This window comes from Dromaius novaehollandiae, chromosome 2, assembly GCF_036370855.1.
Source record: "Dromaius novaehollandiae isolate bDroNov1 chromosome 2, bDroNov1.hap1, whole genome shotgun sequence".
Lineage (NCBI taxonomy): Eukaryota > Metazoa > Chordata > Aves > Casuariiformes > Dromaiidae > Dromaius > Dromaius novaehollandiae.
The window spans coordinates 14,127,531-14,199,619 of NC_088099.1; the positions used below are offsets into that span (position 1 = coordinate 14,127,531).

The following is a 72,089-nucleotide window of genomic DNA, read 5'->3' on the forward strand; positions in this document are numbered from 1 at the left end:
TCACAAGCAAACCTTGTGAAAGGTAGCCTACACCCGCTTTCCGACAAGCATTAAAAATAACCATTCAAAAAGGTGCATTTTAGTCACATACCTGTCACAGTGACTACATTTAAAAGGCTTGGCACCAGTGTGCTTTCTGAAGTGTCTGGTTAATTCATCACTTCTTGCGAAACGCCACTCACACCCTTCCCACGAACATCTGTAAGGCTTTTCCCCTACAAAGAAAGCAGATTATAGGTTAGTCATGACTTCTTTCAAGTAAAGATAGGAGCTATCCCTTTCACTCCTATGCAGACCTCCTCCACCCCGCAAAGAGAGCCAGTTCTAGTTTACATATCTAATGTTTCAAAACACATAGGGAAAGAAGGCTGGAAAATTCATCCACCGGATTCCTACTTAACTATTTTGCTGCAACAGCACATCATATAATCCCATTCTTCTTAAAAAAGCTATTACGCAGGCTCACAGGAAACAAAGAAATCCATTCTTCCACCATTCCTGTTCATCCCTAATGGGTCCTTTACTCCTGAACAGGTATCATTCGCCCCATAAAGGTGATTAAAGACAGCAGAGCTAGGTTTCAAAATGCAATTAGGCTGCTGGATTGCATCAAAGCCCTCTGTCACTCAGCTCATCTGCGTAACGTGCAGCCTTCTTTCTGCTGAGCCACATATTCTTGGAAAAAGCCTGCACACCACTTTGAACACTGCTATTTCAGCATTCAAGAAATACCACTTCCATTCACAGGAACGTTCTCAGGCACAGAGCACTGGGGGCAACAGTTCTGCAATACTTCTGAGGCTGGCAGCTATTTATGTCTGCTCAGACACCAAGATTTCAGTGGAAGTTGTTCTTTCCTCTTGAAATAATCTCGTTTTACCCGACTTCCACATGACAATGGGAACATCAGACTTCCCATAAAAATGCTGAGCTCATGAGTCAAAATATGATCTTTGAATTCCCTCTTTCTACACTTGGGGAGAAAAAAAACAAATGCAAAGGTCCTTGGATTGGCACACCAAGAATGACAATCTAATTCCTCATGTTAAGCTATGCCTATTGAGCCAGTGAGTTCCTCTACATATCTAACTGCAGTCACAGAGAGATGTAGATGTAGAATACTAATGCTCACAAAAGCAAATCAGCCAGCTACTTCAACCATAAAATATTTATAGAAGCCCTTAAGTGTCTACCTTCCTCGCTTTCTATCCCAATAACATACAGGATTGTTATTTTATATCTAGACTCCATAACAATAAAACCCTGTTGCTCAGTATTTTAGGAAGAAATTTAGTAGTAAATAGTACATTTTCAGGTCCAATTAGGCTGATTAGTTACAAGGACTAGAACACACTGTGGCTTTCCAAGATTTTTGCTGATATTATAGCCCATAAAACTGTTCACTGGCTTACAACTACAGCTACACTTAATACAGCCAGGGCCTTGGGATGTTTGGCTTAACAGACCTGACACAATGAACTATGAAGACACGTTCTTATGCTATTTAACTGTCTGCCTAGTTTTTTGATATAAAGTTCCTTTTTTTGTAAGAAAGTCTCAGTTTGGTTTTACTTTTGAAATAAACGTCAACAGAGGTCTAGCGTCTATTTTGGCTAGCAAATTTTCCTGGAGACTATATACTGCTGCAGCTTCCCCACTGCAATCTGTTTAAATGAGCGGTTCTTACTTGCTGTGACAGAGGACTCATCTACAGCCAACTGTCTTGGCTTCAGCGGGCTTACGAAGAGAATGAGGAAGTGATGTCGTCCACGCTGGTAAGTCTATAGTACTCTTACATCATCTCTCCAAACCTGGGCTCCCACCCAGTGATTGTGTAATGCAGTGACAACACTACCGTCAGGGGTATTCCCTAAGTACTTGCCAACTCTTAATAAGCAGATGGTTACTAACCTGTATGAGTGCGCTGATGTGCTTTCAGATGTGAACTTTTGGTGTAAACTTTCCTGCAACCGTTAAAATGACACCTGTGAACGCGCCTTCTGCCATCTGGTGAGGTGTCACCATTGACGGGGGTACCTTTTTCTGCAGTCTTTCCAGCGGTACCAGTACGTATTTTCCCCGGTGAATGCAACTCACCCGGCGTACAATTCCATAGCTGAGAAGAAGGTTCCTTGCTCAGCTCAGGAGACGAAGGGGGAGTAGAAGTGACAGACGAACTCAAGTTTCCTGAACTGGCTAAAACATCGCTGATAGGGTCAGAGGTAAACTTCGTAGTAGGCGACAGTTCCTCAGAGCTGTCCGAAGATTCGCTGCTCACATCAGAATTCAAACTGTTGGTCTCTAAGTTCTGACTAGGAGGATTGTCCTCTTTTGGGACACATGTGTTCTTCAGTTCAGATTCCTCCTTTTTCTCACGCGCCAGAATAATTTTGGTCCAGAGATCCTCTTGGCTATCGAATTTGATTTCAGATGCGGATACATAGCATGGTTCACTTTGAAGATACCGCTCCAGCTCTAAGCATGTCTAGGTAAAAGAGAAGGAAGAAAAAAGAAAGGAAGTTACAGGCTTGCTTAAAAATAACACCAACTGTATTTTACACTTCAAAAAGCATGCAGGAATGTAGTATGTTCGATTCGAGGCTTCCATGCTCAAAATAAATTAAAGACTCCTCCAGTCGTAACTAGGTGAGTGCTGCGATGAAAAGAAATCAGTTTTCGAGACCTGGGCAGGAGTTCAAACATACAGCTGAAGGTGCAAGTCAGCTTTGGTTTTCCAAATAGCGTCCTAATGAGTCAGTCAAATTACAACCGTTGTCATCATAAAATCTGTATTTTTAGCAGGCTCATGTAGAAAAGCACCATAAAGAACCACAACAAATAATTATGCTTTGGTCTGCCTCCTCCTCTCAGTCAAGTTGTTTTCTCTCCCTGCCTCACACAAACACAAGGCTGAAAGGACCCAACTGAACACAATGTGCTCTGACCCACAGTTAAAACCCGAACGCTGTGTCAGGAAACAAAGGCACATTTGAGCAGGGCTGCAGAGTCGATGGTCTGGTCCACGTTCAGGGGACATCAATGGAGCAGCAGATAACCACCCATTTCCTGCGCACGAGAAGGCACCACATGCGACTTTCAAAGATCGCCACTTCCACGCGTACCGACACGCACACCACGCAACTGCAACTGCTCCCGTGCGTGTTTGGAGCAACACGGGGCACTTCAGCCCGGGAGAGAGGGCAGGAAAAAGTTCCAGAATAGGAATATCCTATTCGATAGGATGTAAAACGGGAAATTACTCTGAGGTCCTGCTGGGAGTCCCACAATGAACAAGAACTTTATCTACTGGCCAAGAGTGCAACTGTATGAGTCATCTCTCTGTTTCTTTCACGCAATGCCAAAGGAGACTTCCTTTTAAAATCCTGACCATCTGCCAAGAAAGTACTCTGTTCAAATATACATGCAACAGTACATGGACAACTTCCCCCCTGCCCCGTGCTGCCTCCTGCCCCATGAAATGAAACAAAACAAAAAACAAATCCACCTTAAATGGCCGGAGCTGCGGTTTTCAAATTCGGTACATATTCTTTCTAGTCATTTTCAGAGGAATACAGAAAAGGGGTAAGAACTGTTATGGCAACAAGACGATGTTTTGGGATTATTCTTTCCACTATAGGAAACAATCCGTACGGGAACGTTACACAGAAGATGGACACACCAAGTTTCCATACCAAACTCTACTTATTTTAGCCCGATCATCTCTTCCAATCCCGGTAGCAAAACCTGATCCCAAATGCCACGCATTCCCCTCAGAGCCCCTTCCCATCTGTCAGGGGGGAGCACCGCCGCAGGATCAGCACCCCTTCTCCCCCGGCACCGCGCAGCTAAACTGGGTCACATGTTCTGACCAGGCTGGGAGCCTGGGCAAGAATGAACGCAAAAGGAAAAAAAAATACAATAACAAGGAAAAGAAGGAACCCACCACCACACACGCTCAGTATTTCTGTATTTCCCTATAATTAGGTAACTGGTTCACATTAAAGAAAGGTTTTGATGGAGATGACACAATAGTGTATTGATTTCGCAAGAAAACAGGAAAAAAGCATTTATTAAGATCTTGTTAAACTTTAATATTACCGGCTAATTTAAATTCCTCATTAGATAGATTAGTAATGGGGACCAGAATGAAGCTCTCTGCAAGTTTAAATGCCTCTGAAGGCTACTGGGAAACAGGTCTGGCCCTTTGCCAAAAACCCAAATGCCTGAAGGAAACTACTTAGCTCAATTTCAATCACGTACTGTGGAGCTGCTTCTTTGAAAGGGGAAGGGGGGAGGGAAAGGGGGGGGAAAAAAAAAGACATTGCACACAATTAGCAGGCATGCGAAGGCTGTAACACTTTGCGTTTCAACCTTCTCGAAAGGCTGCTCGTCCTTCCCAAAAGCAGGTACTGGAGGTGGGAAGTCTGCCCAAGAGCCAGCGGCCCCAGAGCACAGGCAGCGCAACCGTGCCAGCAGCGATCTCCTCTCCAGCAGTCCAATTGCTTGGACCGGTAATAAAAATAATAACGATAATTTTAAAAAAAGCCAAGAAAATATGTCCATGGAAGGGCAGCAGCCCCCGCTCTTCCTCCTCGCAGACCCAGGCGATCAGCACGGCGATCGCTGTCATATGACTGACAACTCGCGGACGGTGCGAGCCCCGCGCCGGACAGCGACCGCGCAGCTCCGCGCCGGCCCCGCGCTGCGGCCGCGGCGACCGGCCCCGCGCTTTGGGTTTTACTATTATTTTTATTTTTCCCATCATCGCCAAGGGACAAAAAAAAATGCAATGCTGGGGGGGGGGGGGGACCAGCCCTTGGCAGGCGCGGGGGACCGCGGTGCCCAGAGCCAGCTGCGGAGTCGGGACCTGGCACCGGCGCAAAAGTTTCGCGGAGCGCAGCGCGGGCGCGCAGCCGCGCGGGGCCGAGCCGGGCTGCTGCGCGCCTGACAGCCGCTCCCGGGCGGGCGCACGCAGCGCGGAGAAGCGAAGATGCGCAGATAATTTAAATCCCCCTCGGAGCTCTTTCCAAAAAAAAAAAAAAAAAAAAAAGAAAAAAAAATCTATTTAAAAGCAAGACACCTGCTTCAAAACATTTCTAAACGATTGTGCTAAATGCTCCCCAAATTCGCTGCTGACACTTGTTTTTTTTTTTCTTTTTTGCTTGGTTGTTTTTTTTTTCTAAATCCGCTCATAGGGCTTAAAACCGACAACAACAACAACAACATCGACATCCTCGTTTACCTGTTGCCAATACTCCTCCAGGGACGGCAAGGCTGAGAAGTAACCCGTGTCGTGCACAATCTGGAGTTCCTGGAAGATGCTGCACATTGGGAGAACATCCATGTCTCAAGTTGCAACAACAAAGTCAGTGCTGGTTACAAAAATACAGATGCCTCCTTTATGTGCAGGGGTGAGGGGTGTGTGCGGGGGGGATGTCAAACCTCTTGTCTCAGTTTCCAAGCCCCCCCCTTTTCGCCAGAGAAGAAGAAGAAAAAAAAATGTATATAGAGATATATATTAATTCCTTTAGGAGCTTAAGGAGGAAAAAAGACCCGAAGTTTCATGCAAAGTTTAATTGCACAGCAATGTAGGACGTCTCCAAAGGCTGCCGCTGCGGCTCTCCCCTCCCGCGGCTGGCGGAGGACACTTGCGCAGGAGCGTACACAATATTTGCAAACACGGCGCTGACTGCAAATGTAACCCCCTGCAAAACTTCCCTATTCAAAGCTCTGCCCGGCCGCACCGCCGCCCCCGCCCCCCGCGCCCTCCCCCCGCCCCGCGTGATCCCATTACGCCGCCGGGCGGCGCGGCCCAATCTCCGCCGCACGCTCCTTACCCCGCGTGCCAATGATGTCAGAGCCGCCCAATCGCCGGGCCGCAGGCATCGCGGCTCCTCCTGGCGTGACCGAGTCTTTCCGTAACGGCTCCCGCCATTGGCCCGATTCGAAATTCGCCCCGCGCTGATTGGCGAGCTCCGCGGCAGGCTATTTTTAGCAGGGTATATAAAGCGGGGAGCTGCTGCTTTTTCGGGAGGGGAGGTGTGTGTTCGGCGAGCTCGCGCGAGCGGCGTGGGGGAGGGGCGGCGCGGCGCGGAGCGGAGCGGAGCGGAGCGGAGGGCGCTGCGGTGCTGCCGGCGGGCGCTGAGGGCGCTGCGGAGCCGCTGGGGCGAGGGGGAGGCAGTGGCAGTGGCAGTGTCCGGCCGCAGGAGCCTTCCCGCGGCGCCCGGCGCCCCTCGGCGCGCTGCCGGCCGCCGGGCCGGGCACCGGGCCGCGGGCGGTTGGCGCGGCGACCGGGCTCCCGGTGGCCCCCCGGCGGCGCCGGGCTCTGCCCGTGGCCCCAGCAGCCCCGCAAGGCTCAGGAGGCAAAAGCCGAGCGCCGAGTGTGCAGCCTGCTCCTGAGCTGCCGGGTCTCGTGGGTCAGGCTTTCCCTGTCAGCAGGAAGCCTGGAAATTTTTTTTCCCCTCCCCTTTCTTTTCTGCAAGCGAAAGTTAATATCTGTGTGTCACTTGGCCTGGGGGCAGCTACCAGGGCTGGCGAGCTCCTGGCCTATGCCGACGGGCAGTGCTCCTCCAGAAGTTCAGTCTCTGTGCGCACTCCTATCAAACCACTGGTATCTGTGTGCTGGTGTCAGAGCACTGGTGTTTTTGAGACTAGCTCTTACTCTAGTCAGAGTTACAGATGTCTTAATGTAACTTTAAAAATTGTGGTTATCAGCCTTCCAAAGGAGTGTCCAGCACAGGGAGCAAGTGCATATGATGCCTTTCTGTTATTAAAGGACTTATAATTTTCCACCAATGTTTTTATCTGTTCTGTATCTGTTGTTGGTTACCTACAGACAGTAACTAAAGTATGAAGTGTTTGTTTCTTCTGCTTTTTGTCTTCTGTGAACTGGTGATCGCTGACAGAGAAAATGTCGCCAGTCGGCGACAGTAATATGGTGGTTCCATAAACAAACAACTGGTGCTGCTGGAATCAGCTGCTTGGGTTTTTGTGTGCGTATGAAGAAAAAGCTTAAGGTCAATTAAAGCATTATTATATGCTTAGAAAAATAAGCCAATACAAAAGACTGAAAATATCTAAACTGGGAGAACTAAGCTTACTTGGCCAAGCACATGAATATACATCCAAAATTGCTTTGTGGACGATGGTCTAGATAGTTTTGTGTCTACCTGTGGTCAAAACTACACTCCAAAGAAAGTGTGGAGAGAAAAATAAAACCCCCTTGATTTAAAGGGGTGAATTACACACCTAACTGGAATCTACTTTTAGTTCTGTGGAGTTGAGTATTTTGTGGCCTGAAATGTGATGTGGGCTCCAGTCAAATATAATGTGGTAACATAATGGGAAATTTTTACTATTTGTGTATCAGACCCACTCCCTCTTTGGATATGATTTTAGTTTCAAACAGAGTGACAGTGAATGCCGCCGTCCACTCTCTGCTCTTTCTATTCCCCCCCCCCCCTCAGTTTGCCCCTTTTTAGCTGTGTTCCAGATTGCAGAGGTCTGGGCACCTCACAGGCTGGGAGAGATTTACTGTGCCTGTGTGGAGTTGGAAGCATCCAGGATCTTATTTTATTACAGTTATTTTCAGGTAGGCAGTATCTCCAAATGAAGGACAACTAGGATTAGTGACTGTAAATTGATGGAGATGCAATTAAAAAAAAAAAAAAAACCTCCTATAATGAAGTACGTTTTTAGCTGGCAAGTAAAGTTCTCATGCACTTCTGCCAGTCTGTGATTGGTTGAGCAGTGTTAAGGTTAATTGCCATAAGGAAAAATAAAGCAAGTCAAAGAAAACCATGGCACAGATGTGGCTATGCTGCAGTAAAAAATATTTAAGTTATATCTTTATTAAATGGTTGCTTTGTTGGGCCATTATAAATGGTTATTTAAACCAAAATTGATATACTTGTCACTGAATGTTTTAGTTTGAGGTTAACTGTATTAAGAGATTTTAATCTTAAATAATAAAAGGTGTCATAAAACTAAGGGCAATCCCAGATAACAAAGAATGAGTAAGACTGTGTAGAGGGAAGTAAACAGACAGTGTTTTTACCCAGGGTATTTTTAATCAGGAATTAAAAGGAAATGGTGTGTCAATAAAATACTGTGGTCTTGGAGACTGTTCCATGAGAAGAAGGTTCTTGCACTCATGGTAGCCAGGTTGAATGAACGGATGGAGGGTGAGTTGAAGGGAATGTGTTGTACTGTGTGAAAGATAATAAACATAAGGACAAATTTTAATAGTCCCCCAAATGAAAGAACAAACTAATGGAGATATTTGAAGATATAATTTGGTCCTAATGACTTTCTTCAAGCTATACATAGTAATAAAGTCTCAAATATCTGTTTTATACCACTGGCATTTTTTGAATCTTGAGCCAGGATGGAATTTACCTTGAAAACCTTAATGAAAACACGTTGCAGCTAAAAAAAACAAACAAAAAAATAAACCAAAATCAGTCAGTCCCTTGAGGCTGCATCACTGCATTTAGATGTGCCAACCTAGGACAGAGCCAACCTGATTTAGAGCAGAGGGCTGTTCAGTGATGGTAGTGGTGAAGGATGCTGAAGCATGTGTACTAAGTGGTCAGGACCAGGGAAGGAATATACCTCTTCAGTTCATTGAGTAAATTCTTGTGACTACCTTACAGCTAATTTAGTATGTCTGTCCCTGATTATGCAGAGGTAGTCACTGATGTCCTGTAAATGACTGGAGTGTTTTTACCTCAGTATAGGCTCGGTCTGTTGTAAAAGTAGCAACAATTTGTACAAATCATATAAGATCACTTCAAAATGTCAGCGTTTTGCTAGCAGAGTTGCACAAGAGCTTTGAAGTAGAACTGTCCACAAGTAAAGTTAGGATAATCAGTCAATTTACCCCTTCAAGGCCGTTAATTTACAAATATGTGCGGGGGGGGGGGGAGGGGGGGTGAAGCCTGTGTGCTTTAATTTTTTTTGATTCATTAATTTTAATAAGGTTCTGCCTGAAAAGCTATATTGCTACATTAAATGCCCCACCACTTTTCTGTAGTAACTGCTTTGTCAGGGATGGTGGAACATTCCTGGAAAATCTTCTAGCCTGCTTAGCAGGCGACAGACCATGTTTTTCCAGGTGGGCTGTGCTCTGTGTGAGGCAGGGGGAGCACCTGTTCTGTTCTTAGAATATTCATACATTTTCAGAGGACATACTAGCTGGCTTTGTGCTGTATTCAGTGCTGAGGGTAGGAAAAGGAGAGATCCTTTTGAAAATACTTCATGTACAAACAGATACAGGGAAGTTAGATGAAAGGGGAAAGAATCAATAGCTTGTGGTTTGATTAGGATAAATGGACTTTATTTGGGGGGAAAAAAAGAGAGAGTCAAGTGCATGAATGCATTATTGGTTAGCAAAGAAACTTCTTGAAACGATCTGCTTCTGAGGTGGTAAGTTGCTAAATCGAAAACTAGTATGCAATGTGATTCTACCACAGATAAAGTAAATGCTATCTGAGGATATATAAATAGAAGCGTTATGAGTAGGCAAGCAAGTGGGGTGATTCCTGATCTGTCACTCTGGCAGAAGCAGAATTACAGAATTACATTTCAGATCATAAGCTGGCCTAAGACAGAGAGAAAGCTGAGATCATTAAAAAGAAATAGTGACAAACATACATTAAGAAGGAGTTTTGGTAGATGTAACCTGAATTTGTGCAGCATATTAGAAAAAAAAGCTAGGAGAGGTGATGTGTTGTGCTACAAATACTGGTAAAGAATTAACCAGAATGGAGGGACAAAATTGTTGTCATTAGCTAATGTGAACAAAACATGAAGTAATGACCTACAACTGAGTCAAGAGCTTTTCTTATTTTTCCCTCCTACTCTGCAGACCAAACCTGGAGCTATGTATTTCCACAATTTACCTGTAGTGCTGCCCACAAGCTTTCAAGCTCATGTTTTTCATGGAGTTCATACTTTCAAGCTCATTCACTTTGCTACTCTTACATATGCATAAACAGTCACTGAGAAGGCAACACTCTGGGAACTAGTCTGAGATCCTTATCAGCACCCAGAAACAGTATTAGACCAAAAGATTAACAATCCTTTTTCAGGTAGACATACCATACAATGTTCTCCTTAAGTCTGCATACCTCCGCCTGGAAGACAGTTACATTTTTGCCTCCGTAACTGACGCTGGAAAGGTGTTTCTGTTTCTCAGTGCAGTAATTGCTAGTGATGGTCTCCTAATTCCAGGCCTATCTACAACCAGTGTATTATACCTGTTTCCTCATGTGCCAATGTTGTTCTTCTGCTTTAAATAGTTCCTTTTCCTCCCTGGTGCTTAGCTGCTTGACATATTTATGAACAAAATTATATTCATTCTCAGCTTTTTATTGGGTGACTGCTTTAGTAAAGAATTAGACCCTATTTCCACAACAGCCTCAGCAGAACAGTCCGTTTAGTAGTACACGAGTATTATTGATAATTATAAGTCCTATTTAAATACCACTTATTTTGTGGTTTCTAATGCAGCAAATAGCACTTGTGGGTTTTTAAAGTATTTAAAAGCAGTGTTCTAGTCCTGTGCATTATAAATAAAAATTACAGTTCAAAAAGTTAACAGTTTTCATTTTTTGTGGTATCTGAACCTTAGGATGACTACTTCTCTAGTCTTCCATAAAATCTTCTATGGCTTAGAAGACCTGAATTTCTGTTCTTAGAAAAAATGATGTGAATGAGGTAGCCTTCCAAATCTTTTTTTTTTCCCCTCTAAGTTTGAGTAAAAAAGAAAAAGAAAAGCAGACTTTGTTTGCAAATTGTCTTTAGGAAAGACTTGGGTTGCAGGATAAGCATCCTCATAAGTAAACGAGCAACTGGGGCTTGTCTGATGCCAAGTTACTGATTGCTTTCAGGAAGTTAGTGACTGCTTTCCCAGGTGGAGGAGCAGCAGTTGCTGTGATTAATGGTGAAAAAAACAGTCTGAACTAGGGAAAAAATGGTGTCGCTGGGCATTTTACCATTTTTGCATGACCATTTCTTCCTTTTTGCCATTGCTAATAAGAGACCATTATTTAACAATGCATTAAGCTGGGAAATGCAGTTCAGACAAATTTTGGAAGTTGCAAGAAAAGGAACCTGATATGTAACAATCATTTTGTGAAATGGAGTAAGCAACTGGAGGGCTAATGACAGCTAGAAATACATGGACTGTCTCACTAGTTGCTTGTGTCTGTCCAAGTAAGGCTTAGCAAAAGCATGAAGGGTTAGATTATAACTGTGAACTTCATGGAAGAATGCCAAGAAGTGTTTGTAAGCAGTGATGCCAGTTAGACATAGGAGTTGCTTGCTTGGAGTGGTCGTGAAACTGCCTTTTCTAGGAAGTAATCGAGGCAGGACTAGATAAGGAATTCTGTGGAAACCTCAGCTGAGAATGGCAGACCTTTGCTTGGAATGAACTACATGGCCCAGGATACCTTTTCCGACTCAAACATCTCAGCTCTGACTTTATGCTATGTGTATCATGTGGGTTGTAAGGTAAAGGGTTTCTCCCTTGTGTCACAGGACTCCTTTCCGTAGTGCATGGGAAAAACAAAATACCTAACCTGCTGCTGCGACAATAGTGAGCTTTCCTACTAACAAGGCACGAGCAGATCCTTTTCACCCTTTTAACTTGACTTGTTCCTTTGGTTGCATGATACAAGAAAGCAGTCTGTTTCTCTCATTATGAAGAGTGAGAGTCAGTACTGGTTTTTCTTTTGTTTTTCCTCCATTAGCATAAGCTGCAAAATTAGATTCAAAATCTAATATACATGCATATTTCAGAGTAAAATGAGAAGTGGTCTTTCAGCAACTTACCCTTCTTTGGGACACAAGGAAATAAACATAGTCATTAAAGAGTCAGCACCATTACCACACAGTGAACCTTTACTTGCTGTTCCCACCTATTGTTATTTGAAATACCCCATTTCCTGTTATGAGTAACTGTTGCCAATGGGTAGGATTCAGATCTCATTCACATTGGTGCAATTCTAGTAACTTTGGAAGATCAGTAGGGAAAAGGAAATGAAAAGCAAGTGACTTTGATGAAGTAATCCTGAGTTTACACTGAAGTACTCTGGGTTTAATCCCAGTCAGTGTCAGAAGTTAGCCCACTGCATAGGAAATCTGCAAAATTATTTGCTGTTTAAGCCCCAAGAGAGACCCCGTCAATATACTCAGATTATTATTATTACTGGTATCATGCAGCAGGATGATAGCAATAATAAGGATAAGAATACTTTATAAGTATCTGAGATGAATGGGTATACATACATATATGTACACACATAATAACTAGTTATTAGTTATTATCCTAATGGAAGCACCTTGGCTCCTCTACTCACTGTAAGAAATTGTAAGAAATAAATAAATGAAGGTAAAAGGGTATTTTTTCCTGAGAGTTTATATTCAAGTTTAGTGAGAAAGAGAAAAAAAAAATCAGCTGTTGTTCAAAGTGCAGGAGAAAGGAATTATTATCCCTACGTAATGAGGAAACAGAAACACAGGTAACTGGAGGATCAGACCCACGAAAGTGCCCCTCAACTCTGTTAGTCATCTTTCTCTACAGGGAAATTTATTGGAAATGTAAATGCCTATATGACATTGTGAATCTTTGCCTGTTATTATCTCTGGGTCTCAGTTTCCTAATATGCAAAGAGGATACTACTTCCTTTCTTCAGTCTATGCCAAATGTAATCCTTGGCCCAAAATCACAAAGAGAGATTATGGCAGAGCCAAGATCTTCTGAGTCCTAATCCAGGCCTGTTATCGTAAACTCATCTTTCATTTGGTTTTGAATAACAACCAAAGTGTTAACCCTATTCCTATACATTTACAGACTGATGGAGGTCTCATCTCTGATGGTCATTTTCATTTCCTGCTGGCAATTTCACAAGCCTTTTAAAGCTTCTTTTCCTCTGTAGTTTTTTTTTTTTTTTTAAAAAGAGGAAAGATGACTTTCTTCAAGATTTCTCCAGGAAAGCTTTGCCCATCATCTTGGGAGGTGAATGCTGTGTGATTTTTACCTGGTGCTGGAAGCATCTGTTAGCATTTTATCGTTGCATGGTGTTTTTTTCTGTCTTCCTTGCCTGTCATTTATATCTACTCCCTTCTCCCTCAAAAATATTTAGATTGTTAGAAGATTTCCTAGTTTTTTTTTTTTTTTTTTGACAAATGAAAAATGGTTTGCTTTAAATGAGCACTTTTTGACTGTAAATACTCTAGGCAAGTTGCTATTTTCAAGGGAAAAACAATTAAGTTAATATTCATACACTAAAGCAAAATTCCTTCTTTCTAGATCTCTCACAGTCTCTTGCCGTTTATGAGATTATGGGTAATGCACGTGAGGATTTTTTTTTTTTAATCTCATTTGGCATTAGTTTAGAAAACATGGATTTCAGAGGCATGATAGAAATCAATAATTAGGTTCTCTGAAGCATAAAGACTTTGCCTTATTTCTTTAACTTGAGGGGGCTTTAACCACATCCCTCTTTTTTAGTATTGTCTGATTTAATATGAAATCACACTTTTGTTTTAAGAAATGCTGATGGCTCTTTGGGGGAAAAAATTGTATTTGGAGGTAATTGTGCCTCTGTGTTGTAAATCTAATTTTAATAGAAGTATATAGTGCTTTCTCACTCTTTTAGATGTAATTTTTAATAACGTTTTTGGTATAGCAGAGTATTTAAGAGTAATTATCTGATTTTTGGTGTCTTGTTCACCTGAAACCTGATCTATCAAAATGAGTGTGGAAATAGTTTGATCGAAAACATTATACACATGAAAAGAATTAGCCACCCCTCCATCATGTATGAGTGGCTCTGGTGGAGCTAAACGTTTATACAGCGATGACCCAAACTAGACCGTAGTCAAGTTAATTGAAATTTGATGCTTACAGAAGCAGTCATGCTAGGAGAAAGAGTTTTCTGCTTATATTGTGATAACACCTGAAGGCCACAGCAATGCTGAGTCCCATTGAGCTACATGTGGCAGGAACACATAATAAATGACAGACTTCATCCCCAAAAACTTAGTTAAATGTGACTTTAGCTATGGCTAATTGGTCTCTGTACAGAGTGTATTTCTGCTGCTGATCATTTCAAGATCCAATGTATTAATGATGACTGCGCATTTCTCATTTCCATCAATAGCTGATGGCAGGGCTGTGTTTAGGGAGGAACATGCCAGTTTCCCAGGATCAGGAGGGGTCCCAGCCCTGTTATGGGCAGTGGGAAGGGAAAGGAGTGGGAAGGTGCTGCTGCCGAGGGGTCTCATGAGCCTAGTGCTGCCTCTGGCTGAAAGTCATGGATGGTTTATGTGACTGGCTTTGAATACTGAGTTTGTGACGAGAACATCTAGTCCCATTAAACTGACCTAGAGACCCCATGGTACTAGCCAAGCTGTACAGATACATCCAAATGGACGACCTCTTGCCTGACAAGCTGGTATTTGAAAGAGACAAGATGGACAAAAGCATGGTGAAAGGAAGTGTTGGAATTGGTGTTCCCAGTTTATAGACTAGAGGATCTGAAACAGTGGAAGTCTGTCTACACAAGGAGATTGAAGTGAGAGTCTTCAGTGGAAACGTTTCCTGCTAACTGACATGCAGTGTCTGTGTCCAGTTGAACAGATGGCTTTTGGTTTGCTGTGACTCATTATTGCTACATGGGGGCAACATCCTCTGAAATATGAGCTTTGGGGGTTTCTATCCTTTGCTCCTTTGTACTGTTGCTGGGCCCAAAGGATTGCGGAATTGCTCTCTAGTTTTTGGCTGATGTTCATAGTATTACTTTTTAGCAACGTAGGCAGCAACCTTTGAAAAGACTATGTTTCTTTTATGGAGATTGTCTCACAGGGGAGAAAAAGTCATAGAAGGAAAAAGCTGGTCAGAGCGTCATGGAAAGCAATGTGGGAAAGTGGAGGATGCAAATAGTGGGTTGAGTAAGGTGACTTCTTGTTCAAAGGAGAGTAGAAGCTTCTTACCTGAGTGTTTAAAGACACCAGCACACAATGGTGCTTGTGTACAAATAGTTAAAATACCATCAATTCCCTGTCTCCACGAACTATAACTCAGAATATGTGGTGTTTCTGTACATTTATAAAGTATCAGACAGTGTTACAGGGGCTGCTTCACAAAGTAAAATGATGCTAAATTTGAAAATTCCAAAAATGCAAATAAATAAATAAATAAATAAATAATAAAATAAACTGTCCTAAAGATTTTTGAGCAATAGAACTACTGATTGCTCAAGTAAAATTCCATTTAATCCAGTAGCTTTCAATCTTCCCAAATCCTCATGGGATGAAAAGATCAGCCTTGTGGCACGCTCAGAAGGTTAATGAATGTGGACTCTGGAGACAGTTCCAGAGTGAAAGACTTCTTATAGAAAATGTGTTAGGGAAAGTGTTTTAAAAAGAGGGCACTAGTTTAAGCACTTCTGTGAGTTACAACTTTTCTACACAGTGAAGAAACATGCTCTTTTAATTAGTCACTGGCTGCAGCATTGAAATATAATAGTATGAATATCAGCCAGAAGTAAATAGCTTCTGCAAACACTGACTTCAGGTATAACAAGCTTGCTCATGAAATCCTGCTTATCAGGCAGCTGCATTCAGCAATAACTCTTGTATCTGAATAATCCTTGGGGTAGCTCCAAATAGGGGGCACAGCACCATCACAGTAGCCTAATCTGCACTTTGCCAAAGGCCAGGATACACGTAGCAAAGCCACAGTTGTTATTTAACCCGCAAAGTGTATCCCAGGGTCTAAATAGGGCCCTGAAACACGAACTCCCAGCTCAAAGCATCACCCAAAACAGAGTCCTTTCCAGTCCATGTGGTTACTTCCTGCACCTTTTCAGCACTGTTTAAATTTTTTTTCAGGCTTGAGACACATCCATATGTCCTTTATCCATGCTTAAGTCTTGAAATGAAATGTGGAGCATTAATTTTCATACCAGTGGGCTCAAATATGACAGCCCTGAATGAATACACAATATGTGTAATTCTTTTATCCACCATAATCTCAGCGGATGTCCTCTTATTTCAGTACAATTGCAACAACAGGGACCACTTAAGTAAAATCTCTAGAGCAAAAATCACTTAATGAAATGACCTTTCTTGTGAAATTTCAATATAATTGCAGCATTTAGTATTTATTTAATTATTTTTAAAATGCCCTTTTTTACTAGCCACTCAAAAAGTTCTGTGCCTAACCGCTTTTTTACACTCAGACACCTCTAAAAAAATCAGCAATATTTGCTTTTTCCTTTGCAACCTATATCTTGGAGGCATGTGAACAGGTGAAGATCTGAGTTCCACCAGAAAATATAGACTGTCGCTGCTTATGAGCAATTGAGAAAAAGCTAAAGTTACAATCTTTAAGTTCCCCTCAAGGACTCAAAAACTGTAAGAGAATAAAACAAAGCCCAAACACAAGAACAGTAGCAATGCGATATAAAAAAATACTGACTTTTGGAACAATATCATGAATTTTAAGAAGTCTGACAAATAGCATGTAGGATTTATTCTATTTAAAAGTGCTGGCTGGTGTTGTTATATTACAGATGTCATCAATCATCATGCTAAATATTTCACTGCATTCCTTCTGAGATCACTGGGAATCTTTTCAGATTTTAATGGGATCTCAATCAGATTAAAAATACAGAGTTATGATCCTTCTCCTGGCTCCCATACAGACTCCTCTGGTGTCTAATTTAGATTTCATTAGGCTAACATGATATCGTTAATTAGACATTTCACTGATAAGAGAATAGATTTTCTCTTATCAAGAGAAAATCAATAGAGTTTCTCAAGGGAACTCTGACAGATCTAATTTACCTGGACTTCATGAAAATATTGGAAGTGATATTACACAAGGAATTATTAATATTTTCATTCCTGACCTTGGCACAAAAAGTAGGAATGGAGTAGTGAAATATACTGATGACACAAAGCTGGAAGACATTGTCAATATGGAGATGGATAGTACTCTAATACCACAGAAGAAGAAATGGCCTTGAGGGCTGGGGTAATACCAATGGAAAGAAAAAACTGTGTGAAATTCAGGGTCGTGTACTTATGTACCAAACCCAAGATTTTATTTGGCACCACAGGAGGTCATCTGTTAGAGTTGACAGAAGAACAAATAGGCCATTTAGTCATTGATTGTGAAATCGTCTGATCATGAGATCACCTGGTTCACTGGAGGAATTTCAGCTGTAGGATGGTAAATGAAATCATGGGATGTTGTAGGAATTTCCAGAGATAAATGCTGGGATGCAAAGTCCAATGTAAGCTCTTGTCTGGAATATCATATCTCACTGGGGTCTTCCATGTTTAAGAAATATGCTGCATGTGAACAATTGCAGAGAAGGGGGACATGTGGCCTAGAGAACCTTCGTTGCAAGAGGCAGAAAGTAAAAAAAAAATGCTTATTTAGTCAAGACAGCTGAGGAGGTATATGTTTGTTTTCTGAATCAAGGGAATAAACACGAGGGAGGTATTTAACAAGATGCAATACATGCTAAGGAAGAGTTCTATAGAAAGTGGTTATGGAAAGGTTGAGGCTCAAGACCAGGATGTTTTTGGTTTAGACTGGGAACAAAGATGTGCAATAAGTCTTTCAGTAGTAATAGTGGACCAGAAATACTATTAATTAACATAAGAACATAAGAAGGCCCTACTGGGTCAGGCCTATGGTCTATCAGGCTCAGTATTCTGTCTTCAACACCAGTAATATTTATCTAGAAATGCAGGAAATTCAACTTCAGAATTTGTGGTAATGAAGGACTTCATTTGCATTCTCCCCTTAAAACAACAAAAGCAAAAAGTCGATGTCGCTAGATCTTAGGGAGAACATGTGAGCCTGGCCACTTTCTGCATTCAGTTCCCCTCGTATTCACTTAGTATTCAGAATTGTTGTACTAGTGATAGACATTACATCTGTGCTTTAAAAAAATCTTTTTATAGACCTATTGCCTATGAATCTGTGTGACTCTTTTTTATTTATTTCTTTAGTGTTGTTTTACTAATAGTTGTCTGTTGTCTGTGACAGTAGGGGTTTAGGCTCTACGTTTGTGTAGGTCCCTCCCAGTCATCTCCTGTGTTGCAGTTCTGAGCAGGAACAAGTATTTGTCCTTGCTGAATTCCTGTGATCACTCGTGTCAGCCTTACACAATGAAAATCTTCAGCTTTATGACTTTTTTAATGTTAAGGTATGTTTAGCTTGTTAAGAGCAAAATATTATGGTTTTGTAACATAGAAACTAGTATTCTGGTCCTATCTCACCTTTTAAACCATCAAGCAGTATTTGAAATAAATGCACATGCATTCACTTTTCAAGATACATAGCAGACATATTTCAGACTTTAAATAGGCTTTTTGCCTCTTGACATGACCACTCAACTAGAGTTGTTAGTTCAGTTCTCACTCTCAGGCTATATCCAAGAGCAAGGACAATGATGATGGACTAGGATTTGCATGTTATACACCACACAAAGGAAAGGGGAGTTTTATGCCATTTACAGTGCTTTTGTTTAAAAGACAGTCATGATTGCTCTTGCATTAGTTACAGACAGACAACTGGGCTGGAGGCAGAGCTGAGCTGGCACTTACTCACTTCCAACACACCTTCGTCTTTCAGACTTTCTCATGGGAGTGAATATTCCACTTTCTAGCAGGTTCTCTTCAAAAAAGCTGCTTGTATAATCAGGGTGACTGTTCTGTATCATCACTGGCGTTTGGTCTTTACCTGCCACATGTCCTTGATGTCACAGTTCCCATACTAATTTGTACTTATGCAATTCTACTTTTATGACCATGATTCCCCTCCTTAACCTATGTGAGCTTCAGATAGTCATAAAAACCTCAAGAAATGTCTCTCTGGGAACCCCCAAATATTTGTCAAAGGCCCGATTGTTTCTTTTTCATTCACTCCTGCATTTGTTTGATGTTTCTAAATAAGATTTGCTTTCCTGTTTGGTCTACAAGATGTCACTTTCCTCAAAGTGAAACTACAAATATTCTGATAAATAGGCAGAAAGGTTGCCTACTTTCACTTCTGTAAGTATTTAAGTATCTCTTGTTGCACTAGCTTTAACAAGAAGTGTATTGAATTTATCGAACTGATTCACAATGAACATTTCTGATGCTTACAGTAGCTGCTTCACAGGCTCTTGCTCTTCAGAGTGGGAAACACATCACTGTTGTTAAGAGCTCTGTATGATGATTGCTCTTTTCCCTTTTTGTGGCTAACAGGAAATATGTTTAAATTGCAGAACAAGAAATGGACAACTCAGAAGGGGAATGGAAGTAGAAAAGCCTCTTCCATAAACTATTTGCTTTATAGCATTGAGTAAATGTTAATAATATATAATGGTAAGTTAGAATTCATGTGGAACTGCTAGTATATATTTTTTTCTTTCTTACAAGACTTGAATTAATATTTGAAATCCTGTTTGTACTAGCAAGGTACCCCTGGTTTCTAACTGACATTCAGAATTTCTGATAGATGGCAGACCTGCAGCTTATTGGTGAGACAATATGGATGAGATTCAAAAATACTGGTCATACATAAATAACTTAAAGAAATTTGCCTCCTTCACTATATGCAAAAAAGAAGAAACTAAATAAAAACATTTGTGCTAAAATAATGTACTCTAAGAAAAAGACTTTTTAGTAAGTTTTTTTTTTTTTGAAAGGTTTATGAATTGCGTAAGAAGAAAAAAATTAGATTGCACTCTCCAATTGATTTTAAAGCTAACATCAGCCTTTCGTCAGTCAACTGGATGGTTTCAGGTCAATATTGCATCTCTAGGGGTCACTTGATTTGCAGAACCCATGAATTCCTGAATTCCTTCATCCTTCAATAATTTCTGTTTATTTCAAGCATGGTCCAAATGAAGAGTCTTAGACATTTATTTTACAGAGCCTAAAAAGAACACTTAACTGATACATCATTTTGGATTTATCCAGAAATAAGGGCTGGATTAAGGAAATTCTGACCTTTCCCAGATGCACACAACCTCAGATCAAAATCCAGTTCACATCCAGACCTGAGGCAAGAAAGGATTTCATGTGTTTAAAAATCAGCTGAATAACATAGGCTTTGATCTCTCAATAAGTCTCATGAACTCTGCATGTAAACTGGAAGGACCTAAGAATGTTTTTAAGCAATCAGATTCAGCAGTGTGCCCTATCTGTGTCCTAACTTCATATTAGGATCACTGTTCCCTATCTTAGACTGTGTTTTTGTCAGAAAAAAACAAACAACAACAACAACACTTGGGCATATCCAGTAAAGAGAGGAAGCCCCATGCTACAAGAAGTTCCATTCTGAAAGATCAAGAGTTGGGAAACGCTGTAGTGCACAGAGCAAGTTGGGCTTGTGTTCATCCATGCCCTTGCTGTTCGAGTGGAAGGTAGTAGGAAGCAGCTTCCTTGCCCCAGGAGCTTGGATCATGACCTGGTTGGCTATGGAAGTGGATAGGGAATGCAGTGAAACAAATACAGAAATACTGGCTGAAACTCAAATCAAGATGTCCGCAAGGCTATTCCTGGATTCAACTGATGTGGAAAGATTTCTGTAACACCTCTAGGAAGGCATGAATTCCATACCTGTTCACTTTAAAATAAAATATCTGGAAATATCTGGTAAAATATCTGGGAACTGCATCTTCACTGGAGCAGTGTACTTGCAATTCCTTGAAGACATTACAGGGTACATTATTATACAGTGAAGTCTGCCTCAGAGAAATGAAGAATTTTTGGAAAAGCATAATTTTTCTGCGGTTAGACTAGGATATAATCTCAATGTAGTACATTTTCACTATTCATACAGGTGATTCATAAGAGTTTCTTTTTCTCCCCTCCTGACTACTTCTTCTGTGACCCTGTTAGGATCACTTTTAGAATGAGTTAGGCAAATGGAGACCACATTCTGAAATACTTTTTCTAACCACAGTTTCTGCTTCTTTCATTAGTTTGAAGAAGAGCTTGCTCCTATCCAACCTGTTTCCTTTTTCTGCACAGTTTCTGCATTTTTTTTCTCATTGCATATGCTGTAATACCTACTGAAAAGAAAAATGATCAGAAAATGATTTAATAGGTCTCTCTACATATCTTTGATATTCATATTGCACCAAAAGCTTGTGTATTTTACAGAGAATTAATTTTGCATGCTCAAAATGAGTTTCCAAAATTTTTAAGTTTAGAACTTGACTCCATTAAAATGCATTACAGCAGCACCACAAATGTACACAACTGGAAAAAATATTTTGTCCTTATGAAAATGTAACACATTATTTTCCCAGCTTTTCAAGTCATGAATACTGCTAGCTGTTACTGTGCCTCGTAATAAGTTAAAATAGTATCCTGTCCCACAAAGAATGCAAAAATTTATGCCATTTATCTGAAGAACTCAAAATGTTTTCTGTATCTCCAGCTCCCTAGGCCAGCCCGCCCTGAGATGAAGTTGGGAGTTGCACGCAGTAATAAGCAGGTTATGGTTTATCTCTTCCTGTCAATTGCTGCTCCTGATTGAGGGTGCTAAATCAGACCTCAGGAGTCTCTATTTCAGTAAGAAATATAACGTCAGGGTTGAAACTTGTCAGTTCTTAGATTAAGTCTTCGTGTATGATGGAGGCCTATTAAAACATGAGTACTTTTGAAAAGAACACATGCGGATGGGGTATTTGTAATCATAAAACCGACGTGGTGCCAATGGAAGATAGCATTATATTGGTGCGTATTGAATGTAAGGCAGAGAAAGCTGACTCCAAGTATTCATGTATTAAATGTTGGGCCCGAGAAAAGCAGGACATTGGCTTTAAAATATTGAAATGTGGATAATAAGAAATATAAATTCCTTTCATTATCCTTTGAGTGTTAAAACAGTGGGGGTTTGTGTTTGCGAATCTTTTGGGGCAAGTATGAGATATAAAAATCAACACATACACGTGTGCTCGTGCGTGTTCCCATATAAAACTGCAATTCTCAGGCAGTGAGCTTTGTCAGACAATCGCAATAGTGTACTGTTATCCTGAGACTTGGTATAGAACAGGAAGAGTTTTGCAATGGAGGTGAAATCATGTTCATATTGGGTTCAATGGTTATATACAGTTGGACAAAGAAGCATGGTTTCTCAAATTTAGTGGTAAGCTGTGAATAGAATGGTGAGCCTTTGTCCATCTCGTCAAGACCACTATTAGTTAAAATCATCTAGCACATAAGAGTGGTCAGCAAGGACAACTAACTGAAATGTAGACGGTGTTAGCAGTTAAACCCTGGAACAGTACAGTAGAAATACCTTTCTTAAATAGCATGCCACAGTACTTTGAAAATGTTAGGGTCTGATTGTCAGTATATTTAATAGGTATAACACTGGAGTTACTTAAGCTTCTGCAATTTGAAATCACAGAAGCACTACCCTGAGTTAAGTAGTTTTTGGCAGATGGTGGAACGAGATAGCTATTTTTTTTCCTGCTTAAAGATAAAAATGCTATTTGACAGAGCACAGAAAACCATGTTGCTTTAGCAGCAAAATTATGAAATCTGTTTTAGGGGGCTGGAAATATAAAATACTGCTTGTGTCACAGGGAAGATAACAGCAAAATAATGTAGGGCACTGAGGTTTCTTAGGATATATTTCATTTAACGCTGAATTGTATATTTGTATTCACTGCAGTGGCTTTTCAAAGAAGTTTAATTTTTCACACATTTACAAAAATAATGTGTTTTGGTGTCAAAGAAGAATGCTCGAGGCCTTATTGTGTTCTTGCAGTGCCCAGTGCTGAAAATTGTCTGGAGTTTTATTTTTAATGCTTAAAATTAGGCTCTTGGCACAGTATGGAGGCAACAGATAAACGCTGTTGCTATAGAGTTTTTAAAGATACCCCCATCCACTTTTTTTGTCTGCTCCTGGCCCAAGATAAAATGCTAGCATGGTTATTTATGTGTTATTTATATGTATGTATGGGGTATTTGAGTCATTGTGATGTGGAGTATTATGCTTCCTTGGTATTTTAAAAATACAAAACTGACAACCGAGTCAGGAAAATATTAGGAAGATGATGAAATCCTGTTCTTTTTAGGAGTGCTGCAGCTGGTGGTGTGTTTACTCTTTATCATTAGAGGAAGAATTTTAAATTGGCTTGAAAAATTAGTTTCTTTTTGGACAACCTTTATGCAATTGTCAACTGTGCTAAAAGCTACTTGAAACATAAATGAGTAATACCAATACTTTTAGGATTTGATGCAAAACTGTTTTTTCTCCATATACACATACTTGTGTGAACTTACAGTAATGAAAAGGATACATAAGGAATAGTGCACAAGCTGAGAAGGAGAAAAACTGCCCTTGGTAAGGCTGAATGCCAAATATTAGTAGGATTTCTCTTTCACACTGATTTTAGGAGAAACAACATAAGATCATGTGCTATTTAAAAATAACTGATGAGAGATCATGTAGTAAGCCGTTATAACGAAGCACCTACTTGATTCAGCTGTGATGCTGGCATGAAGCAGTTTTACTTTAGCTGTACCAGTGACATCAGCCATGTATCACTGTCATGGAAAGTTACTAGTCCAGGCACAGAATCTCCTCGCTCATCCTCGCTATCAGGATGATAATGTAACTGGTGACACTCTACTCACCCATGTGGGAGAATTCTTGCCTGAGGGGGTGGAATTTTGTACAGGCAGCAAATTTAAGAGAGTTAAAAGGACAAGAGATTTCCAGATGCCTTGGATTAAACTCAGTGATTATTCCTAACTGTAAATGTTTAACTCCACTCCCCCAGTAAATCACTTTCAAAATAGATATTTATTTTCAAACAAAACCAGTTGCCTTGTGAAACTGTTGGTTGATTAGGGGAAAAAAATGACCTAATGCTTCTGAATAAAATATCTGATCTCTTGTTGCCAAGGCTGAGTCATTTCCTGTTACAATAACAAGACTGTCATCAGCAAACTTCTCTCGCCACAGCGTATGCAGTTTGCCAGTGTATGCATGGCTTTATTTGTCCATGTTGTTAGAAAGTTAGTGTTGAAAAACATACTGTACTAAATTTGGAGATACCAGCTCTGTATTAATACGCGTTAGTGTCAGATCTCGGTTTCATTTATTCCTGATAGTAGGAGCTTTGATTTCTCAGTGCAACATAATAACATCCACCCAACTGTGCACAATAATGTTGTAACTCTATCAAGGGATTCTGGACACAGCATAATGCATTAATATCATCAGAGCTTTCTCAAGTGGAATTTGCAGGATCACAGTCAGCTGTTTCTTGTTTACAGAAATAAGATTTAGAAATACCTGCAAGTTCATTCCATTTGTCACCTAACAAATATCCTCTAGTGGTTTCTTGACTGTGGGTTTTAAAGACACGTTTCAGTGATCTTTCAAAATATCAGACTTCAGGTGGTTTCAGTCGGCCTGCCACGTTCGGACAGGGTTTGCGCTGCACTCAGCCCACGGTCAGAGGTGCTCTCCTTTCGCAGCACGACTGGTTCAGCAGGAGCAGGAATTCATTACGGCTTTTACATAACAGCTTGGAATTCATTTCCTGGGCAAAGTAAGTTGACAAAAACATTTTCTGCTGTTAAAGCAGCTAAATAAGGGCCCAGTCCAGTGTTTCGTTTCAGTACTGTTATTGCTACTTTTTTTTTTTTCTTCCCCACCAGGTTTCACCTGTTAGTATTTGGGAGCAGTGTCTCTGTTGGACGGGTGTTCTGGATAATCTGTCACACCTGTGTCTGAATCTCTATTACTGCCTCAGTGTGTGACAGATAAATGACTGAGCTTTAGCCTATTAATACTGAACATAGGGGAACTTAAATGTACTTCAGAGATTCCATCCTATCTTCTCCCACAAAAATCAAGCATCCTATCAGGTCCCCAAAACAAAAGAACCATTTGAAAAATTAGCCTGCACTTCTTTCAAGCAGAAATAATAAAACTTGTAAAGAAATTCAGTATTCTTGGATAAACAGCACTATACATACAGAGAAATGTAGCATTCTGAGCAAACAAAACAGTTTCCTTAGATTCTGGACTTGTTTTACCCTGTTTACTATGTTTAATATCCCTCCTGCAGGATAATTTATGCTAGTTCTTCCTCAGAGCCATTTGACTGATAGTTGTAGATAGCCCACATCTCTTGTGCCTTAGTTCCTCAGCCAAAAGCACAAAGAGATTCTGCTCCTGAGGAGTCCGAATGAATGAAAGTATGTGTAAAGTGCTACTCACAAGAGGAAGGGCATCACACTGATCTGAAGTGTGTCATTTTGAACATCCTTTTCATCCTCCCACTTTCAAAATCAAATTGTTATAATCATGGCACAGAACAAGGATCTTGTTAAGGGCTAGTCAGACTCAATCTGCAGTTTTCTCACTTTCGCATTTTTACAAAAGAAAAAAAAAGCCTTTTCAACTCATTTTATTTCTTTTCCTTTAGGTCTGAAAAACAAAACAGAAAATGTAAGTTGATATGTTTAAGCACAGATCATGATGAATCTGAGGATAAGTCACTATGCTCTGTTCTCTGATAAACAGAGACATTATTGTGCAGTCCTGGATAAAGTCACTGATTATACTGTTTGGGCCATGAAAACAAAATGTGTTGCAAGGATTCGGGTGTCTGTAATTAACCGGTTGTAAATGCTGTGGCTGGTTTCTAAGCAGCTGTTGAGATCCCTGTCAGAATTTCACCACTGTAAAGGAGCTATAATGTGTTATTCCTTAGTTTCAGGAATGGAAAAGTACAGTTGTTTGTTTATATTGCTTTTCTACCTAAAACAAAATGAATGTTGGCTGTAAGCTGCATTTACAATGTTCCAGGCTATATCAATGGAAAGGACTTGTATTTGCCTGTGATCTTCTTTGTCTTCAGTGTAACTTATCAGACATTGACAGTATCACTGTGGCCTAAAGGTTCATTTTTTATGAGCTTATGCTGCTGTGTACCTTGAACATTCTGCTTTGGGACGCTTTCTCTATGCATATACTGCTTTGCTCCCAGAATACATCTGTAAATATAATTGAGCCCTAAGTTTGGATATGAAAAATCTCATGCTTTTTTTAAGAACACATATTTTAGTACTGGATTCAAGCCTCTTAGGGCTGTCTTAAAATATGCCTTGCAGTTTGACGTGGGTAACCCTTTAGTACTGATGTTTAGACAGCAGAGAACTTTGCCACTAGCAAATTTTATTAAATGCAGCAAGTCTCTACTGATTGCTTGAAAATCCTAATACTTGTAGGTGAAACTATGGTGTAAGACCTTTAGCACTTAAACCTCCTGACTCTCTCTAGTTCAGGGAACGGTGAGTTCTCAGTTACAGAGAGTGGGAAGATGATGTCATTGAAAAGCTATTGCCCTGCTTTGATACTAGTAAATGTGTTCCAAGTTCTCTAGGGACCTCTAAGGGCTGAAAAAAATCTCCTTAACCACAGTTGCTGTGGGATAGAGGTAGTTTCTCTCTCTCTCTCTCAAAATTTCCTTGACAGTTTGCTGTAACTGTTGTTTTAAGTGGAATGTAAGTGAAAGGCATTTAGGAAAATAAGGCTGTATCTGCAGTCTTTAAGAAAATGTGTTGAAAATGAGGCTGGATGTATTCTTATATCACTAATACAGACAAAGAGAGGAACAAAAGAGTGTCAGAAGTGTGTGTGTACCGAGGAGAGGAGCAGAGGAGCGTGCATGAAGGAGAAGGGGAGGAAGAGAAGAGGTGAAACCCTTTGCAAAACAAAGTAGTAGGTGCCAGTGTTGATGTTTTTGAGCTCCACACAAAGCAGTGGCATGCTTTTCACTAGTAACTATGTGATAACTGATTAGCAATCAAAACCCGAGGGCCAGATTCCTCCTCTTTCTTTTCTGCATGTACAATGTGAAAGAAATAGAGTGAAAGGCAATTGCTGTCCTACTTGGGGTCCTGGCAAGATGCCAATCTTATTCCTTGGATTAGGAGGTGAATGATGCAACACCATGGCTCTTTTTCCCTCCTGCATCCTGTGTATCCTATGGGGAAGTGAGTGATTACTTAGGTTTTTCAGGCCCGCAAGCTCTGTTGGGCTTTGTCGTGCTTGTCCTGGTGGTGGGGAGCTTCACACCACTTCTGGCTGTGTGCTGTGCTTACCCAGCTGTCAGGGAGGTTTGAAATTTCAAATACATGTCTGGATCTGAGTTCTGCTTCTGGTCCCTGCCTTTAAATGGGGCCATCACGTCTACAAGGGCTGAATGAACGCAGGGTACACACCAATATTGTCAATGACAAACATAAACCTCTAAGTTGCCTCCACTTTTTCCATTTCAAAGTTAGGAATTTTAGCTTTTTAAGCTTTAGGGCCTATGTTTTCTGGGTTTTCTTCGCAACCTTGATGGCCTGGGTTGGTCTGCTTTATCTTGGAAGAGTAGATTCTCTCTAATATTTTCCATTCTGAAATGAAGCAAGGCAAAAGCATCTCAAGACTCATGATAAAATCATGGCAGTGGACAACACAAACCCTCAAAGAAGTTTTGCAGATTCAGCCTTTTTCTGCAAATAACATCCCAGTGGCACAAAGATAAACTGAATTGTTTCAGAATAATCATGCAGAATATTTTACTTTGATTTTTTTTCTTTAAATAAAGACCCTTCTCAGACCATCTGAATGGGATTTGAATAGTCACAGGAATGCTTCCATGTCACTTGATCAGTGACCTAACTTGTCAGGGGGAGGGAAGAGATGGGAAGAAGAGACATTTAGCTCCATTTGCAAAAGCAAAAAGTGCGATGAAGATACTTAAAACATATTTTTAAATTCTCGATGGTATTTAACAGCATCTTAATCCGATCTGTAGCACCACTGAGACAAATAATGTGTGGTAATTGCACCAGTGTGCACACACGGCTGGTGATGTCATTAGTGACATGTTTCGTACCTCTCACCTGCTTTGTTGCAGCCCCGACCGCAGCCTGACAACGTCTGAGCTTTGTATCCGGCGGGATTCCAGAGCGGTGAGTCAAAGGTGAAATGCCAGCATGAGGGAATGATTGCTGGTTTCGCTGGCTGAAATACCAGTCATATTACACATTTGTTATACTTGCATAGGAGAGAATGCAAAGATAGAGCAAGAGAATAAACTGCAGGGAGAGCTACACGGAAGGGAAAAGACAGTATCCAAATATGATAAGGAATACAGCTGTGATAAAAAAGCAGTAATGTTTTCTGATACATATTGTGGCTGATACACTGTCTGACATTTATAAGGGCATTTTATTTCCTTAAATGGAAGTCAGGGTTTTTTTCACACCACATTGTGCATACACTTTGCTTCTGAAAACTTGTAGCTGCCCTGATTCATAGCAGCAGAACTAAAACTGTATTTATCACAGGCACATGGGCAGCGCTTGCTGAAATTAAGGTCGCAAGCATGCAGCTAAACCCACGGACATGCTGCACACACTGGGTTGCAGCTCTTAAAGTCAGGCATATACTTAGTGACTGCAATAGCAGCACTTTGCCTTGATTGATGCCATTTCCCAAGACTAAAATATATTATTAATGTTGGCCTAAGATGAAGAGAAACAGATCTCTCATTGCTCTTGGAAGTTGGGGAGACTTTGTCATTTGTGACTTTTGTGACTTCCTCTTTTAGAAAAAGAAACTATCTCTGTCAATAGAAAAATACAATTTATTACCTGTTCTGCATTTTAAAATTTTATTTCTGTTATTTTATGTGATCTTTTTTTAGGAGTAACACTGGGTAACCTTCACTGGTACAGTTTCATTAGTAAAAAAGGCATTTTTTTTCCATATGTGATCTATTTTAGAAAGACTACAGAAAGAATGAACTTTGTTGAAGCCTAGGAATACTAGTTTTGAAATTTTCTAGCTTTGAGAGAAGAAAGCTTCAGCAAATTTAAAAATAAAGCCCATTGCTGCACAATGTAATGATATTAGATGACCGACAGAGTTAAATGATATTTCTGATGGATATATTTTACATTTTTTGGCCACCAACCATGATGTAAGAGGAATTTATATGCATTAAATTATCTTATCATAATAGTCATCTAAACTTCTCTCTTAACCTAAAGATTTCTCATTTCCAAAGGGGAAAAAAAATAATGGAGAAAAAGGTTTTCAAGCCCCAAAGCAAAAAAAAAAAAAAAAGAAAAAAAAAGAAAAAAAAAGAAAAAAAAAGATTCAGTTATGCTATGTTACTCATACCAAGATTAATGTAATAGCTGTCTGTTACTGAAATCTAAGCAACATTGTGATGGGGGTGTGCTCCAAGCACATATAATGCATGTGACCTTTCTTGAATAGTGTTCAAAAGCCTCATTCTACGATGACTTGCTAATATCCTTAGCATGTGAGGAGCCCCTTTGCTTCAAATTACACATATGCTTCATGTTTGCAATTAAAGTCTTCCAGGCCATATTCCAGCAAATTCAACACTCCTTCCTTTTTTTACTCCAAATACTAAACATATTACACACTTTGCTCCCCTTCAGTCACTGAAAAAACATGATCCGTTGAAGTCAATGGCAAAACTCCCACTTACATCTGTAATGCCAGGATTTAAGCTCTCTACTTTTGAAACTTAAAGTTTTATTTTTAGAAAAATTGTCTAAAGTTACAAAGAGGTCATTTCAGTCCTGTCGCTCTCCAAGATGGTCAGTGAGTGTCTTACATTTTCCATAACCTTATTTACTATCAGCATTTTTTATTTTGTACTTTCTGTAAGAGAGGCTAAGGACTGAGGTCATGTCTACTTTAGCTGGACATTTAAAGATCCTGTGTTAATGTTTATATGAATCTTTGAGCTATATTTCTCTACCATGCCATTCTGTGCAATATGCTGGATGTCAGGCTTTTGCTGTTATATACGTATTAGAATTGGTTGTTGCAGTCCAATGACATAATTCTTGTCAAAAGATCTTAGTGGGAACACTACAAAAGAGACAGTGGCCAGGAGATGTAAGACACTGAAGATTTCCAACAAGGTTCGTTTACAAAGAAATGTGGAGCCAGTTTTAAGTTTAGCCTCCTTCATGCCAAAGTTGTCCGTGTCTTTCTTCTCACCTCTAAAACAGACCCTGTCTAAGAAGGGGCCTGTGTGCCTCATGACTCCCCCTCTAGCCTTCACTTTACTAACAGCTAACAGAGAGGAAGAGCAGGTTGCAGAATACATGAAAGTAAGCTTTAAGGGATTGTGGAATTGCTGCTAATGTTTCCTACATTCAATGCTTTCAGCGTGATGGTTACAAATACGCTATCAAATACAGGACAGAATAGGACCCTCAAAGTAGTAAATCTGACATCATGCCTGTAAGTTCAGCATTAGGGGCTGATGACTGCTGGAATCAAGCACTGGTTCTACAGAACACAGGTTGATAGGTAAGACGTACTAGTTCAGACATAGTTCAATGGTATTTTCAACTTCTAATAAGCTGATACGAGTTGAAAATGCTCTGAAGCACAGTGCTGCTTGCAGAATTAAACTTCAAACACTTTCTGAGGATACTGAAGAAACTACTTAACTACACATTATTCACCACCATACTCTTTATGATACATAAATATTTCTGCTTTGAATGTTGCTCTTTATGGAGTTTTTGTGAAGGTAGGGATTGAGATACTAATGAGACAGTTTGGCTAGCCAGTGCCTTGACATGTTTCATTTATGGCATATATGGAAGCACATCATCTTCAGTCATTTAACGTTGACTGGAGTCTGAATGTTTCAGTTTGGCAGTGTCTCTGCACTTTTTCAAACAACAACAAAAAAAGAATAAAGCATAATTTAAGAAAATGTTTCATTCCGACTGCAGCAGGCAATTACAAAGAAAACCATTCTGAGACTGCCCACTTCTTTGCTTCTCTTTTCAGTCCTATAGACTATGTATTAGTGCTTCTGAGCTTTTGTTATAGTGTATAGAATGAGTTGTGAATTTAAGATTTCTAAAGGAAAAGCAGACAAAAAGACAATCTCATGTTTCCATTCAACTTCCCTGTATGTTATTCCAGAGACTCAAAAGGGTTATACATTGTCTAGATTTTGTGACTGGCAAATTTCTTTGTTATAGGGTGTCTTAGGATGACATAGAATTTTTTGCTTCCATACTGTTCCTTTTCTCACAGCTTCCAGTGGAGGGGTAGCTCTAGAGCACTGCAGCCTTCTGGTGGGTTTTCTCTGCTCAATGACATCTAAGCATCCAAAAGCGTCACTATATTGTACTGTAGACTGAGGGATCCCAGAGCTGTAGAAGATCTGAGGTACTGCTACAGTGTTTTAGGTTCACTTCCCCTTGCAGTGGTTTTGCACAGAATGGATTTCAATTGAACCCTGTGGCACAAAGAACCGAAGTAGCCTTATAGGTAGACTTGCAGATATATACATTTCATATATATGTTCTCACCTGGGCACAAAGCAGGATGCCATATGGAATGGCTCAGATTTATTTCTTTGCTTTGACTCGATTGTGTAAGTGAGTCTGCAGAAAAAAATGATATATTAAAAATAAATTATGTCATGCCGAGATGAGGTTAATAACTATTTAACATTTGGCAAAAGCAAATGGATTCTCAGTTAACACAATGGAATCCATTCAGTCAGCACCTTGATAAGCACATCTCTTTCACTGGCTCAAATAGCATCCTAAAGAGCCTGTATATATGCTTTCTAGTTCCTCTGGCTAGGCAGCACATCAAGACAATTTAAAACAATTGTCTTCCATTGACTGCAAGATTTTGGTAATCTGAAAGCATGAATGATGTACATTCGCAGACAGTTTCTTACTATGTGATCCACTTGACCAGGAATTTAACTTCTAACTGAGTAGCTTGAGTGGATTTGGTGTCATATATGCATATCCTGGGATACCAGTTATCAAAGGTGTTTATTGTTGAGATCACACATGTGGCCACTGCAAAGTAACAATGCTTATTAAAGCATTGAATTGGATGTATTTTGGAGAATATGATTTGGTGCAGTGGCCACACATGAAGTTCTTTGTGGTCACACATAGCCAAGATGGCTTGAGATTTGCTGGCATGGGATGCGGTCTTCCTTGAAGTAGTCCACAAGGACTTGTCTATATGTTGCCACAGGGATCAAATATATTTAATGCCCAAGGAAATATTTTTGACTTCGTGTGGGGGCATCATGGTCATCTTGAACTTCTTTCAAGAGAAAATCTGTGTGGTCACACAGAAGCTCTTGAAGTTCTTAAAGGCCATTCTCAAATAAGCATTTTCAAATTACAATGATTAATTATTCATATGTTTATCCTCCCTGTTCCAGTTCTTGTTACCATATCTGTGCAGTACTCTCCATGGCCTTCAATTTTTCACCAGGCTTTTTTCATGTGTCATATGAGCGGGCAGGATAAACCTCATATGATTACTCTGTATTAGCAGATAAAGCTTTGGCCCTGTTCTGTTTTACATTCCTATGAAAATAAAAGAAAAAATAAAAAACAAGCTGGCAGAAGTCAGAAAAACTTTGAATGAGCAAGGAACAAGCATAAAATATCCATGGAGGAGAAAGAGTTCTGTCTGAACTTTCTTTACACCTGCCTCTTCAGAGCCCTCGCACTTCTGCCCCTACTGGGAATAAAAAGCAGTGCTGTCAGTTCTGTCATTCCCATTAAATAGAGCCAAATGCAGGAGAAGCACCTTTACTAATAATTCTTATTTGTGATCCACCAGCTTAAAATCTGGGGTATTGCTGATTCAGAATGCTGATGTCCCACAGCACCTGTAGGTCAGTTGTCACTTGGGCTGTGGAGTTCCAGGAAAGTTTTTAAGCGTTAGGTGTTGTGCTCAGAAAATGCTGTTGTACTCTCATTTTAAAAGGGTGTAAATCAGGGGTCATTCTGCTGTAGCCAGCAGATTTTCTGCAACCAGTGTGAAATCAGCATCCAACTTAACAGCCACACATCTCTGAGGCTGGAGATATTCAGCCTTGATGCTTCAGATGCTAGCCAAGGCACGTTCTGTGTGTCTCCTACTTAACCAACACTTGCACAACTGACGGCCAAACATTCTTTCTGGAGCATCTACCATTTCCAAATATATTTATCTTTCAAGTAAATAAATTTTGCGTTAATTACTGACAGCTCACTGCTAAAATATTCGCTTCATTCTTTTATCACCCCATGGCAGAGTTCTGCATGCCATGCCAGTTGTCCTTCACAGCAGGTCTTAAAAGTTTGAAGCCTTATTTGGTGCTCGCTGTGACCTTTTAAATTCCTGAGTAAAGCTGGGGCTACACAGCTCTCAAATATAAGTCTTGTTAATAAAATGTCAGGTTTGTAGCAGTCAGGTTTGCGTGGCTCTTTCAAAATGCATTTTGAGCCAGCCTAATAGCGCAGGATTGTGTATGTGTGGTGGCACAGTTGCAAGAGAAGCAAAACATTCAAAAAAAGCTGTCTTCTGTTGCAGCCATATAAACAGTGCACAATTCTACCCTCTGGGGAAAAATCGCCTCCCCCTTTACACTCCAACAAACAGCTGATAGTTTCTTCATTCCTTAGGTGACCCCAAGTAAACCCAGAAATGCCTTTAAAAAAAAAAAAAAAAAAAAAAAAGACCTAAACCTTCAATCCCTGAATCAATAGCAATGTAAGTAAATTGGGGGGGGGGGGGGGGGGGCAAAAAGGAGAAGCAGCAGAATGGCTAGCAGATGTTTCCTAAAGAAGATATAAACAAGGAAAATGAGCAGTCAGATTTTCCTTTAACTTTATAGTGCAGTTTACAAATTCATTAAACAGGACTTCTGAGCAGGGCAGCCCTTGCCGAGGGATTGTTTAAATTGAAACATTCTTGATTTCCTGCTTAACTGACTCGCTTGATAAGATGCTCTGTAATGACAACATCAGCTGTTGAATAGTTAACAAAACCTTTGGATTATATAAACCTGTGCAGTTTAGATGGTTCTTGAGCTTTTGCATGTAGGTAATGATTACTTACATATCTGCAGGCATGCTGAAAGCTCTCCGTAATGTACTTAAGAAAAATAACACATATTTAAAACTATCACTTTTATATATTTCTGATACAGATATTAAAGCTATTTAGATTTTAATGATCTGTCTGTATGGTTGCCTAAAGCCATTTCTTTCCCATCCATTTAATGATACTACATAAGCAATTTTTCTGATGTTTGAAAGATCTGAGTAAGGGTAGGGAAGATTGGTATCATCTGTGTTCCTCCTGCAAAGCTACATCTGGCCTTACTGAAGTCTTTAGCTCGTGTCATACTGTTAAAAAAAAAAACAAAAAACAAAAAAACTACTATGGTAATAATTTTCCTCTCGTTCCATGAAAGATTTTTAGCTGCATAAAACCACTTGTTATCAATGAAAACTTTACAATAAACCTCAGTAGATTTCTAATTGACTCAGTAACACACTTTCATTACTGGGATAATGCTAGACAGCTGGAAGTTGCCTAGTACACACACATTCTCATATACGTAGAAGATGGAATAATCAGAATACTTTGAACTAATCACAAAGGAAATTTGGTGAATTGGCAGCTGGCCTGTTCTGCATTAAAAAAAAAAAAATCAAACCCTTGAAAATCCATATCATTGCATAAAATGATACAGGCCGTTTCAGAAGTTTGTCTGCCACATACTGACCTGAGGATGTCTGTCCTAACCTCCTGAAATCACTGATACAGCTATACTTTCAACATAAAATAAGAATGTTAGCTCCAGCATCTTAGCAATATACAGCAATTTCCCTCTTTTCCTAGCCCAATTGATTAACAGTCAAAATCAGCTCAAATTATTGCATATTAAATATGAGGCGATTACTGAACTATGTAGGTTTCAAAACAGTGTCTATATCACAATATAGCAATAACTATTTTGGATTAAATGTTCCAAAATATTAAAAGTTAATATGACATATCTGATTAGAGCTGAGGAGATTTTTGAAGAAATGCTAAGAACTGCCTAAAGAAATGTTTAACAGGACAGTATATATCTTTTTATTTCTCTCTGTATCCTTTGTATGTGGAGTTTCCATGCGCAGTTAAGCAAAATTGGCCTCGAATCTCTGCACATCCAATAGCAACATTTGGTGTATGGTTTGTAAACTCGTTTGTTATGTTTATAAACCCTTTTTAATCCTTCTAATGATCTTAAAAGACGTCATATCTCCCTTTCAGTGTAAATACTTTTGTGGTGTTGGCAGTCCCAGCTTTTCAGAAAAATGTATTGACATCTTGTAAGGAATTAGAGTGTAGCTCTATTAAGAAATCAAGATTCATGAAGTTCAAAAAGTAGCAAGCAATGCAAACTATTTCAAGTTTATACAAACAAAGTAAGTGTGATTTGGGACTGTTATTGAAGCCCATAATTTGGATTCATTTTGTGAGGTTAGTTACATACTATAGCACGGATGATTTTCTAGCTGCAGTGAGGACTACAGTCTATGTATGTTATCAATGAAAGCATCTTCCTTCCCAAAGCAAGATCGATCTTGTTCAGCTGAGGTCTGCTTCCTTGGTTCTTTCCCTCTTTTCCCCACTTAATGTAAGATAGTAGCTTCTGGCTTATTTAGACACTTTTTTCGATAGGGGGTTTACTTCTTTACTTACTTAATTTTGTGAGTTGTCCTGACCAACCAGAAATCTTTCATAGCCAGCAATATCTGAATGACTGATTTACTTGATAAAACGATTTCTACTGGCATCAACATCAGCTGCAGGCCGAAATACAGAGAGATAAGTACCACGCTTACTGATCTGTTAGACAAATGCACATGATGTATCCATGTTAGGTGACATCTTCCGTAGGATTAAGCGTTGTGGGATGTCAACTGTGAATTCCACAAAGGATAAGTTTATGTAACGTAGAGTAAAAAAGATGATTCTTAGAAATTCATAGCTCTTTGCATATCTCCTCACAACTGTATGGTAAATTAGTGCTCACTGTCACTTCTTTCAGTCAGCAAAAGCCAAACAAATAAAATAAGCTGTCAAATTTTTCCTTCTTTTCAGTGTGAAATTGAAAACATTTCTTGAGCTAATAGACTCGAGTCTAGGACTGCTGGTATGTGCTTGACTTTTTCAAACTGTATACTTCAAAGCGTAGAAGCTAGATAAGCTAACAGCTCATTCAGTGAAGTTATTGTGTCGGAGGAAGCATGTCTATCAAATGCTTGCTTTACAAATTTGAATAGATGTCGTTGTTCTCAGTAATGTCACCCACTCTGTGGCTGCAGGCATTGTTTGAACAGAGGGAATGCGAAGCATTTTTTATTTTATTCAGGGGTGCTTCGCTGCTGGGAAACCAGCCACTCTTTCTTTGGATCTTCTTTATCAAAATGATGATGCAAGCAGCATCGGGGAGACTGATTAGATAGCTGGCCAAAGTGTCGAAAATCAAGCTGATGGTTTAGCTATGTGATCTTGGGAGTGGATGAATCCAAGAATAAGAAAAGAAAGATACTATGACATATTGCTTGTGGTTTTCAGAAAAACTGGGTCAGAAGGCAGTATTAAAATTGTTGGGAATTACTAAGGAATACATACTCGCTTTTTTTTGTTTACCAGTTGCAAGTCCAGCTCCCACAGTGGCTGACTGCTGTTTCTCCATGGTACGCTAAGTCAGTATGTCACAGACATTTGCACTTCACTGCAATCTGATTGTAAGATGAACACCGACAGCCCAAATACATTCCTCGTCTCGGCCACATCAATACAGTCTGGTCCCTTGTGTTTATTTCAGCATTGAGTGAATTCTTTTGGTTATTTATAGGTCCTGCTGAGATTGTGTCAGTGGGGCGGGAGTGAAGCTGCATTAGCAGCAGAGTATTCCAAAGAGCTCTGCTGGCTGGCACAGCTCTGCTGGCTGTGTAAAAGTCACAGCCGCAGAGCCGCCTTGCATCTCTGCTAGCATAGAGCAAACGTGGGACTTTGCCTTGGGCCAACAGTTAGAGACCTCAGCCACAGACTGGAAGAAGAACTGTGATTCAAGGTTCTGTTTTTTCTGCCCCAGCTCTCCAGGAGGGAAGTAATCTCTTTCTCTGACATATGATTCAGAGGTAGTTTTTTTTTTTTTTTTTTTTTTTTTTTTTTCCTGGCATTCTTGAGAAAAGGTTTGGGAGGGAAATAGCAAATTATATGTAATGGGCAGGACTTTGCTTTACCAAAGTCAAAGTGCAAGAGAGTACACAGCTGCAGTTTGTTCTCCCTCCCTTATCTGACTTGCCTGAAAAACCTTATAGCTCTGTGCTTCTTCATGTATCTGCACTGACAAATACCTTTAACAGACTGAGCTGAGTTTCTGTCAATGCCTTCAAACCTCCATGGCTCCATTACAATTGCTCAGAAATTACAATTGCCCTTCTCAAAGAGGGCTAGGGAAATTAGATGGACAGGAACTGACTGTGAGCTTTCTAGGGAATGAAAAGATAGAAAAGTAATTTTGTAGGTTGGCTGAGTTCTTGATGAGATGTTTAACACGGCTGTGATTGAACTGTATTGCTAATGGTGCATTAAGGTGTTTGAGCAATTTGGTAGGAGTCTCTTGGTTACTATTTAAATTGAAGTGAATGAAATGTAATAGGTGCCATTAAAAATCTCTGTCTTTATTTTGTAGAGGATTAGTAGCATTTTGCATGTATCTAGTAAGAGACATTGGTCCTGATCCTTATTTTCATGAATGCTCCTTTACACAGTTTGGCTAGATGAAAGACTCCTGATGTGGTCATAAATTATTTATCTTCTCACTTTCTGCTCTTGACAGGGCTTAGCTCAGGCACAGTGTCATCCTATACTGCTTTTGGGTGCAACAGAGTTGTGCTTCCAGTGCAGGGACTAGCTCATGGAATACAAGTTACTGTGTCTTGGCCCATGGAACAAATGAAATCAGACACATCACCTACACCATGCAAGTACCCCCATCTATATCCTGGACCATCTTGTCTTCAGTAGTAACACCACTATGTTTTTTAGCTATCCAGGATTAATTCCTGTTCTGCCCAGTAGCCAGAATGAGCCCTCAGAAAGATGCAGTGCATAGCAGCCTTACTGTTAAGTAAGGATTTACCACTGGGCTGCACAGGAACATATGACAACACAGTCATTGAGCGCAGATGTTTAATCCTTTAATTTCTGTAACATAAAATGAGCTCCTAGAGTTTTCTCTCCTGATTACCTGCTATAATAATCTCTTATGAAGCCATGTAAGAATAAGACAAACTGATGTGAGGTCAAAAACTTAGTCGGAAAAAACTCTTTTGGCTGTGATGTTCCTCACAGTGGTTTCCGTAATTGCTTCATTTCTAGTACTTTGTTTTACACTTCACCTTCCTTGTCTCTTTAACAGTTTCTTGTGTTTCTGACTAAGGACAACCTCTACATTGGTTTCCTCATCTAATGCTGTATGTGATTTAATACCTTTTTTGCTTTTAAGTTCCAAAGTAGAGAACTGGCCTGAAGAATTTGAAGGCATTTTAATCACACAAATCTTTGTACATTTATCAAAACTAACTATTTTTGACACAAGAAGCCTGAAAGACATAAGACACTCTAATGATGTTCATATTTAGCTCTGTTTCTAGAGGGACACCAGCAACAGAAAATATTCTTTGTGTCTGACAATTAAAGGAAATTATTGCCAATTAAATAAAAGCTTCCATCTCAAATAGCTAGAAAAAAATAAAGCCAGACTTTGGTAGTGTAGTTTCAGTTTCTATTATTTTGTTTCCCTGTTTCACTACAGTTGCCATGTCACAACAGCCTTATGTTAGTGTAAGGATATGGAATAGAAACTTGCAACATACGTATTTATAGAAGATTTGTGGGTTTGGACTAGTTTGGTCATTTTTGTTTAGGCAGTAGCAAGAAACTGCTTTATGAGAAGCTTTAGCAATGTTAAATATTTTTAATCACAAAAACATGTTTTCTATATCTTTGCCCTGTTTAGCCTCTGATGTTCCAAATAGTTTTTCATCACTCTCCTGGTTGGATTGTTTCACAGTCTAATATTTCTTTTAGAGAGTTTTATTCTTCATTATTTGCACTGTGGTGTTAACTGTGCTCATTGTTGTGCCCTGATGGAAACAACCATGTGGTCATTAAAGGAGGATACATGTCACCTAGAAATCCAAAGCATAGATGTCTATAGCTGGGTGGCTGTTTCTGAGTTCCCTTTAAAATCAATGGATAGGAAGAGACATTTTTAGAGAGTACTACCTCTAAAGTATTTTAGGTGTTTCCTTAAGGAAAAGAGGTGCATCCTATGCTGCACTGACTGTGCTCACTAGATATTTATTGACTCCATTAAGCCTAGGAAACTGGACTCTACATCCTGTATTGTAGAAGTTAATAAATCTTACTGAAAGAAGTGCATGCAAATCACAGAGATGATGAGAACAATGTGTAAGGATGTTATGTGATACTAATTTCAAATTATATAGGAGCATGATTAGGCTATGTGTATGTTTCAGAACACTGCCCAGTGAGGAAGAAAGGACACTATATGCTTTGCACAGCTGGACCAGAATGCTCATGTGGATGCTGAGATGATCGAGAGAGAGAGGCACTGATGAAAATGATGTAAGTCATGATGCCAGCAATTCACCAACACAGGAAATCTTTTAAAGACATCTGTGTTATATAAGTCAATAAGCAGGTATCTACTGGCTTGGGAATACTGAATTGAGGACTAATGAGGAAAAATCATTTGGAAAACAGAAAAGATGGGTTGAAATAATGAAAGAAAACAGGAAAAAGTTGGCATACAGGCAAAAACACACTGAAAATAAGACAAAATGAGGTGAGCTAAAATGACATTGTTTCCCTTGGAAAATCCAGATGAAATTGGGTTCCTACTGGACCAGACACTGAATTTGCTTAATACAAGAGACAGTGGCTATCCTAAGTAGTTTGAAAACTAGATGTTTTCCTCAGTTTTCAAACTAATACTGCCATGTTTAAATTTACAGATACATTGACTGGAACCAAAACCAAAACTCTACAACTCTATAGGGCTTATTCAGTAGATAACCTTCACAATAACTAGTTATTTCTCTCTCCCCTCCCTTGTTTGATAGTTCTCCTATGATTATTCTGTTTGGTTCTTGCCTTCAGCTACCTGTGTATAATTATGGCAAAGATCGTTCAGGAATGTACTTGTTGAAGGTCAGAATATGGAGCATCACCACAGCCTATGAGTGGTAGTTTGATCCCTAAATCAGTGACCAGCAAAAATGACATCTCAGCCAGTCATTCATGAGTTGCTTTTTGATATAGTTATACTGGGCTCTACTCTCCAAATAGTAGAGCTTCTACCACAATGCATTATATCAAGAGAATTAAAGAACTGCAGATGGTCTGGAGCACCACATCATGGGCAGGAGGAGATATTCTGGCTCTCTGCCGCTTGCTACCAGTGAACCAAGAAAATGTGTAAAACCTACCCTTTTCTTCCCAGGAGATTCCTTTCCTAAGAAATTTATTACAGCAGTGGTAACCCATTTTCAAGACTGTTTTGGATCGTCCAGTCTATCTAGCTCAGGCCTGTCTCTTCAGTATGAAGAATCATACACAATTACAACTGATGTCAATTAATAAGAAAATTAGGGTCTTTTTTTTCTTTTTAGTGCACAGAATTGTAATTCACTGAGAATTCACTAAAGATCAATGAGGTGAAAAGTCAGAAAGCAGCTTTTGCCTCTGACAAATTATTCATTAGACAAGAGGACCAAATCAAGGCCCTATCACTAAGTGTTTAAGGATACACATCACAAAATTACAATGCAAACAAATTTTTATGACACAAATTCTACCAATGGATATATTGGTATATAAATATGTTCCAAATCACATAATTTCAATTAGAAAAGTTTTATTTAAAGAAATTCAGTCAATTTCAGATTTATCTATCTCAGACACCTGATTTTCATGCAGCTCTTGAATGGTGTAATATACATCCATTGAAGCAAGTGGTAATCTCCTATTTAACTCTGTGGGAAAGTATCTGGCAGTAACTGAATTATTAAGTTCTTCATAATCAGATTTCTGTCCTTAAAATTAAGACTTAGATCTCTCTAGCTAAAATACAGAAGCACATGTAAATATTTACTTAAGTGATTTAAGACTAGGCTTAAAATATAAATATATTCACATTTCACAGTAGAAGAATGGACTTCAGTATATGCTTTGTGATGGGATGGTTTAGTCCCCTATAGCCTGGTAGTGCATAAAGGTGCCAATTGTGCCAGAAAAATATATATCCTATACTTAAGTAATTTTTTTTACACTTTTTAACACTGTTTATAAGGAAATGTTTAAGTGCAAGAATGAACTCAACTAGTAGATATTAGCAAACAATAATTCTTCCCAACACAAGATCTAACACAAGATTCTTAAAATCTGGATAGATTCAGATGAAGCTGGTGAGATGTGCTTTTGTTTACCGCTGTAATAAATCTTTTCTTTTGATCTCTGGCCTGCTAGCATCAATCTTTCCTGATCCAAGAAAGCCTCAAAGGTTATAGTAAGAGCTTAAATGTAGAAGGTTGGAACCAAATAGCAGTAATGATGCTGGGAATCATTAGGAATCTGGAAATGATTTGGAGTTGAACGTATTAGGTATGTACAGAAATTTCAGATAAAGAGGTTGTGTTAATAACGCTGGTTTAACCATGCATGCATTTGTGAATTCCAAGGATTCCAGCATGGTTTTTGCTCTGGAATAGTTTTGTGAAGGTTCTTGTGCTACCGGATAGGTGAAATAGACATTATAGAGTTGCAGCACTGAAACCCAAAGTCATTAGCAACATTTCCACTGCCTGCCGTGGTCATTAGATTGCATCCTCCTCAGAACCCTTACCAGCTCCTTTAGTTTGCAGGTGATGTGCATTTTCTTCTTCTGTTTTGCTGTTGCCTTCGGTTTCTAGGCTTATCCCTCTCTTCCTTAGATTGAATTTTATCTAGTGCAACGGAGTTCTCAGCTGCAATATGAAACATATTAAAGGAACAACCCATAAACGACTCTGCAGTTTACAGCAGGGTGCCCATAAGGTGCCCTCGCATAAAAACATAGAACAAGAAAATAAGTGCAATAAAATAATAAAAGATCTATTTCACTGCTCACTCACTCATAAAATAAAACCAAAACTAACGTTTGGCTCTAGCAGACGTGCTATATTCTTTTAAATGGCTGAAAGGAGGAGAGGTGGTAGTAATGATTAGTTTTTGTAGTTGGTAGAAGGGAGATCTCAGGAGAAGCTCAACATTTAGCCCATTAGTCCTTTTGATCTCTGTTTCCCTGGATGCTTGCAGGTGAGTTTTTTGCTTCCTCTAGAATTTGATAACCTTAGGAGTTTTGTCTCCATCTGTTTCTCTCCTCTCCCTCAAATATCATTGGTTCATATGTGAAAGACTTGTTATACTGGGTCCCTACCCAATAAATCTCCCATGACTGGGTTCTTGAACTAATGGTATAGCAAAGAATACTCAGGACCAGTTCCCAGACAGCTATAACTCTGTTTATGGCCATCAGTGGCGTTATCGTGATTTACATCTACCAGAGAGAGTCAAATGCACTGTTACTGAGGTGTTTCTTCACTAACACCGCTGATATACCAACGCCTCGTACTACATAGCTAACTGTGAGACAATTTGCTGCTATTTCTTCCTGGCTTTCCTTGAAACCATGTGATAGAGCAAAGTGCTGTTTTCACCTAATTTTTCATTCTCTTCTTTCAATTTGGTAAGTCTCTTGCATGGCCTATACAGGCTAGGACATAGAATGAGCTTCGTGTTTGAATCTCCGGGAAGGTCAGGAACAGCACTATTTGTAGCTGTTACTGGTGGCACGTACAAACTCATGAATGTTTAATCTGAGAACAGCTTCAGTATGCTCCCCAAGTTCCTCTCAGGTTTGTCTCTCACATCCATGAGGAACTGGAGTTTTAACCTCCATATCATCAATTCCTTGCTACTTCTCTGTCTCAGCTGTCTTTCTTTAAAAACTGCTACAATCCTGAATTAGGCCATTATTTCATCCTTGAAAATCAGTTTCCATTTACCCAGTTCACCACTTTTTGAAACCGCAGTAACTCATGATTGCTGGGGCCCGAGGGGAATTGTCTGCGAGATGTGTAATGCGCTGAGCTAACGTGTAAGGGGAAAGTATAAAATTTAAGTTATAAATGAAATTGACAAGTAAAATTTTTCTCCACTTAGCTTTATTAATGATGCAATATTTTATTGCCTGTGCATAAAAGTGTTTATTGTCATTGAGTTTAGCTGTAATTTAGTTTCATAATTCTGTTGGCTTTTTATAATTTTTATTTCCCTATATCACTTTATTTCCATGCAGATTATTGTCATGGGGTATGCTAGTAAGTGTGTGGTCTTCCAGGAACAAACATATGCAGATTGGCATTAATCTGAAGAAGCAAAGTCTTAACTGTGGGCTTATTTTTAAGCATGTGAGTATGTGGCTGAAATCAATAGCTGTACAGATTGTCCTTCGAGGTTGACTAATAAAAACTGTATGTGATTTTTTTTGGTTGTAGGCATAAACATCTATCTGGCGACATTAACCATCAACGTCTTTAAACATTTACTTAATTACACAAGAAGTCCCACTGAGAGCAGAGATAATATTTGCATGCCTTAAATTAGGTATCTGGTGGGTCACAAGCAATATTCAGGATCTTGCAGAATCAAGACTTGTATTTATATATCATGTATTAGAAAATGTTCAGAGAAAGATAATGAGAGTGATCACAAGCAAGAAAAAGCTTTCAAGAAGAGAGATTGAAAACATGAAATGGTTTGATTTAGATAGGAGAGGAATAAGAGCAAACATATCAAAAGTATGTAACATAGTAGATGATATTGAAGTGATAGAATGAGAATGTCCCTTTTTTCTGACAAATGATATAACAACAGGGAACAGTAAGGAAAAAAAAAGACAAACTGGAAAATATTATAAGGAAACACTTTTCCCAAAGTGTGTAAATAGATGTCAGAATTCATTCTCAGAGGAAATGAGGCCAGTAACTCTAGGAAGATTCTGAGTGAGACTGAATATTTACATGGATAACAATGGTACCTGAAATTATAATAAATAATAAGCAAACAGTGTAAGAGTACTTATTGAAATGACCATTAAACCTTGTGCTCCAGGCCTTAACTCAGTCTAAATGAGAATACTACTGCTGTACAAAAGCAGATGATATCTGACAGAAGAAACAGATTATATCACACCTGTCTGATAGATAGGTCTTAAACCACCATCTCAGTTATCTGGTGATGACCAGATATGTCAAAGACAGCATTAATGATTAGATAGAGCTGCAGTCTTTTATTCAGTATGTCAAACCTAGTGTGATAGTTCCAGTTCTTCTATGTACTTGTTTGATATCCTTTAAAAGATATAGACTGAACATTCAGTGTATTGCCTCTTGGTAGCTTTCAATGTGGTATATTGTTAGTTCAACAGATTATGCATTTGAGGGATTTCTTCAATCTTATATTAAAAATAATAAGAGAAAAGGGAGAAAAAGGTAAAAGAGACATCTGACCTTTATTTATTTTTCAGTTCCTTGTCATAAACCTCCCTGATGAGTTGGTCTTTTCATTACAACATTTTTCAGTTTTAGGGACCCCATTATTGAATATGTTTATTTTTTCACCCCTTGACTTTTTATTGATTTTAATGTTATTTCTTTAAGACGGAAAATTGTTTAATACTTTCAAATCAAGGCTCTTCCTAGAGGGACTCCTGCACTTTTCAGGTATCTTTCATCTTTATTACCATCATTCTAAAGCGAACAGAGAGTCTTTATGAAATCCTTAATGACCAAAGGGTAGAGCAGAAGTAGCATCATGAAACTCCTCTTCCAAGCTATAAGTACATGGACAGCATAAAAAACAATGTGGCCCAACGTTAGCGATGCTATATTATTGCTGAAATCCTCTTCCTGAAAATTACTGGGCTTTTCAAAGGTGACTCAAGACAGACACCCAAAATGCCCAGATTACCAAAAATGTCATTTAGGTGTATCTTTTTTCCTTGTTTTGTGGCTTCAAGTGTGGATTGCGGAAGCTAATGATTTGGTTGGCACTGGCGTGCCTAGGAAGTAAGGTCAGTTGTACTTCTCAGAGCAGGCCACGTGCTATACGTGCATCTTAATTGTTTAATGTAATATTTCTACTTAATTACAGGAAATGTCACTTGCTATATTGATGGTAAAATGAATACGGGCAATGTAAATGACATTGTACATTTTTACAATGAGAGAGAAAATGATTAATTATGAGATGGAATAAATTAACTCATACATCAAATGCTTCTAAGTGGTGTTAGGAGGTGGAGGTGGGAGGTGCCTCCAGTTTAATCCCTTCTGTAGAGGAAATTAGAGTCAAATTATATTAGAGAGTAAAGAGCAGAAATGGTCTCCATGGCCTAGGAGAGCATATAATGGTACCTGACATTTATAGACACACACTGTGTCATCCTGAAGTTTATATGCCATAAAGATCACTTCATTTATCACTACACTGTGGTTATATCTGAGATCAAGTAGCATCACAGCATACTCCCTCACAAATTTTATTAGAAAGTATGAATTCAGTCGTGGCAGGTATATACCAGCTGGAGCATGCTTGCAGGAGGGGGTATGTAAGAGGAATCGCAATGGATTTCATGAAGTAGAACCTGCGAATTGATGACTGTAGGTCAGACAGGGAAAATTTCTTGAAACTTGTTTGTAAGTAGTAAAGTATAAGTATGAATCTATAAATTATTTTTATACATTGGTCAGAGATTTAAACGATGGTATTACTTGGGATGAAGACGCTTCACCCAGGAATAAGACCAGTGTTTGCATTTCAGCCTTACTCTGCCTAACCTAGGTTTACTCTCTCTTTCTTTGCTTTCACAAATAAGTATTTACTGCTTTCTAACAAGTTGGAGTTACTATCCTAGATGTTTTACAGATCAAGCTATATTTTGGAAGGAAAAAAAGAAGGCTTTTATTTGCTTGAAGAGGCACCATTCTGCTCATGATCCCTTGATGCAGTATATATTGCAAAGCTAACACCAGTCATCTCCAAGGCTCTGCAACAAACAGCATGACAAAAGCTTTCAACATTTCCCTTTCAAATTAAATATAGTTCTTCTTCAGGCCAAGAAACCACCAAAACTGAGGCATCATTTATTCTCGTGGAAAGGAAAGAGGGACAGGGAAGGCGTGCTGGATCAGTGGAGTGTCAGAGTTTTCAGTGTGGTAGTAAGGGAGAGGCCAAATGGCAGAAAAAGAGAGAGATTGAAGCTGGTTGTAAGATATTCAGAGTGGGGACAGACCTTGCTTTTATTTATTTTTGGTGAACTTTTTCAATAGAGATAATTTTCATTCCCACAGAGAATGCAAAGAGATTTTAAAATCTCAACATCTGTCGCAAAACAGAATTTGTTTTTCCAGACAGCTGTACTACCAGCCAACATTAAATGAGTATCTTTTCACATTCCTCCTCCTCCTGCATCGCTCACATTTGTCCTATCCCTTCCCCATTCCTACTGTATACCTTTTTTTCCCCCCTTTAACGGGATTCAAAATGCTGCTAACTCTCCTGGCATCAGTCGAAATAAGCATAAGTCACTAATAAATGTTACATCCCAAAGCTACAACATGAAAAAAGATGGCTTCCTTCCCAGAAGCTATGCGCTGAATATTTAAATTTGTTTGCAAACCAGCACTGAATGCTGTGTTGTCAGCCAGGGCACGTAGCTAAGTGCAAGTGGTGCAGACTGCAGTTAATTAGTAAGTTTGGTTTGTTAGTCTGTGACTACAGCAACTTTCTTCTCATAAAATATCTTTCATGTATATAGCTGGAAACAAAATGTTCCTCAAAGAAGCTTTGTCCACGTGTTTAACTGTTCTCTACAGTGTCACCAATTCAAAATCTCCCAGACAAAAACAAACCCATGTTAGTGTCATCATGCAAGGGGTTTTGAATTTCTTGGTCACATCTCACCATTATCTAAAGGTTTTCTCTTGAGTATACGTTTTCTCTGGTATGTTTAATGTGTTCTTCTTGTATAAAATCTCTGTCTCTCACATTCACACATACATGTGCTAGGAGTTTTAGGTAGTTGGTATAGTGAATAAATTGTTAATCTTGTACATACTATAGAGAAATTGAGAAGTTTAAAAAAATCATTTTATGTAATTAAAATAATAGGAGAATGCTTATAATCATGGAAACAATTTGGCAACCAAGTCTTTAGTTGTCAAATGTTAATAAATGGCTAAATATTTTTATTTTACAGGAAATACTAAACCGTTTTGGAAAAAATATTTTTGTTTCTGTATGTGAAGCAATGGGACAAGACTGAAAGTGCAGAAGACAGGAACGATGCCTGATGTAATATCCTTTTCCCCTCTTTCATGAGGTTTTCTTCTGAAATACAACCTGCTCAGGATTTTGAAAGGTTCTTTTTGGCCACTGTTTAAATGCCTTTGTCCTAATTTGCTTTCTTCATATATACCAAAATAAATGATATTCAGCTTCATCGAAGTCAGTGAACCTGCACAGATGTAAAAGTGATGGGAGAAGAAAATTAAACATTTTAAAACAGACTTACTAGAATACCCTGGTAAAGGTGAAATTAGTAAGGCTAGTCTGTTAATCACTTGTCAAAGTCTGACATTATATAAGGCTTTAGCAGCTGGAGTCTATTGTCCAGACAAGGATAATCAGCAAATGCAAGTTTATAAATTGTTGACTGGAGACAATGGTGCAGAGATAACCCTGGAGAGGTTGTGAAAGACTTCATTGGAGTTTATTTGCATTGCAATTCTGCTGGAAGTCACAGAAGCTTGGCTTCCTACCTAGTTACTGCCATTTATTTTTGATATGCCCCAAAGCATCCATGACACTTATTAAAATAGAACAGTGTCTAGGCAGCCATTAATGCTACTGTATCTTGTTTCAACAGTTACTCTATTTTAAGAAGTTCCACTTTAAGAAGTGTATATCTTCAAACCTGCTATATCTGTCGATTCATGTAGCTTATGAAACCTTTGAGCTAGATCAAAAAAATACAATATTTTAGAAGGGAATTTATACAGCTTTCAATGTCCAGTTAGTGTTGTGGCTTAGTGGGCTGTTTTCATTTATATAATTTTATTTATAACTTTTTATTACTGACAACAGGGTATACTTTCTTGTAATCTAAAAAATTCCACCTTGCTAATCCATGTTATGTGCCTTTATTTATTATAAGAAGTGTCTTTATATACCTTTGCTCAAAATGTGCCATTTTTTTTGCATTGTATCATTAACTATATATGTAAGAATTCCCTTTTCTTCTCATTTTTGTGGCGAATACTCTTTCTGCAATTTTGGATGTGAGCCAGGCATGTTAAAGTGAAAATTGGAGCTATTCACTCCTCAAGCCTGCCAATGTTCTCACAACAGGGAATATTAGTTTATAAATTACCCCAGGGAGAAATGCCAGTCACAGAAAGCTCAGGAGATCCACAGGGGCCAAATCACACCTTTCTGATATTTCACTTCTATGAACATTTACATTCAAATGTAAACAGTGTTTACATTCAGAGCTGTATTCAGCATTATAAAAGACTGCTCTAGCTCATGCTTCTTGGTGAAATAGGTCTGTTTGATATGTTTATTTCTTACCAACTAGTTTATATTGTATTTTATTGGAGAAGAAAATCTGGTGGGAAATAAGCCAATCTGTCTAATTGCTCCTGACATATTACCTATCAGAATATAAGCGTCAGTGGAGGAACAAAATGCAGGCCTCTCTTATGCAGTTTGTTTTTGTTGCTGGTAGTTTGGTTTGCTTCTCACAGAGGCAGGATTTTTACTGATGAGCATTTGAAAAGGTAAGTCTTAGTCCCAGAAACTGACAGCGTGATAATGCCATGGCGCAGAGGATACGACTCGGATAGTGTAGGCTGTAATGAGGTACGTAAAAGGACAGGAAAATATCCCTTCAAAAATAAAGAGTGTCAGACTAGAAGGATACTTTTCCAGATCATTTCAGTCAGCATATCACCGTATAAATCACTGCTGTTATATGAGCTGAGAAGCTGCTCCGCAACAACTAATTGTTTGATCATAGTTGTGTTGCCAATTTCTAATTCTTGTTTAATACTTTGTATTTCCTATCTGAAGTGCTGTTATCGTACTTTGCATGATTATGTTCTTTATGGCCCTATTTTGTTCTCCATGAATACACTGGAAAAGGAGTTATTCGCTCAAAAGGTTCAGGCCCGCTATCTGTTGCAAATGTTCTGGACACTTCACAGTGAAAAGAAATGGTACAGACCATGACCCAAAGGCCTTACAGTGTAATTAGATTTATAATTAGAGGATAAGATATAAACTCATCCATTTGCATTAAATTTGTTTGTCAGAGGTTTCCTAAGTGCTTAGTATTTTCTGACCTTGAGCACCTCAGAATGAATATAAACTTTAATTCAGCTAAACTTTACTCATTTATGCCTACTTAGTTTTTTGTTCTGAATCTCTTTATACACAGAATGTGACTGAAATGTAATTACCACTGCAGAGGTATCACACTGACAGAGCTGCATATACCCCTTCTTGTGTCTAAAGAGCCACAAAACAGCGACTATCAACATGTAAACTTCTGTGGGGAGAAAAAAGCATAGGAACAATTCTGGGAGCAGTGGATCAACACGAGTTTGTGGTCCTCTTTGTGGAATAAAAAGAGCTGACGGGGTGGAAAATGACATTATAAGAAACAAGATTTGTCAAATAGAAAGGAGAAGAATTGGGTTGTGACTTGAAGATAATGGTGAGAAGATTTAAAGATGAACTGGAGGAAGGGTTTGAGGATGGGAGGGGGATATGGTCAGAGACCTATGAAATGAGGATGTTCTTAGACTTTGGATCTTCAAAAATATTTAGCCATTTACTTTTTTGAAGTTGAACAGTTAACTCCCACTGGTTTGCATGCCTTTCCACCTGCTCATGGATACTCATTCCACCTAGCTCCAAACCTCCACTTGCCTTCCTAGCTGATCTCTGCTCCTCCTGGCTGCTATGGGGCAGCGCGAGGACGGGCAGCAGCACAGGATTCCTGCTACCGTGAGTGTTAGCTTTTCTTCCTCTCTCCCTGTTACCTGGCCCAGCCCCGGTCCCCTCCTAGAAGGGACAGAGCGGTGCCCCGGGGGGAGCAGCAGCCCTTGCTGCCCTGCCTGGCACTCCCTCAGCCCCAGGATGTGATTTCCCACCCTCTAAGCCTGGCTCCAGCGGTGGGTGGCCACAGAAGCTACAGCAGAGCCCTAGGGACGCGGGGGACGTGTGCAGGAACTGTTGCTCTAGAGAAAAACATTTTCCACGTTCCCTATGGATAGCTTTTGTTTGTTTATGTTTAGATAAGAATCTCTTCAATTGTTTTTGAATGATAGGTTTCTCCCCTTGGACCCAAGAAACACAACCCTTGTGAGACAGAGGCAGGGGAAAGCGGCTGGCATTCGTAAGCTGTTACTTGGCATGAACAAAGGACGCTGAGATAAGAAAGTCTAAAAGAAAGGTTTCTGTTCTCCCCGTTACAGGCCTGATTATGCACAAATGCAGGACAGGCATGGGGGAGGCTGGAGAGCCAGAGAAGAGGCTGTGAAGTAGCAAGATCACAGATATATCACACGCTGGGGGAATTTATCCACCAGCCTTCTTAGCACCTAAGTAAACCGAGCTGGAGTAAGATTTCCTCTTTTTGTTTTCTGGTTAACTGTGTACCTTAATATTAAAGCAGGTCAAAAGCAAAGAGGGAGAGGAATGGAAAAGCATACAAATATTGGCCATTTTTTTCTGCTCTTTTTCAGCTCGACAAAATTCTGGAAAACAAGATTTTATCAAAATCTTAAAGGTCCCAATTGTTTGAGGAGCTCTTTAGCAGATTAGCAAATGAAACCAAAGAAGTTTGCAGACTATAGTTTTCCTGCTTTTGTTTTTAATTTTTATTTTTGAGATATGTGGCATTTCAGTGAGACGAGGTCTGTTTATGTTTCTTCTTATTTTATAATACCTACTTGGAAAAAAAAGTCTGAAAATAACTATTTCAGGTAGAAACCTTGGCCAGGCCCCTACACTGGGTTTATTTCTTGTTTGATAGAAGTCAATGGAAAACTCATATCAATGTCAATGCTTCAGGGTTTTTTGTTGCATTTATCATGCCCGGATAGACAGGTGATAGATAGAGAGCTACACATGCTTGGAATATTTTTTCCTTGAAAAAAGTGACAGATATTAACAGACACTATTACAGTAACAAAATACTTCAGCACTGATTTCCAAAAAATCTTGATGGTCTCCATTAATCATGAATGCACAACATATAATTATAATTTATAGGATAAACATTATTAGAATAATAATTAAAGACAGAGTTTTTCTGAGATTTTTATTCCCTTTTCTTTTAGAATTGAAAAGATTAGCACAGGTTGATGGATTTTAAAAAGAAAAAGCATTCACAGAATGAAGAAAAGGATCAGTCCTACACTCTGTATTAAATTAACACGGATAAGCTTACGTTCAGTTTAGGACAACCCATTTGAAACAGTCCATTTGAGCAAAAAAAAAAAAAAAAAAAAAAAAAAAAAAAAAAAAACCTAAGTGGATTAATTATCTCTGTAGTCAAAATACAGGCTTAAATCCATCTGGTATAGGTTCCATAAACGATCCCATTTTTCTAACGGTTACTTTAAACTGCATCCCCTAGATGAAAATACCCTTCATATCTTGTGAGCCGTGTCAATCAGAACAGCAGCACAGTCTCTTAGCAGCTGAATACAGAAGTAATTCAAAATCTGCAGCCAGTTCATTGTATGATGATCACCCTGAAGACAGCACGTCCCGTCTGAGCTGCTGGCCTGTCGCTTCTTCCCATTCAACGCCTGGATGCAGGTGTTCACCTTCAATGATAACGCACTGGCATGCGCAGGACTTGAGCAAGTCTTTCCATGCACCCACAGTAAATGTTGACCCTAATAGCCATTCCGAGTTAAGTAAAACAATCCAAGAGAACCTCAGGTAGCTGGAGGTCACACAGCTTTCCTGGAAAACTTGGACGTTTGCCCAGCAGGCTTTGAAGTGTCACCCGACATGACCCTGAATGCCAAGTTCAAAACCTCGTGCCTGCCTTCTTCACCACCAGCCAGCTGAGCAGAAGGCAGAGCTGTACTCCATGGCCAAAATACATAATGGACCAGATCCTCATCCTATGTAAATAGGGAAATGACTATAATACAACCATGACAATTGACTCTAATGAAGGCTCTGGGCCAAGAACTCAAAGGGCATGTCTACATGGCTCACACCAGTGGTGTATAACAGGTCGCTGAGCTAGTTTCAAATAATTTGGTATATGGCACAGTGAGGTTCCATATTGTGATATTAACTTGGGTCCCAGAAGCTTCTCAAATTGCCAGTTAACTTGGCTAAAACACAGCATGGTTATTGCTATGTATGTACTGATATGCACTGGTCTGGTGTTAAGGAGATCTCTGTGCCCTGCAATATTGTGTGATATTGCACCCAAAGTCACACAGATTTACCTGGTGACAGCAACACTTAGGGGTTTTGTGCCCTCATATAACATACTTAATTTTTTCCCCCTTTTTTGTAGTTATGCCTGAAGAAGAAGATCCACAGATGGAACGAGTTGGTCAGTGACATCCCACTCTGTCTTCTTACACAGCAAAACCAGATGAGGCAAATGCAAGATCATTGTGGGGAAAATTATGTTATAAGCATTTTATAAGCAGTAGTTGTAAATTTCCAGGATTTTCAGAATGACAGCTTTCACCAGCAACTTGTGATAAATGTTACTACCCCTGGGTACCTCCTATACTGATGTACAGGGTGTTTCTATAAGTCGATGCCGGAGAAAGGCATTTTTTTATGTTTGTCTTTTGGTCCCTTGAGAGAGAGCAATCCAGTGGGCTTGTTTGTTTTATTATGCTCACTGCTGCTTAAAAGAAGACAAAATGTGGCAAGCAGCTCATTAAGAGAGAGAGATTGGATCTGTGTTAATATGCAAATGCTAATCCATTAGGACCCTGCTCATACACCAATCAATCAATTAACTTGTCTATCTCTGTATTGTTCGTTATTTGAAAAATGCTTTTAATCATTTTGCTGTGCATTAATTAATAGCATGCCTAGTTGAAAGGAAAAAAAAAAGGAATTTAGCATTCCTTGGGGCTTACATGTACAAATATTTAATATTCAGCTATGATTCCATGATTAAGATGTATCATATAGCCAAAGATAACACGGGGATTTACAGAAACTGCGATACAGGGCAATTCTATTTTATATCAACTATTTCATATATATCTTTTCTAAAACACTTTACAGAGTAAGCCATGATATGTAATAGATATATATATAATAAATTCAGCATTGTGGAAAGAGACAGAAGTCAAGGGAATAAAGTATTTTTTCCTGCTGCTATTGCAGAGGCATCTGTGGGCCAAAATAAACCTGAGGCATGCACACAGCCCTGCAGAAGATGTGATTTTGGCTTCAAAATTCAAGGAGATAGCAATAGACAGAAAAAGTATTCTGCATAGAACCAAATTTTCTTAACAATAGTGACTTTCTATTAAAAAAAAAAGGAGAAATCAAATGTGAAGGAAATGGGTCACAATAAGGAAATGAAAATTCTTGCCTGTACAAGAGATTTGCAATGGGAGAGGCAATCTGGGATTGACACAGAGGTGTGTGGAAATATTTGAGGACAGGAGAAGATGTGCTTTCTGAATATCCCAGAAGACAGGCATTATTATTTTACAAATGCCGTATGCTGGAGTTCGGGGGTGTTGTAGAAAAAGGAAGTGCAGCAGTCAAGGTGAGCGGAGAGTGATATACATGAGAGTTTAAGCAAAGGTGACAGTTGCAGAGGATGTCTGAGGCAGATTAATAGAGGCAGGAAAAATAGGAGCTGAGGAAAGTTCAGGATCAAGGATGAAATCAAGGCGACAAAGAGGGAGAGCAAAATGTGAAGTCAGATTTCAAGAGAGAGTCAGGAGTGACTGCATGGGGTAAAAGGCTGCTTCTCTGCTATGTGCAGAGCGCCCTGTTTCTCTCCTTCACATGAATATGGCTTTTACTCAGGTAAGTTATCCTGATAATTTCATTTTCTTTCATATCAGCCATCGACCTCAGAGAAAAATCTGTGCCTGAATATGGGCTCACAGACGTAGCAGTTTGCAGGCTCAGACTTCAGTCTGATCTAAGTGCCAATTTCTCAGTGGCCCCAGGCCTGACCTTACTCTTAGTTTGGGAGCAGCCTTGGTGCCCTGCTTGCACCACTGGGAATGAAGGGCTCCCGCCGCTCCTTGCAGCCTTCTCCAGGTAACCATTACCCGGGTGATCTCTGAGCATTAAGACAAAGAGAAACACGTGGCTGTTTGAGTCTTCACATTTTCTGCCTGCTTTGTCTTTAGTAGTTTAGTCCAAGGAGGCTAGGAAAACCCATGCATTATGGACTGCTAATTCTCTGCACACATCTGCCTTCTTAAGTATGACTCACCAAGCTCAAATTGCAAAGGGTTTATTCATTTGAAATCCCGAAGCTTTTACTGTAACAGAAGGGAAATGACTGATCCCTCACTTAAAGGGTTGTTTGCCAAAATGTTACCATGCTAGGGATTTCTAGGTGTATGACTACTTCCATAGACATAGCATCAAGTTATATTTTATTAGTGGATTTGTGCTGAGTAATGTGTGTGCAGGGTTGAAATACTATCTATAGTTATGAAGAAACTCTTATTTTTATATTCTTTCAGATTATACTCTTTTCTTTTTCTCAGAGTTGTGTGTGTGTGTGTGTTTTTTTTTTTTTAATATGGTCTATTTTGGGATGGTACTTGAGAATCTGTTCAAAAGCAGCATGGACTAGTAGAACAAGCAAAGGGCAGGACCTCACCATTTATAACTCTACTTCCGTAACTAATTTACTGTTTATTGCTCATATTATTTTCTCTTAATAACATTAATATATATTTTTGCTTCCCCATGACATTCTTTGTAGACATAAGAAAATCAGCTTGTCCCTTTCCTGGGTAATGTTTGTTCTGAAGAGCCTGAAAACACAACCCAAGCCGGTGGTGTGCAAGTATGGAGAAAAGAAGGGACTTGCTCAAGGTCACCCTGCAGGCAACTAGCAAAGCTGGGAATAGATAAATACTAGGAAAAGTTGACTGAACACTGTGGAAATGCCAGGGACCAAAGCATATGTTTTAATTTGAGGGGATTGTTGGATGTGTAAAATAGACCTAGAAGAGTAATTAAATCTGTGCTGTAACCAACTGTATGCCCTGTAACGCTCACAATATACCAGGCTTGGGGGAAAAATGGTGATATAGAATAGATCATTACCTGGCTGCTGTTGGACAGGAGCTGACTGTGGGGTAGCTCCTGAGCAGATGTGCTGACTGCAAGTGCAGCCGCTAGAGAAGACAGAATTCCCCACACTGCGCTTTGCGTGCTCTGTAACTGCTCTCATAAAAGACAAAAGAGCTTGCTAGCAAGAATTGGTTAGAGCATGTGTAAGTATTTACTGGTGAGAAATTGTTAAAAAGCATTAGCTTGTTTTTGGAAAGTTTTGTAGGCTTTCAAAGGAAAAAAAGAAAAAATATTTTTTTCAGCTTTTTCATTAAAATACTTGGAAGTGTATATTTTATGTAAAAATCAAGATTGTAAGAACATAGAACAGTTTTATTTAAAAAAAAATACTTCAACTGAAAATGTTTGATCAGCTCTAATTTTGAACATTATTCCCAGTTGTAGGAAGCTGAGCTTGTTAGCAGCAGCCATGTGGAGTAAGTGCGTAACTCCTCTTGAGAACCACCACGCTAATGTGATGGGGAGTGGCTGCAAGGTTCAGGAATCATTTCATTTATTAAAAGCCATCATTCACGCACTGACAGGAAGGACAAACAAGTTATTTGGGCAATAGCCCAAGACTTGAAAGGCCTGGCACTCGTTCCTTACTCTACCTCTGTGCTGCAGGGCTGTAGGCTGAAATTCTCAGAAGTATTTAGATGCTGAGCTGTTTTTATTTTAATTTAGCATCCCTAAACTGGGAATTCCAACACTTCCCTGCTTCACATGGATTATTGGGTGGAAAAGAGCACGTGAGGATTGTGGAGATGTATGGCCAGAAAAGCCAGCAAAACATGCAAGATTCTGTTGCTAAGGAATATTAAACAGGAATTCTGTCGGGAGAGAAGATGTTGTATCCAATAGTATTCCAAATGCTGGTGGACACAGAGGAAATGAATAAATTGGAACCCATTCATCTCAGGACCGTTTAAAAGATTTGAACAAAGTTCTCACTGGGAGAGGACAAAAATCAGTAATGGAAGTTTTATTTTCAAGATCTTAAACAGGAAATTCCAAACAATGGAAAGTTTAAAACATTAAATCTAGCACCAAGACTATGACTGTATTTCCTTTCATACATATTTGTTTAGATATGAAAGGAGTGAAAAATATTTATGGCCTTTTCTTCATTGGTAAAAGCAACATTTTTTAAAAAGTCTTAGGCATCTGGTCATGGATATGTTTATACATAGTTGAGGCCAGATAGACTGCAGATTTTATAGGTTTGTATATGGAAATACAGCAATTGCATAGTTATCCGTGTCTATCTCTCCTGCATTCTTAGGAAGAGAAAACTGCAGAACTAAGCACTTGTGACACTTGAAGAATTCACCAAGAGACATTCCCCTAACCCTGTGATTGCTTCTATCTGTGCCTATACACATACTGTAAATCATTATGGTATGGGAAGTTGTCTCCTTGCATTGATTGTAGATAACAGATGACATTTTTAACAAGAGAAAAATGAAGTCCTCCTGCTCCTGACATTTTCACCGCTTCTTTTCTTTACTAATTTTCAATGTCAGAGGCAGTTTGTGCCAAAGTGCTAAAGTGTTGCTTCCATAGATTTGCAAAGTGAATTAAGCTATCCATCCATCTCCTCTGAAGAGAGTATTGATATACTCCTAGCTGTGCGTGAGGGACGAGAGAAATAGCTTTTTAGAGGCATGGTATTGGTGATTATATTTAAGTAGTAATAGTTAGTCTGCTGTTTTTTGAAGAGATTGTATCCTAGCATAGATTTTGTCTCTCTCTCTCTCTGACAAAGCTGTGACTATCTGTTCAAAACTAAGAGACGAACTGGTTAGTGTGTTGCCTTGTACCCAAGCTCCATCCTGTCCCCCTTGCTTTATCTTCCAAATCTGTTTGGCTGGATCATCACCAGAATTAGTTACAGAAATTTGGAAATATGCTAATGAAAGGCCTGCAGAGAACCAAAGCCCTTTCCAGTCACCATAAATATATTGTCCCCAGGAAATGTGTCTCCAAGATATTTTTATCTACCAGATCCATGATGCTTCATAAGTCACCTATAAGAAATACGAAAGCCACAGCAAAAAACTCCTTTCTGGACTGTACTATCACTGTGTCATCAAAAATGATGAGCAAGGTTTCCCCAAACTGGAAATCCTATAAGGAATAAGTAAATAAGTAAAAATGTGTATATCTTGAATTCTTTTAATTCATTGCTATTTGCAAGGCTCCCAAATTCACATTTTTCAGTTTTATTTCACAAACTAGAGCTAGAAGTTTGTGTAAAAAAGTGAAATGGAGATGCTCTTCTTTTCCCATAGCTCCAGGAACTGTGACTTTAAAAAAACTGGCCCCTGTGTCTCCAGTATTTCAGTATCTTTAGTGATAAATTGTGATCAAGACTACTGACTTGAATGGTCTGTTTTAAAAATTAAATCTAAGCTGCTGTGCTCAGGAGTGGTTTTGGAGATGAAAATGCTTTTAAATAGACAAAGATGCTTCTAGCATTATTAAAAATTGTCTCATAAGTCACGTTTTCGGGGGAAATAAAAATATTTGCACATGACAACAATGAGACACCAATGTGGACAACAACAACCTGAACTCTGCCAGCTGCTGAATAGTTCTCTATCGGTCCTACATTTGTATGTACAAACCTTTCTAAAAAAACGGAGGGCCAGAGCAGGCAAGTAGAGACATTAGCTAAGTAATCTACACAGCTGAGCACTGGCCTGGGACTTAGCGTGCTTGTGTCTGAGTCCTTGTTTGACCTCATGAGAGACCTTGAACAGGTCACTTTCTGCCCTCCCTGCCTGCCCCCCCCCCCCCCCCCCCCCGCCTTTTGCCTTATTTATCCTATTTGTAAGACGGGGTTAATGATCTTGACTTCTTCTGTGAAGCATGTTGAGATCTGCCAATGAAAAGGAAGAAGCCAGGGATTGTTACAGTGACTGCAATAGTGATTCCCAGGGCTTTGGAAATAACGAAAACGCTTGGTACCAACCCAGAAATAAATCTTTTCACTAGATGGGCACCCAAAGGATACAAAAATAGCAATTGCAGTTCTTGGGTAGCAAATCTGTTTCTCCTTCTGTTTGGAGGTTAGCAGCATTTTCTATGCCTGACCAAACAAAACATCTTAATGAGGGTGAAATGTTTTGCTGAATCACCCTTTTCAAGGCTATTTGCTGGGAATTAAATTTTGTCTAATTCCTTGCTGGAGCTGTTGAAGTCCACTGCTGAATTTGCACTTCGCTGTTGAGCCCCATTCTTAAAGCCAGCAAAATTAACTCCCTAACTCTTCTGGCGTGGGTAGGCCTACAGGTCTGAATATCATCCCTTACCCTTATCTCTGATAACCACTGCAATGTCACTTTGGTTAGCACTTAACTCGATTTCCTCTTTTTGAGTGAAATCCACCGTGGGAGCTTTGTGTGGTGGAGCCACAACACAAAATAGTGAAGAAGTCTGAGTGGCTGACTTGCTTCTAGAGATGGCTGGAAAACATGCTTCACTGAACCCAGCTCCCGCTCGCTTTTCTGCAGGTCTGTCTGCAGCCCCCGGCACAGACATTAACATGTATTCCTGGACAGGCTTGAATCCATTCTCCAGGATTTGTCACTACCATGAAATCGGTAATGTTTTGCCAGGGATTTTAAAGGAAAGCAATGCCACAATTTTACCACAGTGCAAATAAGAAAAGAGTGATATGAAGAGACCATGGCATCAATAAATAGCCTCTGCCAAAAAGCCTCTTTCTTAAAAAAAAAAAAAAAAAAAAAAAAAAAAGTCTTGAAGGCAATTACATTGGTTAAATTAAAACCGGGTTAAGTAACTGCACTGACTACAAAGAATCAGTGAGCAGCACAGGGTTTTTGTTAGTAGGTTGTAGCCCCTAGTGACAAGCGACTGATTAATACCGAAACTGCCTCCAGCGCAGGGACTCCGCGCCGGGAGACGGGACCCGTGGGTGACGCACAGAGGCTCCTGGAAAGGCGGAGCTCGCTTGCAGCACCGCAGTTTCAATCTGACAGTGGAGCAAAGTGTACAAGCTTGAAAATAAACAAGAGGGAGTCTGACCTGGCTTGGGAAGTTGAAGATATTAGTACACATAACAGGATTTGAATCGCTTCCCCAGTTCTCATTCTGTTAGCTGTATAACCGGATCTCCACGCTGTGTTTGGGGATCTTTTTTTTTTTTTTTAATGCTTCCCTCTGCTCTCCTTTCCCTCTCCGCTCTTCTCCCCTTTCGTAAAACTTTCACAATCAGGATACTTTTCACATTACAATTGCTGAGAGTCTGACATTAAAAAATGTTTTAAAATTCATAGCTCATTGCCTGATGTTAAACTTTGCTCAATAAGAGACCATTAGTTTACTTGCTGCATGACTCTGTGAATACTTTGTACCAGTAAATATAACAAACTCATGATGATTACTATGTGCAACATGTTTGCATTCAAACATGACCTTGAACTTACTTCTCAAGCATTTTAGAAATGCCAGCTATTATGATGATCTTTGTTCATTACTGAAAGGAGTTTCTGGGTCTGAATTGTGTAACATATATTTATATCTGTTAAAAATGACACAGTAGAAGTACTTTTATTGTTCTAAACTTTTAAAACACTCTTAAATCTCAATAGCCCTCTGAGTCACGCAATCTTGTGACCATCTTGGCTCTTTCCCAACACAAAGGTCTATTAAAAGCTTTGACAAAAGAAACCCTACTTTAATTGAGAAGCAGCGACAAGATTAACCTATGTGCTTATTAACACCCTGTTAAAAATGATATAGAGCAAAACATTTTGCTAAGAGGTATATATTCTTAATTTAAAAAACAAATGGCATTATGTTATGTGGAAATAAATGGGATCAGGTCTTCATCTTCACTGGAAAACATCCACAGCAAATGAAGGTGGTATAGTGATATAAAACCTCCCTTTTAAAACACCTGAGCATAATGTCGATCTGTCAGTTCAGTTTGGACTGACCTTTCTGCAGTGAGTGCCAGTAACAGTGATGCAGTTTCCTTCCCCGGCATTTGCCCCCCTGTGTAGCAGGAGGATAGCTGGGGGCAAAGGAGGAAGACCGAGAGCCTTGATTTTGTGGAGCCACGTCGGGCTGGTTCTCCCTTCGCTGGTTTAAGCTATGAACTAAGGAGGGTACAACAACCAACCAAATGATTCAGGCAACGTGCCACAGGAGATAAAACTTTTCCCAATGAGCTATGACAGCAAAAACATGCAGCTGCCAAAAACTCCTGCCCTCTGGTAGGTGGAGATGACCTCTAACTTACAGCTGTTCTGCAGTCATTTAATACCTCTGCTCCCAACAGAAAAAAAAAAACAAAAACAAAAATCAAAACAAAACAAACAAAACAACTTAAGGAAGAGATTAGCTTTTATCTAGGAAGCAGTGTGGTATAAAACCTAAGTGACTACCTCCAAATCAGAGTATGATACCATCTCAGCTTGGGCTGCCTGTATTCAGAGGATGACGAGATTCCTTTCCTGCTTTGATCAGGGTATCTTGCTCAAATGCTACATCCATGAAGAGTTAAAATTAGAGGGTCCCTAGCCTCATGCTAAAAGCAGCAGCCAGTTCCACTTTTCGGAGGCCTGTATGCTTCCAAAGCACCGAGGCTGCTTTTAATAACAAAGTGAAAGTGACACTGGTGCCAGTCATTAATATTCCCATATGCACATCTACATTCAGCTTCTCCTGCATCTTTCTAAATTAGGTGCTGTCCACATTAACATTCAAAACACGCTGGCCACAGCTATGTTTAAATGTGGTTGCATACTAGTCCAATTCCAGCATACCATTTCTGACCACAGGGGACAAGCTTTTTTTTAATTGTCATTGCTGTATTTCTTCCTTCCCAAAGCAGTGTAAGCTGCACTGTGCTGTTGATGGCAGGTCAGGCCTTCAGTTGGTGTAAACTGTGTGATTTAGGAAAAGCCATGCCTGTTTTGATCTGTCTAGGCTCTGCTCCTGTTTTTTGAGGTAGACCATACAGACCGTGATTTGGCACCACTGTTATTCCAGTAGGAAAAAAACACAGGCATCATGTTTCTCAGTTCATCACTGGAAGAAGCTGAGACCTCTTGGAGAGAGACGCAGAATGGCATACGAAAAAAATCCTCTGGGACCAAAAGCGCTATATTAGACCTCTGTTAAACAGGAATAACAGCAAAAAAGCCCTCATAGCACCTCAGTGGCAAGGCTATTCTTTGCTATTCAGAGGTCAGATGCTGCAGATATGGTTATAAAAGTAGTAAGACAACCTTCTGAGCAAGAATTCTTTACTCAGAAATGTGCAGTGGATCCTGCTTTCTTTATACTGCAGTTAGAAAATGGAGATTTTAGATAACACTATGGCCTGACTTGTGCTGGTCACTCAGTGAAATACCGCACTAGGGTAAAATTGAGCCATGTAGTGATGAATCAAGGCTGTGGGGAATTAACACTTTAGACTTCTGTTTGAAGAGCCATTAAATGCAGGCTTTACATCATGATGGACAAGTAACTGCCCTGCAGTTCACAAAGTAACAATGCAACAGCTGCTTTTTCAACCCCTCTGATATCTATGAGTTTGTCAAACTAGTCCAAAACCTGAGGTCTTGGAGCAGAGATTGCAGTAAAATTCATAAATCAAACTGGAGGTATTCCACTTCTTTGTATTGACGCTTGTTGAATGATGGAATTACCTTCCCCTTGCACAATTCAGAAGTAAACCCAAATATCCTTGCCTATGCCTCAGCTCGTAGGGCTAAAAAATGGGCTGTAGTTCGCATTTGAACTCTGCTGCAGACCTTTGTAGGGCACAGAATACGTTTTTTGACTTATGAAGGTGAGAAATATATTTCAGTTTAAAACAGAAAACTACAGTTTTTCCTAGATCATCTACCCGGTAAATCAGGTCAGCCTCAGGAGAGGTGGTCTGGGAGTTACCACAAAGATATTTCTGACAGGGCAGAAAATGGATGCAGTTCTTCAAAAGGAAAATAAGCATTAAGAATACAATTTCTTCAAAAGATCTTGGAAGCCTTTAATCAAAAAGTATTTCAAGCTTCAGTTAGCATACTATCTCAAAAGACCTGGTACTTGGCTCTTCTACCTAAGCCTAGAAGCATGTACCCACCCACCACTAGTGAGTAGTGTAAAAGACAATTGAATTTGCCCAGTGCACTGTTAAGTATGATGGCATTTCTGTGGAGGGATTGAGAAAGGGAACATTGCTCAGGGAAACAATAGTGGTTGTTCCTTGATTAAGGAGATGGGTTTGTACCCAGGAGATCTGTCTGTGCTACAGACTTATTAACTGGTATTGGGTAAGACACTTAGATCAGGACTTTGGGAAGCCACTAATATCTCACTTAGAAACTACAGCAATAAACGCTAGGAACATAATAGCTCTTTGCCCCTGACCTGGCAGTAACTTCCACGCTGTTTTTGGTCTACCACTGTCCCAACAGAGAATTTGTAATCGCATGTTCTCACAGCTTGTTTCTCCGATCTGCCGGGCACTGCTGATTTGCAGATCGCTTGCTGGTGGCTGGCAGGGATTACAACAGAGAGGCAACCCTTTGTGACTCTCTTGTAGAGAAATGAAAGGATATCTGAGTTAAGGTTGAAAAATTCTGTTGAATATGAAGAACTCCCTCCCACTCACCTATTAAGCATATTTTATGCATATTACTTTTTAAGTTTCTGGGAGGGAAGCCTTTAATGGAAAAGTATCTCTAGCTTCAATTAATACTATCTCAAAACTATCTCAAGATCATCAGTTAGAATACTCTAGTTGGAACTACCTCATTTTTATACCAGCTAAGAATTTGACCTCCTACCTCTATCCAAAGAAATCTTCAGTCGGAAATTGTGCTTCTTTATAAAGTGTTTCAAAGACTTTGATGGGCTTTTGAATGACAAAGCTCAGTGCTTTAGGCCACCTTCTTTAACGTAATGAAATAGTTTTGCAACTAAAGGGATAACATATTTTTGGTTTGGTTGGGTGTACATTTGAGAGCTTGCTAGTACAATATCTCTAAAGAGGAAAAAAGTTTTGTTTAGTGGGAATGGGCCCAAGCATTGGGTGGACTGATTTGTGTTTAGGGTATGTGAAGGAGTTTTTATTTTTCAAACAGAAACACATTCTTTTGATTAACGGACTTTTAGTCTTCAAAATATCTTTGGTATACCCATGTTTGGATGTTCGCCTTCTAATAAGCTGTTATACTACTCTTGGCACAACTTCTTACCACAGGTTCGCCACAGGAACCATGATTCACACTATCATGTGTTTTGGACTACTTAAAACTGCAGTTATTAAGCAGTTCTGAGAAAGGCAAGCTCTTAAAAATCAGCACATTTTGCATTTATACAGTAAGGGCTTCAACCCTTTTACGATCACACTGGGTACCAGTGTGCAGACCTGCCACCCATTCCAACACTGTTCCACAGACCGGCATTTTTTATAGGGTTCGGTCCAGAATTGTGTCCTGCAACACTCTCTTTTGACCCATTGATTGATTCAAAATTATTCTTATCTTTACTTCTTTTTGTTTTCTACTTTTCCCTTTCAGCTTTCAAAGTTATGCTACTACTTTGCACTTTCCACTTCATTTTTTCACTTCCCTGGTACTACTACAGTTTGTTCCTAACTGTCTTTTAATCTTAGCTTTTCTTCAGCCCTTCTTTCATTTCACACTTCCTCCTACACAAAACATCCAAATAGCAGACCTGGGCCCTAACTGGACATTAAGCAATATCCAACAGAGCCAGATTTGGGCTTCCCCTATTGTCCATCTTGCCAGTATATTGAATCCAGCAGTTTTTTGGCCACTTTTAAAAAAATGACGTTTCAGAGCAAGTTAGAAAACACTATTACAAAAGACGGTAGTTTTTGAAATGGTGTGTCTGTCACACTAGGGCCCACAGCTTAAAATAAATAAAATCCTGGGACGACTGTGCTGGCTAATTTGCGAGATAAGCCTTTTATGTTGGGGATTTTGTCTGGACAAAGTGAACAGGCTGGAGGGCTGAATATGCAAGCAAACCACTTGCCTCTTGCATCACACACACACATAACTAATATGTTAATCATCAACGTTCAAACACTGTTACCAGATATGATGCCAGAAATAACTTTTTGTCTCTGTTATTTTTGTTGACCTAACATATTTCTTCACTGTGGTCTCTTGTTTTTAACTCTCATTCACTTTTGGTTTTGAAAGCAGTGGACAGATCAAGAGTTTCATAAAGCCCTTCCTTCTCTAACATTGACTTTGTATGAAATATCTCTCTGATATGCCAAGAATTGCTGTTGGCTATTAACTTTCACTTAACAGACTATGAATTAATTTACCACTCTGACATGGGCAGTTTGAGGCACCGCATGAGTCACAACTCATGTTATAGTTTGCTCAATTATATCCCAGTCATTTGAGCTAATTGAGTCAAATGATACAGTGTCACAGGACTTACTGTAAGTCCAGAGGATTTCTCCTTCTGCCTAAGCTGCTCATCTTCAACTGTCAACAGCCCACAGCATTCAGTGTAATCACTGCCAGATCCCTGACAGTGAAAATCCACAGCAGCCTTTGCGCCTATGCATGTCAGTAGCTGTTTCAGTCTCAGTTACTTCTGCATTCGTTCCATTGTTGCCGTTTACATAAATTTAACATGTTTTAAAATTGCTCTCTCTGCTCCTTCACTGACGAGCTGTTGGACCTAGCTGCTCCTACTGAATGTGTGCCGTGTCTCTTGGGAGGCTGCCGGAGCCCCGGACGCTGAGTCAGCACCCTCGGCAGCTGTCACGTATTCCCGGAGCACTCTGGGCAAGCGGCAGCCCCGGAGCCGCTCTCTGCCAGAGCGACGATTTACGGCTCCTTGTGGCTTTACTCAGAAAAGGCATGGAAAGTCACGGAGCAAAAATCAGTTCAGAATGTTTTTGCTGAGCTTCACTTTGGTCAATAAAGTGGTTGGAGCATCCGATTTTTCCTCTTGCACTGCCTTTCCACATATGTAATTCCTTCATTTGCAATGGAATCAATCCCAATTGTCACCACTGTAAGTGACAGTAGCATTTATCCTTGTGTTTGTAATAACGCATTGCATTTAAATGGGCCTGTTTTACTTGGATTGTAAAGTACTTTGCAGATGTAAATTAAGTAAATCTCATGTCAGCTCTCCAAGATAAACAAAGAACATTATATCCATTTTAGAGGTGGATAATCTGAGGCACAAAGAGCTTAAGACAACAAGCTTGGCTGCCTAAAATTAGACACCTCAATCCAAGTGAATAGACTGTGAATCTTTTACTCATATTAGAAAACAGCTATTCCCCTCCAACAGTGTCAAGAAGAGTGCTGCAAGTGTGCTTTATGGCCATGTGAGGTAAAAGCTTGGGGAGATGTTTGGACACTGTGCCCAAAATTAAGCCTAGTGAAATATTTTCTTTGAATTTTTTTTCAGTGGAAAATGAAACCTTTAATCAAATTAGATGTTTTGGCTTGTAGAAATTCAGTCTTTAATCAAAAATTCCTTTCAACAGAAAAACTTTCAGTTTTCTCAGCAAAGGTGATTTATTTATGCATTCATTCAAATGCTACGCTAGTATCTCCTCTGAAATTATGACTGGGTGTCTCATCTCCTAAGTCTCCTCTTCAGGGTGTCTGCAAGACATTTGTATATGCAGGAAGAGAGCCAGATGAGTATGTGAGAGATCTCCGGAGCAGAGTCCAAAGACATCTTCTGGACTTCTTGACTTTGTATATGGATTAAACACCAGAAAGGCTTCTTGTGCCGGTTACAGAAACAGGAGCTGGAATTCTGAAGTGGCTTCTGGGTCATGTTTCGCTAAATCCTTGCCTCCTTTGAATCCACCCAAGCTATGAGAGCAGAGAGCTAGTGAGGTGTAGGATGGGCATGGCCTGGGGGAAGGACCTGTAAGAGGTCTTAGAAGCCCTCTCCAAGTCTTAGAAGAAGGAATCTCCTGAAGAAGGCCAAGAGGGAAAAGTGCCGGTAGTGGTTTTGGATGAAGGTTTGCATGTTGTTATGGAACAACCTTTCTCTTAATAAGTCAGATCCCAGAGGGAATGACTTTTCACCCCTACTGATGCTGCTCTTTCTTTGGAAATCAGGCAGTGAATCCTACCAGCTCTTCAAATCACTGACTTGTAGAGGATTTTTAATTTACCAAAAAAAGCTTGATTCAGTCATTTTTTTTCCTGAGTATCTGGAACTGTAGCATATCACATATTCCCTTTAAAGTAGAACTGGCAATAAAATGCCTCACTAGATAGAAAAAAATATCCCCTCCTCCTCTTTAATTTCTGTTTTTAATTCCTGTTTTGTTTTAAAAAAAAAATCTTTGGTTTTATTCTTTACTGAAATAACATATATGATCCACGTTTTGTGACTCCAGATAGGAAAACTGAAGCCTTTATGAGGCAAGATTTTTTCATTTCATTCCATTAACTGATTTCACACTAAACACATGGGTTGACTTTTTCGTAATTCAAAGAAGGGTGTTTTTTCCAATGTAAAACACTGGGGTAAAAGCTCAGAAAATTGCTAAGTTAATTTGGATGCTATATAGGGACCATTTGCACATAACTAGTTGCCGGAGTATGGATTAGTTTTTTGCTTCAGACTGAAACTTAAGTGTTGTATGCTTAATAACTGTTGTAATACTGGAGGAGGAAAAAGACAGAACCATAGAAATGACAGAATAGAAATGGGAGAGGATGGCTGCTGCCCTTTGCTGTATTGTCTTTTTCTACTGAGAAGACTTTAGCCCTCTCATCTCTGTAACTACTCTTCAAGTAGTTGTAGGAAATCCTGGGGGAAAAAAAAGAAAAACCACTCTTTTTGTGCTAGCATATGCATAGATAAATTTAATACTCATATATTAAAGTATACTATACCCTATAAAAGGGGGCACAGGCCTCATTCTTGCCAGTCTTCTGGATCTCTCAGCTGAGATTCATCCTACTGAGGTGACGTGCTCACATCAGAAACACAGTCCCCCAAGCCTCATCAAAAGTCACTGGAAAGAAAACTTCAGGTTGCCATATCAGGTTCTGAAGGTACCTGATTCTCACTCTGGTGGTGCTACTTAACTTACAGACTGTGACAAGCTGCCTGAAAGTAGGTGGAATTTAATGCTTTATATATCCCCTACTGTGTACGATATTTTTTCTATGAGGAAGAGATGGGTACAGCTTATCCTGCCCAAAGCGATAAAATAGCAGAATCCAGCCTGGGTGTCACAGGTTGCTCTCTAAAAGTCTTACTATATTATGAAAAGAATCCACAACTTTCCCTTCTTATTTTCTGAGTATTTTATATGCTCCTTACAACTTACATCATCTTTACTTTCCTTCTGAAATGAGAATAAGGTCATCAGAAACTAATTTGATATGGTTCTAGTGTAAAACCACAATGGAAACTTTTATAAAATGTCAAAGTTGCCAGAGTCATTACTTGTCCTTGGCTCTAAGGGAACCAGAGTAGTTTCCAGGCTGCTTTGTGTTGTTTCTTTCCTTACTATTTTTTCTTAATGTCTTCCAACATACAGGACAATGGTAAAATATACTGAAGCAGAATATTGTGTGTTCCAAAGCATGTACGACTCTTCTATTTTTATTTTTCATTCCCAAACCACAGATAGCAGTCCTGTTAGGTAAGAGTCATGAGCTTAGGGTGAAAAGCAAATGAGCACATCTGTCTTTTTCTTTTCCAAGTTATGTGAATAAATAAATATGTATCCAGATTATCACAAATAACAATGCTGCTAGACTAATATTTCCATGGCCTCTCCAAGCAACTGAAGTTCGCTGACATTATTTCATTAAGGTTTTTTTTTTTTTTTTGGTTGGAAAATGTTGGCTTGGAACACAAGAAACTTGTGTGAATGCGCTACATTTGATAGTTTTGGGGTTTTTTTGAGATTTTGTTGTATTTCATGTGCCGTTGATGAAATTTTGGCTCAAAGTAGGGGTGAAAGGATGAGCAATGCCTTGTTATGTGCTAATACTGAGGCATGAATTAAAATCCCTTGTGCTCCTCAGTGGCAACCTGAAGCAAGGCCTCTCCACGCCCTGTGTGAGTGCCCTGACCACCAGGCACTGCGGAAGTGGTGTGGGTCTGTGTCTCATGCTTTCTTCCCTTAAAATTCCTATCTAGCCACTGGAGTGGTGGGATAGGGAGCCAGACTGCAGCCTGAAGAAGTGCTGTAAACACCTGCCAATAGACTCTTCAAATCACAGGACTCGGAAAGACCTCAGGACATTGTCTGGTCCCTTGTTCTCTTTTCTAGACAGGATAAGCTGTACAAAGTCAGTCCTCACAGATGCTATTCTAATCTCTTCTTAAAAACCTTTAGTGTGGAGAGTCCACACCTCTGGGGATTTCTGCTTAAAGCTTTTTAACTTTCTAAACTCAAGCCAGTATCATAGTTTCTGATTTGGGAATATTTTACTTTTTACAGGAAGTTAAGAGCTAATATTCTCCTCTTCTAAACGGGAAACTGAACCACAGACAACACAGGGTTGTCACTGATGATTCAGAAAACTCCACCTTCCCATAAACCAGGTGTGCTAGACAATGGATATGCTTTAATTCTATCTTAATGAACATAGCAACGGTTCACAAGTGTTGTTGGTGGTTTCTGTATAATTAACCTCTAATGCAGCGATTTATATCAAAGACAATAGTGCATTGTTTCCTGTCCTTGTCCTACAAAGGATTCTGAAGTGCCTTTTTCTCTCCACACGTGGCATGTGCTTTTCAAGGTTAACCTCGTGGCTGCTTCTTCCCTGTGATTCTTCCTGAAATCTTGCAAAAGGTTTCTCACAAAAGGTGAGCTAATTAGCAAAAAACTGGAAAGGATTCAGAGAGCAAACAAAAATAAAGGAACCAGAGGAGACAGTGGAGGCTGGTCTTGTGTTTTTGAAACTGCATTAGTGCTCAAGGGAAAAGAAAGCAGGCCAGATTGTAAACTGAAGTAAATTTCAGTGTAAGCAACTTCAGTGATTTTATCGCAAATCTTGCAATACTTAGCACTTGCCTAGAGCTCCAAACCTCTGAGCACATGGGATTCTCATCTTTTGTTATGAAAACCCCCAAGTGTCAAGTCACAGGGTAAGCTAGGAGATGATATACTTTTTTCTGAATACTGTGACAGTTTGAAACTCTTAATTTCCAGTCTACGTTAATTCCTGGTCATCAGCTTCTGTGTAGCAACTGCCATTTATTTTCCTTTCATATTACCCCTACCTTGTCTGTTTTTCCCAAGACTGCTTGGGCTTTTTGTATTTTCCTATGTATAAACTATGAGGTAGTTTCGATTTGTTTTTGTATTCAGTAAATGAAATATTCCCATAACTTCCATAGAGGAATTCATTATTGTTAGGAATATTTTACCTGATTGCTTCAATTTTTCCATTTTAAATCTCTTGAAGCTGCACAAGCACAGAAGGAGGAGATTTTTTTTGTGTAACTGTACATTAACAACAACTAGAGCTGTAGTTATATTGGGCTTTGTTATTATAGAGAATTATTAAAGGCTTTCAGAGTGAATGCTGCCCTTTGACTAAGTTCCAGAGGAGATAACTACTAATTTTAATTCCTTGAGCTGGCAGTAGAAGCTAACAGAAACATAACTCTACAGGAACTTGCCATATGATAGTACAATGGGTTGGTATACCTATGAGTCAGGCCATCTACTTCCTCTCCACTTTGTCCTTTGTGCAGACAAATTTACATTTCTTCACTGTGTCATGAAACGTAATCAGAATTTTCAACTTCCTCACCCAGAGAGAAACTTTTCTTTCTTTTTTTATGAAAATAGATGACAATGCAGGATAACAAATGGTAGAGAATCAAATCTTTCAGTCACTTCCTAGAAAAGCCTTTATACAAAATATTACATACCCCCATCTAACGATATGTTTGTGTATAATATCTGTAAAGTTAGTGAGAAAAGTACAGTTTAAACATAATCCACTATAAAGTGTACCATGTTTGGAGCTATTGGGAGTATTTATTCCACTACATAAGACTTCCTCATATGAGGCTGATATTGCCATGGCCAGGTAGCTTAGGCATTGTATTAAAGAAAGTTGTATGCACAAGCGGGTTAAATGTATCATCCATATCATTGCTGCTCAGATAGGAAGCAAAAAATAGAGAAAGGGTACATGTGGAAGGATGAAATATCAGCTGCTGATTACTTTCTTAGAGATCTTAAACCCTGCAATTTAGGGGAGACATTGTCCCAAGGGACCACACTGTTGCACAGCAGTCCCACAAGCAGATATCAGCGGAGGGCAAGCTTTTTGCCACATTTTCACCCTTCAATCTGCATTATACAAGGACCTGCTAGTCTGTCCTCCCTCCTCTCATACTTATCCTGCCCCTGGGAACCACTGCTGGTATTATTGGAGGAACTGTTGAGAATAAAGTTCTTGATGTTGCAGCATTTTGAGACTAGACTGCAACTTTGCCTTATCTGTAATCGTGGGATCAGAGGAACTTAATCACAAGACCCTTTTTCTTCTGCTTCTGGAGAGTCCTACTTGCTGTGTGCATGCCTTCATCTCCCATTGCTCTTTCTCCTCCTTCCCTCAGTCCTCCTTCTGCACAAGCTAAGCAACACACAGCTGGACCCTCCTGTTACTTGTGATGTCCATGTTCTGTCCTTCCCAATCCTAATTTTGTTTTAAAGCACAGGTAAGGATGGGTTAACATGAAACCTTTTAAAAAAAAAAGAAAGAAAAACATAATTTGCATGGTATATATTTAGAGATACTTTACTGAAGTTTGTCAGTTTTTGTCATTTACAGTCTTTAAAAAATGTTGTGTCCAAATTCAAAATTAGGTTTATTGTTCCAAGTCATTTTATAGGTTCAGCTGCTGAACTGCCTTCTTCATATTTGTGTCATGATTCCACACTATATCATATTTTTATTTATAAAAGAACAAACATATTTTCAAGGACATGATATGGACAATGCAAGGATACAGGCAATGCAGACCATATCATGTAATCCATGTAACCAGCACTATGTGAAAGATTATTTGTAAAAATATCTATTTCAAAATAAACTGAAACAGGTATTTTTGCATAGAAAAGTAGCAATTATTTTTACTGTTAGGAGTTGAGGAGCATAAGAAATACAAGTTTTTGTAAGTTTCTTGTATCTTGTAGTAACTATTCAGATATACCAGGGAAAACAACATTTTCTTGTAGAATTCTCTCTTCTGGTCTGGGCCCATTTAACTGTTAAGGGCAAGTGAACATGGGCAGAAATAATTTTGTTCTTGTCAGGGTGCATTGGAATAACCCCAGGCACCAGTAAAGGTTGGGGGTTGACCTGCTGGAAAGCAGCTTTGTGGAGAAGGACCTGGGAGTGCTGGGGGACAGGTTAACCATGAACCACCAATGTGCCCTTGTGACCAAGAAGGCCAATAGTATCCTGGGTGTATTAGGCAGTGTTGCCAGCAGGTCGAGGGAGGTGATCCTGCCCCTCTACTCAGTCCTGGTGAGGCCACATCTGGAGTGCTGTGACCCATTCTGGGCTCCCCAGTGCAAGAGACACACGGCACTATTGGAGAGAGTCCAGTGGAGGGCTACTAAGATGATTAGGGAACTGGAGCATTTCTC

General features: G+C 39.5%; 1 protein-coding gene and 2 long non-coding RNA genes across 4 annotated transcripts in view; 2 read left to right on the forward strand and 1 right to left on the reverse strand.

Moving 5' to 3' along the window:
• KLF6 (KLF transcription factor 6) overlaps positions 1-5,750 on the reverse strand; it is an 8,899-nt gene extending 3,149 nt beyond the window's left edge. Inside the window, exons 1-3 of the mRNA XM_026101602.2 lie at positions 5,243-5,750; positions 1,912-2,485; positions 92-215 (exon numbers count right to left, since the gene is read on the reverse strand). Coding sequence (XP_025957387.1) covers positions 92-215; positions 1,912-2,485; positions 5,243-5,344 — 800 coding nt within the window. The 5' untranslated portion in view covers positions 5,345-5,750. The remainder of the gene's footprint in view (positions 1-91; positions 216-1,911; positions 2,486-5,242) is intronic.
• Positions 4,246-5,696, forward strand: LOC135327429 (uncharacterized). Its single transcript, XR_010387543.1, has 2 exons — positions 4,246-4,511; positions 5,196-5,696. It is a non-coding gene; the product is annotated as an uncharacterized LOC135327429 (long non-coding RNA).
• A 13,561-nt stretch (positions 5,751-19,311) lies between the features above and the next one.
• LOC135327430 (uncharacterized) lies at positions 19,312-51,605 on the forward strand. 2 transcript variants are annotated; one of them, XR_010387545.1, is made up of 4 exons: positions 19,312-19,395; positions 39,478-39,586; positions 43,359-43,470; positions 47,322-51,605. It is a non-coding gene; the product is annotated as an uncharacterized LOC135327430 (long non-coding RNA). The 2 variants fall into 2 exon arrangements; XR_010387544.1 differs by lacking the exon at positions 19,312-19,395 and adding an exon at positions 36,830-37,068.
• The last annotated feature ends 20,484 nt before the right edge of the window (positions 51,606-72,089 follow it).